General features: G+C 41.6%; 2 protein-coding genes across 3 annotated transcripts; one reads left to right on the top strand and one right to left on the bottom strand.

Annotated features, from left to right (window-relative positions):
• Positions 1 to 10,224: 10,224 nt before the first annotated feature.
• Positions 10,225 to 44,149, top strand: LOC109463601 (death-associated protein kinase 1-like). The gene is given in 28 exon segments (XM_019760454.1): positions 10,225 to 10,344; positions 25,217 to 25,315; positions 25,399 to 25,497; positions 25,669 to 25,764; positions 25,870 to 25,974; positions 26,075 to 26,173; positions 30,666 to 30,764; positions 31,402 to 31,506; positions 31,619 to 31,717; positions 31,805 to 31,903; positions 33,892 to 33,990; positions 34,092 to 34,190; positions 36,469 to 36,567; positions 36,687 to 36,785; positions 36,890 to 36,988; positions 37,089 to 37,187; positions 37,288 to 37,386; positions 37,473 to 37,571; positions 39,539 to 39,601; positions 39,924 to 40,058; positions 40,270 to 40,512; positions 40,707 to 40,852; positions 40,959 to 41,139; positions 41,584 to 41,772; positions 41,901 to 42,316; positions 42,842 to 43,221; positions 43,501 to 43,778; positions 44,135 to 44,149. Coding segments are annotated over 28 exon segments (3,858 nt in total).
• A 4,379-nt stretch (positions 44,150 to 48,528) lies between these two features.
• Positions 48,529 to 55,907, bottom strand: LOC109463621 (arrestin domain-containing protein 3-like). 2 transcript variants are annotated; one of them, XM_019760477.1, is made up of 8 exons: positions 55,578 to 55,907; positions 54,153 to 54,270; positions 53,580 to 53,702; positions 52,404 to 52,639; positions 50,857 to 51,039; positions 50,424 to 50,639; positions 49,475 to 49,534; positions 48,529 to 48,700 (listed from the first exon to the last, which is right to left on the bottom strand). In XM_019760477.1, exons 2-8 carry the CDS (start codon positions 54,268 to 54,270, stop codon positions 48,608 to 48,610), a joined length of 1,029 nt encoding a protein of 342 aa, XP_019616036.1. In that variant the 5' UTR covers positions 55,578 to 55,907; the 3' UTR covers positions 48,529 to 48,607. The 2 variants fall into 2 exon arrangements, with proteins under 2 accessions (XP_019616036.1, XP_019616035.1); XM_019760476.1 differs by having other exon boundaries at positions 49,475 to 49,700; positions 55,578 to 55,906.
• Between the last annotated feature and the right edge of the window lie 5,701 nt (positions 55,908 to 61,608).

Below are 61,608 nucleotides of genomic sequence, written 5' to 3'. Positions count from 1 at the left end.
GGGGGGGGTAAAAGTTCATGCAGATACGGGGTGGTTTTTATAAGTGGTTCCAGATGTTTTTGCCCATGGTTAAGAGATGCCAAGTTTTTTGGAAGATGTTCGCAGCCAAAACGCATTCTTCCGTACGTCGCATTTCTGTGTAATTTCGCATGTGGTGTTGCATTATGTCCGGGATGATGCACGTCTTTTTATTTTACCGTAGCTGTTTTGATATCGGAGTAAATGGTTATTTTCGAAACATCCCCATGCCGTTGAAATGTTGTCGTCCGTTTATGTCACCGGTAGTAAGTCGGGGCGGGGCTGATGGGGACGACGGATCATATGTGGGGTGGTCAGAGGTCAACATTAAGGAAAAATTTAATGTTAATACCGATGACGTAATCCTATCGATTTCAAACTGGTCGGGTGTGGCGACCTAGTGGCGGCGTGTATATTAGTCACGTAGCAACTGGTCGGTCGTCCTAGCAACGACACATGGCCAATATTTTTGGGTTGGGCCGCTCCATAGTGTTAGTGGAGCAGCTCTTTGTAAACATGGACAATATTTTTGAGCAACCCATCAATGTGTTCTGCCTCGTGGTCGGATGTGGTCTGGGGCTGGTAAACCGCACATACAGTACTAGTAGATCGGGTAATTTTATGATTTGCTAGTTGTAAAGGCGTCGTATAGTATGAGCCGGTATATGAAGAAGTAGCCTGTGTTACACAATCATGCTTTCGGCCGGATTGATGTGCAACTGTTACTAATTGCAGGGACTGCGCTAATGCCGACCAGTCGCGCTGTCCTGATACACCGCGAATGTGCGAGTGTTCCCTGTAGACAATCCCGGGAGTCATTTTTTTTCGCACATTCCAGGAGCCAAACCAAAATACGTTCATGAACCGAGTCCAAAAAACCGAAACGTGAAAATCGGATGATCGGACCTGATGTACATTTCTCTTTCTGTAGATTGTACACACAATACACACATCTTTAGATAATCTGGCCATGGCAGGTAAAAAAAAAGTAACCCTGAATCATGCTAGATTAGCGTAAATGCATGTTTATGCGTTCAAAACAAGAAAAGAATTTGTTTCCCGGTATTAATCTCTTGAAACACGGCGCTGAATATTGACGCAAAAATATTTCGGGCATCGCGCGCCCTTCCCCGTCACGTGTCGGCATTTCGCATCTCTGATTGGTTGTTGCGTCTTAAGATGACTGAGCCGACGCGCGTTTAAACAATTTTTCTTTGTTCGATTTATCACACTTCACAGAAAATTGTCGCCAATGGCTACTTCTTTTTGTTGCAATATATAATACTTCACGGAGAATTGTCGCCTATGGCTTCTTGTTCCTTTTTCGACTTAAATTGTAAGTACCCAATAGCCGTAAAATATTTATATTTCAGTCCATACCATGGTATGGATTAAATATATTGTGTTCTCTCATGTTTCTTCTCCTCCTCCTTCTCCTCCTTCTCCTGCCACACAGTCAAAGGGATTCAACTCTGTCATTTTTTAGCCAAATGACCTGAAATTAGGCATAGAGGTAGAGTGGGCCAATACCCCCAGGCTTGTTTTTCATTTTTTTGATACATGCCTTTGAAAAATTTTAATGAAGGTTTTTTGGGGCATTTTTCGCCAAAAAATGGATTTTTGGATCCTGAGCCCTGGTTTTACAACCAAATGATCTGAAATTCGGTATAAGGGTACCTTGAACATGTGTCTACAGAATAGCAGTCACATATTTGGCATACACCACTTCCAAATGACTCATTTGGGGGACTTTAATGGCTATTTTCAGCAAAAAAAGGGCTAAAAGTGCTATACCCGTTCCAGAGTTCGAAATACAAAGGTGCAATGTGCAAATTGCACGTAATTTTCAAGATTTGCACCTAAAAATATTTTGAATGTGCAATTTTGCACCTGGAAAATACCGATATATCATGTTTGCACTGCGTATCTCCGAAGTTTCTTGCTGTGTCGGCATCGCGCTGGGCGCATGGCAGCCATATTGTTTTCCTTACTGTACATCCTGGGAACAAGCTGCTCTCGTCCCCAGGTGAAGACGCGAAGGCACTACGTAATGATTTACCAAATATGGCAAGACGCGAAGGCCTACGTAGCTGATTTACCAAATATGGTGAGACCCGCGAAACTTGTTGCCCGATGTGGGACGAAGTCCTTCGGCAGAGTAATTTCGGCTTTTTCGTCCAATTTTCAGTGAAATTCGGTGAAAAACAGAGTTTTCGGATTTCCCAGCATTCAGTGCTACCCAGGAAATTTGTAAAGCATGAAGAAGGGCCCATGAAGAAGGGGTCGAATTTCAAGTTCTTTTCACGGGCCCAGCCGGCATCAGAGGCTGGTGCAGCCGGTGGCGGTGGACCAGAGGCTGGTGCAGCCGGGGGCGGTGGATCGGGAGATGCCACCGGGTCCAGAGTCTCCGAGGATCCCGCGGCCGCGGCCGATGTTGACGACGCGCCCCTAGAGGAGGGGGAGGGGAGCGCCAAGAAGCAAAAATTTACGTTGTTTTTTTTCTAAGCAGTATTTTTCCTTATATCATGCACGATATTCAAGGTAAACAAATATGCAAAATAAATGAAATTTATTGCTCGCATACTGTTGGTAAATTTTCTTTATGTGCCGTATAAGATGTGGAAGTTCCAACTGTAGTGTTCGTGACATGATACCCCGGTATGACGAGTGAGAGGGCCGGAAGTCACTAGCGGCGTCCTTTGAAGCTAAATTAAATGCCGACAAATTTTTTTTGTGTGTTCTTTTTTTTATAAACACAGATGATACTAGCATTGTTCATGTTTTGTTTGGTCCCTTCTTTTTAATGTATACTAAAACTTCTATATGCAGTGGCAGGCTAAGAAGGTTAATACACAGTAAAACAGTTGCAAACCTAAAGATACAAGGCTAAATATAATTATATTTCAGTCCATACCATGGTATGGATGAAATATATTGTGTTCCCTCATGTTTCTTCTCCTCCTTCTCCTGCCAAACAGTCAAAGGGATTCAACTCCGCCATCATTCAGCCAAATGTCTTGAAATTTGGCATGGAGGTAGAGTGGGCCAATACCCCCAGGCGTTTTTTTCATTTTTTTGATACATGCCTTTGAAAAATTTTTATGAAGGTTTTTTGGGGCATTTTTTGCCAAAAAATGGAATTTTGGATCCTGAGCCCTGGTTTTACAACCAAATGATCTGAAATTCGGTATAGGGACCTTGAACATGTGTCTACAGAATAGCAGTCACATATTTGGCATACACCACTTCCAAATGACTCATTTGGGGGACTTTAATGGCTATTTTCAGCAAAAAAAGGGCCAAAAGTGCTATACCCGTTCCATGTTCTATCTAAAGAATGCCCCGTTCCATCTGCCGTTGGCCATGGAACACGTGTTCCATTGCGGGTTACCTGGGGTCACATTGCACGTGAGTCGTGTGCAATGACCGACACATTCAATTTTATGTGCCTAAGACCTTCAAAATGTATCAAATCTCATCATTGTTAGTATTTGCATACCTGTAATAAGATTAGTAAAGCTTTCGAGATTCAATGTGCTTGTTCTTACACCTTTGTTCTCAATTACATAACTACTATATAATTCATTTATTTGAGAATCTTTGCCAGTTTTACACTGGGGTAAGTTTGGAATAGTCCACTTTTGCGTGGGAGGGAGATGGACTGAAATATGCTGTATTTGCTCCCAAGCAAATGTCGGCCTCTCTAGTGTTTATCTACATCATCAGTGCTTGAATGGGGGCTAGCAATGTGAGAACAGTGGCAGGAGACTCTCCAGGTAAAATTGATGCTTGCTGCCGGTCAAAATATTGTAAGAAAGTTCTTCAACTGTTAAAATGGACTTTCATTGGTACAATGCATGTAATTTGAATAGCAAATTCCATCGGTTAAAACAGTATGCTAATCAATACCCTGTTTCCATAACAACAAAATTCACAAAGATCTAATATTTCGTTGAGGTGTAAATTCTCTCAACTCACAATTGACACAACTGACAATTATGTTTTCAGTGGCGTTCGTGTGTGTGTGTCACTGTGTGTGTGTGTGTGTGTGTGTGTGTGCGCGCGCGCGTGTGACTGTGTGTGTGTATTTGAGAACACGATAACTCAAGAAGGCTTTGATGGGTTGATATTTGGTATGTGTGTATGTCTTGATGGGATCTCGAAATGGTTAGATTGTGGGCCCCCTGGCGGCTTGTTATGGTACTGCAGCGTAGCTTCTAGTTAGTATATCTCCTGATCTAGATATGCTAGGGTCATGATATTTGAGTGGTAGATAGCTATTGTGCTCGCAATTAAGTGACGTAAGTTTGGGTCCCGTAGCAGCTTGCTTGGGAACTGCAGTGACGTTTCTTTCAAAATGTTTAAAAGGATAACTCAAGAACCGGTTGGCGATTGTCGTCATTTTTGGTATGTAGGTGACTTAAGTGATACCTGACATATTAGATGACAATTATGCGAATGACGATGTAATTTACATAATCAATGACGAAAGTCTATAAATCTACTTCGTTCCATGATAGGACAATTAAACTTGTGATATATATATAATTAAGAAGAGAAAAAATTTGCAGATGTTAGTTATGTACATTTTGATCAATTTGCAAAAACACAAAGCTGTGTGTCAGCTGCATGCACGCACAAAGCTGTGCGTGATTAGCTACCTGTACCTGTATTTGAATAAGTTATGTTTGATAATGATTTCATTCATGACTTTTAAACTCGTAGTATAATACGCCAAAAAGCAGTTACTCAAGCAACTGGATATGATTTTGAAAACGTCAGACGTTTCAGCTAGTATCAACTAGCTTTCGTCAGTGACTGAGGGACCACAAGGAAAAGCAGGTTTATAAGCACTAAATATTGATTGATATGCAAATAAAGTGAAGACATTTTTTGGAAGTCGAAAAGGGAACAAAAGTCAGACGAGTCAAGACAAGATAATGCAAATTAGTCAGAAAGCTCCTGTTATACAGAACGGGAGCTTAAGTGCTGTCTGTCCTCGAGGCTGGGAGCGCCAAATGTCAAGTGCCGAAGAGATCTACCCGTAGCCCCCTTCCCTGTTTTTTTATTCATCAAAACATGAAAAACATAACAAGGACAGTGTGACGCTGCACTCAAGTTTACAAATTATATTAACAGCGCCACACAACAAAAACGTAAAATTAACATTCAAATATACAAAGTTGAACATATCTGTGCGCCGTAGTCCCACCACACATATACACAAGAGTTCGGTCACAAGATGTCGATAAAAGTTTACACTGGTTGGTCCGTTATTTCGGTTACGTGCTAAAGTCCATCTTAACGGACTTGGGCACTGCCACCGCGGCACCTTGCACACCTGTCCGGCGGGCGGCATTTCAAAACGCAGCTTCCGTCGCTGTTTAGCACAATATTCCTTCCAGTACTGTGTCATGAACATTTGTGGCGGTTAAAGCGTGTCTTGGACGGTTCATTTGGGCCTGCAAGGTCAAGGTGTCAACGCGTCTTCCGTCGCTCCTTGTTCGAGTCGGAAAACATAGCAGCCATTTTGAACGCAGACTGCTACATGTAGGTACATAACGGACATATATCTGTTTCGCCGCTCTTCCTGCTGCAACCGCCACTTTATAAATTGAATAAAAAGATAAACATACGATGAAATTTCTACGAGGCTTGCATCAAAGTCAGGCATAAACAGAACGGGCATCGGGTTGAAAACGATTGACGCCTCTCTTGTATGACCCTTGAGGGATCACTATGTTATTCACTACAGCTATGAGCACTGCCTAGACAGACTGGTGTATAACTTACCAAGGAGGTTAAATATCAAGCCAAACTCCTTGATATGACAACTGTGACTTTCCGACAGTGTGACCAAATATAAAACAGGTACGTTTTCCTGACTTTATTTCTTATATCAACGCGGTAAATGCAACAATGTCGCCCAAGTACTGTTTACATTTAGCCACTAGTGTACAATAAAACAAGCTTTGTTTTTCCTGCTACTTGCAATACATACGGTGTGGACGCGCGCGCGTGTGTGCTCGTGTCCGTTTACGTGTATGTGTGAGTGTGTGTGTGTGCACGTGTGTGTGTGTGTGTGCGCGCGCGCGCGTGCGCTTGTGTGTGTGTGTGTGTGTGCGTGTGTGTGTGTGTACATATTATGTATATATTTATAAAGCATTTATCTCATAATAATACAATATGGAATATGTCATCGAACAGACAAAAACAACATTGTGTGGAAAGCGTTGTGTGCAAGATTGGTGTTGTGATATCGGAAACATGGATATGGCGGTAGCCTTTATAATTGGTTGCACAAAGCGATCATAAACGATGATTTTGATTTTGGAAACGGTCAAAACCATATCCAGTCGCTTGAATAACTGCTTTTTGGTTCATGTATAGCTTTGTAGGATATGGGGCCTATCGTGGCCGACAGGGACACTGTTTATTCCATTTCCTGTGATTACTTTCATTTTCCGAGTACTTCCATTTTGTGTGGGTAACTCTTCCACATTCCAGAGAATTCATATAAAGCTCCAGATTGGCTTATTATGCTACTATACGAGTGTATACCATCGCGCCATACAAAATTTTATAAAAGGGGGTGGGGAAACAGGTGGTTATAAAAATAGTATCATGACGAGAGAAAAATTACCTACGTGTATACAGCACGTGACATGTTGATTAGCCAATCAGTGCATGATGCCGAGTGCCATGATCACGTGGCACAAGAGTTCGGTCACAAGATGTCGATAAAAGTTTACACTGGTTGGTCCGTTATTTCGGTTACGTGCTAAAGTCCATCTTAACGGACTTGGGCACTGCCACCGCGGCATCTTGCACACCTGTCCGGCGGGCGGCCTTTCAAAACACAGCTTCTCTCGCTGTTCAGCACAATATTCCTTCCAGTATTGTGTGTCATGTACGTTTGTGGCAGTTAACGCGTGTCTTGGACGGTTCCTTTGGGTACTTACAAGGTCAAGGTGCCATCGGGTGTCCCAGCCGGGGAGCGGACCTTGGGGAGCGGACCAAAAGCTAACAAGGCTGGACTCCAGGCTAGTCCTCCGTCGCTCCTTGTTCGAATCGGAAAACTCCGCAGCCATTTTGAACGCAGACTGCTACATGTAGGTACATAACGGACATATATCTGTGTCGCCACATTTCCTGCTGCAGATTGAATAAAAAAGATAAACCTACGATGAAATTTCTACGAGGCTTGCATCAAAGTCAGGCATAAACAGAACGGGCATCGGGTTGAAAACGATTCAAGTCTTTCTTATATGACCCTTGATGGATCACTACAGCTATGAGAACTGCCCAGGCAGGACTTTGACTGGTTTATAACTCACCAAGGACGTTAAAATTAAGCCAAACTCCTTGATATGACAACTGTGACTTTCCGACAGTGTGACCAAATATAAAACAGGTACGTTTTCCTGACTTTATTTCTTATATCAACGCGGTAAATGCAACAATGTCGCCCAAGTACTGTTTACATTTAGCCACTAGTGTACAATAAAACAAGCTTTGTTTTTCCTGCTACTTGCAATACATACGGTGTGGACGCGCGCGCGTGTGTGCTCGTGTCCGTTTACGTGTATGTGTGTGTGCTCGTGTCTGTTTACATGTATGTGTGTATGTGTGTGGTGTGTGTGTGTATGTGTGTGTGCGTGCGTGCGCATGTGTGTGTGTGTGAGTGTATGTTTGTGTGTGTGTGTGTGTGTGCACGTGTGTGTATGTGTGTGCGTGCGTGCGTGTATGTGTGTGTGTATGTGTGTGTGGTGTGTGCGTGTGTGCTTTTATCTCATAATAATAGCAATATGGAATATGTCATCGAACAGACAAAAACAACATTGTGTGGAAAGCGTTGTGTGCAAGATTGGTGTTGTGATATCGGAAACATGGATATGGCGGTAGCCTTTATAATTGGTTGCACAAAGCGATCATAAACGATAGTCAATTATTACCTTCGCCAAGAAGGTTATGTTTTCAGTAGCGTTTGTCTGTGTGTGGGTGTGTTTGTGTGTGTGTGTGTGTGTGTGTGTGTGTGTGTGTGTGTGTGTGTGGTTTAGCAAGATAACTCGAGAAGCAGTAGATGGATTGGAATGAAATTTGGTAGGTAGGTAGGTCTTCATAAGACCTAGGAATAATTAGATTTTGGGCCCCCTGGCGGCTTTCCTAGGTACTGCAGCAGAACTTCCGGTTTTGATATCTCGTGATCTGGACATGCTAGGGTCACGAATTTTGGATGGCAGATAGCTCTTGGGATAGGGAAGAAGTGACATGAGTTTGGAACTGCAGCCTTGTTCTGGAACTGCAGGAGCATTTGTTGAAAATTTTTCGAAGGAGGATAATTCAAGAACCGGTTGACGGATTGTCGTGATTTGTGGTATGTAGGTAGTTGAAGTGATGCTTGACATGATCAGATGACAATTATGCAAATCAGGAGCTAATTTACATAATTTATGAGGAAATTCTATAAATCTGCTTTGTTCGATAATAGAACTATGAAACACTTGTGACATCACTGTGAGAACGAGAAAAAACATCTGAGGATATAGATTATGTCAATGAGGACCTAATTTGCATAGTAAATGGCAATTTTTTTTATCATTTCATAGTTGTAACTGCTGGGAATTTCATACTTGCCACATTTGGAAGTTAAGTGAAGGTGAACATCAACAAACATACTTTTTACAAATCATGGCCTCATTTGCATAATTTAGGAGGAAGTGCTATAATAGCATTTTTGTTAAGATAAGGCTGTCATTGGGTGGAGAATATGATCAACTGATATAATCCATGCAAATGGGGCTCTTATTTACAAAATCAATGATTAAAATTGTATAATTTGTCAACCACAAGGGTTAACATCATTTGGCGAAGGTATGAGATCGTGGAACTCTTGTTTTGATTTTGGAAACGGTCAAAACCATATCCAGTTTCTTGAATAACTGCTTTTTGGTTTATGTATAGCTTTGTAGGATATGGGGCCTATCGTGGCCGACAGGGACACTGTTTATTCCATTTCCTGTGGTTACTTTCATTTCCTGAGTACTTCCATGCAGTTTCTGTGGATAACTCTTCCAACAAATTTATATAAAGCTCCAGATTGACCATATTATGCTATTGGCGAGTGTATACCATTGCGTTATACAAAATCAATCCTTGGTAAACAAGAGGAGGTGGGGGGAACTGGTGCTTAAAATAGCAGATTGACGAGAGAATAATTACCGCGCACAGGCAAAGCGCGAGACAGGTTGATTAGCCAATCAGTGCATGATACCTAGTGCCATGATCACGTGGCACAAGAGTTCGGTCACAAGATGTCGATAAAAGTTTACACTGGTTGGTCCGTTATTTCGGTTACATGTTAAAGTCCATCTTAACGGACTTGGCCACTGCCACCGTGGCACTTTTCACGCCTGTCCGGCGGGCGGCATTTCAAAACGCAGCTTCCGTCGCTGTTCGGCACAATATCTCCTCCAATACTGTATCATGTACATTTGTGGCAGCTAACGCGTTTCTTGGACGGTTCCTTTGGGTACTTACAAGGTCAAGGTGTCAAAGCGCAAAGCGTGTCTTCCGTCGCTCCTTGTTTGAGTCGGAAAAGTCGCAGCCATTTTCAACGCACACTGCTAGGTACATGTCACAAATTTATTTCCTTCACCGCCCTTTCTGCTGCTACCGCCATATAGTCTAGTCTCCAAGGAGATTTTCTGGGGAGTCTGTATAGTATATATTGGCCGCCTGCAATACCCACTTGGGTGGCGCAATGGATACTTTCTTGCCAATTTGATAATGTATTGCAGCTACCCAAAGATCTGCTTGAAGATTACACACAAGGCTAGCCACGATTACGAGTTAGTGTCTCACATAATATCCTGAAATCAGCGCTGCTTATAAAATGAAATTTACTGTGGATTTTTTGCGACCCTAGACTCAAAGTCGGGAACTAGCGGGGCGAGTCGGGAATTAGCGGGGCGAACGTCGGGTTGATAGTATGAATACCTACTTTCCCCGATTCAAGTTTTAAGCCTTTTAATACGATCTATTATTTCATTGGTTGCACAAAACGATCGTAAACGATAGTCAATCAATGAAGGTCATCTTTTTAAACGTTCATAAGTTGGCGGGGAGTGGGGTTAATTGATAGTAAATGTTCCTAATTCCTGTCTATATTCCTGTAAACTATGACATGCAGGAAGGGGTCCGGCCATGCTCGATTATAAGTTCTTCCAGGCTGTATGGGATGGAGATGTGGAGACTGTGAGGAGGGGGCTGGAGGAAGGGGTGGATGTCAACAGGAGCTTACAGGTTAACTCTTATTTCGGCCGGGTAAGTTGGAAAACGTTTTATGAATTCTATACTGTTAGAGCACTTCCGTTTTTTGTATATTTTGTCCGGGACATGCTATGGTCATGATATTGGGATGACGGGTAGATTTTAAGGGCCTAATTTCCAATAATGGGAAAATGCCATTACTGGTAAATAATGATGGGATTTTGCCTCCGGGGGAGGACACATACTTCCGCGGAAGGGCTTTGTGAGAGATGTAGATTTTCATGTTCTCGCGTTTGGGTGGACGGATTCTTTTGGGACTCGGTATATGTTTTGCTATTGGGCTGTAGATGATGCACGTTCTTTTGTTACTCCGTGAAGGAGGTCTGGACCTCCGGACGGCACGCAATTTTATACGCCGTCTACGGGCATGCACGAATGTGTATTTTTGCCGTTGCTGCTTTCGCGGTCAATGTAATATTTCAAATGCACCCCTACAATTTTGAGGCAAATTGGAATGGTCCAGAAAACCCGTTGTTTGGAATAGCGGGGGGGGGGAGTAAAAAGTTCAGGCAGATGTAACGAGGGGCCGATAAGTGGTTCCAGATGTTTTTGTCCGTGCTTTAGGTATGCTTAAGGTTTTTGGAAGATGTTCGCAGCCAAAACGCACTATTCTGTACGTAGCATTTCTGGCATGAATGAATGAATGAACTTTATTGCTCGACAGTTGTACATGGTACAATGTATGGCATCAATAACAATGTGATCAATACAATCAAGTCTATTCTAAGAGACTACTAGTATTACTACAGGAATATGAACGTAAACGGTGTATGACATGATGTGCGTTAGGCGTTGCTATCTGTTACAATACTTTCTCTCTTTTGTAATGCACTACATATATATAGCAGTTTCTATATCGATGTAATTGCATACTTTAGAAACATCCCTTTAATGTTGTGAAAGTGTTTTCGTCCGGCTGTTGCAGCCCTTCCCGCGGGCGGAAGTAGCTTGCAGTAGCTTGCTTCGCGGCCTGGTATGCAAATCTTGCATGACGTATCCGCGTTATGCGTCTCTGATTGGTTGTCAACACAAAGGCGCTGGGACGCCAAACAATTTTTTGTTTGAAAATATGCACTACATCGCTGTTTTCCACGAGTGCATAGGCACATTTAGTGAAAAAGGGCACAATTCAAATAACCTTTGGGGGAAATTTATGTTCCTTTGTTGATTATGTTTACCGAAGGAAAACATATTATATTTGCTCATTTCCTCCTCTTCTTCTTCTCCAAACACCTAAAAATCGTAGATATTTTCGTAATTAGAGCCTGGAGGAAAATTAAATTCAGCATGCTAGTAGGTTGATACGTTAGACATTGAACCTTTGTCATTTTGGCCAACATAGATGTGAAAAAATGACTTTATTGGCAAAAAAATGGGTAAAAAAAGTTGCATTTTAAGCCAAAAATCGAACAAAAAGAACGCGTTTGGAACATTCGAACAACCATGGAACAATGGAACAGCGTGTTCGATAACCGCGGTCAATGACCCTAGCGCTACGCACGGAACACCCGAGCGTTCCAAATATGGGCATCCGCCCGCGTATGACACGAGAAGAGATCGGTGGATCAATGTCAGCGGTAAGTTTTCATTTTTCTTCGTAAAATACGGTCATATGAATACCAGTCTCGAGTAGAGAATATTGCATTGGGATTTTGGGTTCAATATCCACAAGTAGGACTGCAGATTTCCACAGAATGCCGGCGACTTTGTGTAATTTTTTGCATGTCACCGCCGGCTCAAATAAAAAAAAACACTCATAATTTACACTAGCTCCTGACTTGATAGAATCTCGTATGTATAGAGATTTAGGCTTGCTGCCGTTTTGAAAATAAAGTAAACAGAATTGTGTTCATCTGTAACTATTGTCGACTTTGTAATGTGGGTGCGGGGCCGGGGGAGGGGGGCGTTTGTTTACGTTTATATAAACATGGATGTGACATTACATTTTGTCGTTTTGTCAGACAGTTTCAATCTTTTTCGGGATAATACAGTACAGTTCATGGGATAAGCATCAAATGGGGATTCATCGGGATATCCCGGGATTTTTCGGGAACCATGTTGACTAAGATTTTTACAGACAGACGGTGCGGCGCATGTTTGTTTCCAAATTATGCATGATGATAACATTAGCACAAACGGCTAGTGTTATTAATCAAATATTTCTTTTTTAATATCGAAAATCTTAGTGGCTTAATAATGTTTAGAACGATAACAAAATAATACAACCTTCTTGGTACGAGAATTTCTGTCTGACCTTGCGATGTGGACGGCCCTAAGTACTGCTTTTGATGTCACCCGACCCGCGCTATCTCAGATATAAAATCTAACACATCCACGTGCTATGTCGCCAGAAGTTCATTTTTCTCCTAGATAGGGGAGGTCGACGCACGGAGCTGCGGAAGGGAGATTAAACATTATACAAAAGAGGGGGGGCGAAGCATAATTAAAAAGTTCTTTACGCCTCTTGGCTGTGTTTGCGATCAGCGACGAACAAGAATTGATACATTTCTGTGACTGGGCCACGTTGCCATAGAAACGGCACGCAGCATAGCTATCACCGCGCGGCGCCCAATCACAGCACACAGACGGGGACCCGCCCACTGGCTGGGCGGCAAGATTTCAAACTCAAAGGCTCGATGCTCCGCCCCAGAGACTCCGGCCGCCCTGGCGATTGTAGCGATTTTCCGCCTCAGTCCTGCAAGCGGCATTGTATTTTTCTCATCCCGATTTCACTCCAAAACAACGTTTTCACAAGTGACATCGAGAACTAGAATGCTTTTTCCACCGGAAGATTTTTTGCCAGCCGCGTGGAAGTACTTGCTTTCAGGGTAATACGTACGTCGACGTGGTCGGATCGTTGATTGTTGATGCAAGGGTTTATTTATTTATGTGTACGTGTTTGCATGGAAGGGGTGAGACGCTTGCCGCGGGATTTTGATGTGCAAACGTTCCTAATTTTCGTAATACAGAGACTACTTGACGCAGTCTGCTTATGAGAAGATGAGTAGACCTCAACAAGCCAATTTAGTACAAGATGTCACAATGAAATACAACTACTACTACAGCCGGTACGCCCCATTTTATTTGAAGGTTTATAAACTTGCCGAAACTCACCGGAGACGAAGGGGTTATTAAAAAATCATTCCTGCTATTTTCTTACAGTTTTCGTGAGTTTTTCGCTGCACAATAGCTTTGTAAAAATGTAGCAGTTCACCTATTACCGCGTGAGGAACGCGTCATACACAATATACACTCCTGTGCTATCGGTGGATAAAAATTTTGGCAAAGTTGACTGACGTCAGGGTGCTCCATTGGCCCTGCCCAGATCGCCCGACAGGACGTAAAAATAAACATTTGGCACGCCGCCATCGGTGACAGAACCCGCGGTAGACTTGGAGATCTCGCACCACACGCGGATATCTCGCGGGATTTTTCGGGACGCCTATCCCGAAAAATTCCGTATCCCGATGATGCATATCCCGTGAAGTTATCTCTCTAAACATAATAAGGATAAAATCAGTTTCTGATCACATTTGAAATGCTTACTCTCCTGTTTGTATCCTCATAAGACTCTTAAGATTGGACCTCTGCTAGGAAAGGAAGCAGAACTTGGTCCTAGAGAAACTGGGGAGGAGTAACTGCTTTTTGGCAAACTGGGGAGGAACCTAACAGAGCTGAACCCAGCCATCCACAGAAGGATACAACACATCACAACCATTTCTAGAAACACATTATTTCTCCATTTTGGCCAGTAAATATTCATTATGTATGTTAAATTTGCATAATATATGTAACAGTTAAGTCATATATAGCTTTTAAGTATGTATGTATGGTTTTATAGAGTGTGTAGTTCCAATATTTTACACAACTGTAGATTTTCATCATCATTGCAATGATCATTGCATGATAAAATTTCAAAGAACAATTATTATAGAAGTGGGTATATTCACTGGCTCGGCGATCAAAAGAACAAGTAAAACCCAACAAAACTGGCTTGATATATATCTTATATACTGTAGTATAAAGACTAAAGTGTACTGTAGGAATTAGTTCTTCATATCATTGTATATCATTTCGTATGATATACGTATTTACAATTAGCCTTCTGTCATGTATTTGTAACAATAATAAACTTATCATCATTATTATTTCAGCCTACGTCCTGTTTCCTATTTACAAAAATGTAATAAGGTAGTGAGATGAGCGCAGCAAAGTCCTTTGTAACTAAAGCTGTCAAAAAGACTCGAAGTTTACTTGCAGTCTGCAGAGGATTAAAGTTACATGCTGTGGCCTAATTGCAAACATGGTAAGAGTGTGTGCTGAGTGAATCATTGGTACTGTGGTATGTAACTATATATATCCTAGTATCTCCTATACATGGCACTACAAGACTAGTCTATGGTAATGATCTTTTAGTGGCAGACGGGTAGACTTGGCCTTACAACGGCAAAAACATTCAAATTCCCCAGTTATAACGTTGATGTTACTCTATAAACAGCATATAAAAGTCAGTAATATAAGCAAACTATCCTTCTACCTTTCCTTTCCTAATAAAGGTATAACATTAAATCGTAGGCAAGACCATCCTGAGGTAAACATATTGCATTTGCTTGCAAATGTTACCTTTCTAGTTTATGGTTTATTTTTGCTCTTATGGAACCCGGAAGTGCAGCCTAGGCCAGCGTGAGTTTGACCAAGGATCTTGGTTTGACGTATTTTTACCGATCAAAACATAAACAAAACTCCCGCTGAAGAAAGGAAATTATCCTGTATGAATACATTTCAGATCCCAGTGACTATGTTTTAACGACGGAAATATTTGAGGTCACGCACGATGTGCCCGCGTTTTAGCCTCAGGAATTTGTTTCGCAAGTGGGGCATGGTAGGCATGCACGGCCTACATGTATGTCCGGCACGCTACGTACGTACGTTGGTGTACAGCCAGCGATTCAGTGTCTTATAACATTTTTTTAACAATGACATTTTTAAGCATATTTGATCAATTTTTTTAACAAATGTTGCCTTGTAAACATAAAACATGAATAGATAATTATTAGAACATGGTCGTATTATATTCATATGATTAGAAGGAATATGCTATTGCGACACGTGCATAGAATTATATAGAATTTGACAAAAATCGGGGGGGGGGGCACAACCTAAAATTCTGATGCGCTACCTAGTTCTGTGCTGTCAAAAAAGTATTTCGAACACTGCAGTTGTTAATTGATCACACACTGTTTACATACACTTTTACTGTTCTCAATCTGCAAGATATAAAACTTAACGTTTTTATTGCATGTGCACAGTTTTCGGGCGGGAAAATGGTGTCTTTTGGTGGCCCCCAAACACCCCTTTGAGCGTGAAAATGGTCGCAACATTTGACCTTTGGTGTCTTTTCGGTCGGGTCCACTTGTATAACCGTGAACCTTTCGCACAGAGGGTTGTCCGGTATCGATTCATTCTTTATTACTGTGGCTGCTGCTATTCTGCATGGGATGGACGTGTGAGGAAGTGTTACCGAACTCACCTCTGTTGGTCTTCAGGGAAGGAGTCGTACAAACTGATTGGAATACGGCATAAATGTTTAATCTTCAGTAAGTTAGTAATACAAACTGAATACCGCCCTGTTCTACTTCCGCCGTATAAGTTCGATGTTTCTGAATTTGCTGGTAAAGTTCTTGTTGGTAATTGTATTCCTAGGGCAGTTTGATTTCTTGATCCCGTGTTAACTTCTTGACGAGTTCTTGACAAGTTCTTAGCGAGTTCCTGGTGAATTCTTGGCCAGTTCTTTGCGAGTTCCTAGCGAGTTCTTGGCGAGTTCTTGGCTAGTTCTTAGCGAGTTCCTGGCGAGTTCTTGGTGAGTTCTTGGCTAGTTCTTAGCGAGTTCCTGGTGAGTTCTTGGCGTAAAACTGGACCAGGTATGGTCTCATCGTCCTTCCATAGAATATCCTTTGGTATCTCCTGGTACCTCCTGATATCTCCTGGACCCTCTATATCCAGGCCTTTGATATCCCTTTTCTCGGGTTTCCTGGATCCTTGTATCCAGGCCTTTGGAATCCCTTTCTGGATTTCCTGGATCCTTGTATTCAGGCCTTTGGAATCCTCTTCCTGGGACTTCTGTGCCCAGGCCTTTGTGGTCCTACTCACGAACCACACCAGACTTCTGCCTCTCTGCTTGTGCCCTGTGCACTGCCTGTCTCCTTGTCTACCTAAGTCCCAGACAGAAGGGCTCCCTACCCTGGTGCTCAGGGGGGCAGGGATTTGGCGGGAAGCTATACTAACTTAATCTACTGGCGGGAAATTCAAAATTGGAAGTTGGCATTTACATTCTTTGTTTAAGAATATGCACCAAAACGCTGTTTTCTAGGGCTTCGTAGCCGGATTCAGTGAAAATATGCACAATTCAAAGAACCATTAGTGAAAATATATATTTCTTTGCGGATTTATGGTGTTTTTTGACTTGGATCGAACCCGCCCCGCGGAAGTGTCAATACGGGGGCAAGGTGTCTGGTAAAGGTAGCGTAAAAGTATGCAAATGAGTATTATGCAAACTTTTGCATATGTGCCTATATTACTACAACTTCTTGTAAACCCTTGTATATTTGACGTACTATAAGCAGCAAGCTTCTGTATGTGACATTTCAGACCCCAGTACTAGTCACTATGTTTTCGATCGAAATATTTGTAGTTTTAACGTCTGATTTAACGGTTCCGGTTGTCATTCTGAGTTTCATTACGAGTTCCTTGCGGCAGATTAGAATTTCATAGGTTCATGGGTACATATGGTTGTAAGCTGCAGATGTAATGTTGACCTGGAACGCTATATCTAACACATAAAATTTGACACCATCAACTATTCATAACAAACAACATATAAGAATATTCAATAAAAAGCCCGGAGGTATAAAATCTCAGATTTTACTTGTTATAATTGAGACTTGTGTAAGTTAGTAACACGTGGACAAGGCTTTACATAGCATAGATCATGTAAATGTGAAGGTCATTTGCAGAATTATGGATGAAATAACTTTTCTGCACTATGGGAATTATTATCCGATATAGTCAAGTCAAAGTTTATTGCAAAACGATTGTCACGGGTACAATGTATGGCAAATAATAAGGTTACTAGTTGGTATGAATCTATCATAATGCTATATATATGGTCAACGGTTACTGTGTTTGACAGAGTGTTATGAAGAACTACTGGCTAGAAAATATTTCAACTCTACACGTACGTTCTACATTAGGCTAAACTATACTTATGAAGGGTACAGTGAGCAGTTGTACCTATACAAAACATGTTCTACGACTACTACATTACTTTACATACAGAGAGTGTCGACTAAATTACTTGTCAGGAATGTTACAAGTCTACATAATGCTACGATACGCTACACTATATACATTTGTATGGCAAACTACATAAGGAGAGTAACAACAATAAAACTAGAGTTCCACGATCTCATACCTTCGCCAATGATGTTTATCTTTATGACTGACAAAGTAAAGATTATTCCTCATGATTATGCAAATGGAATCCTCATTTGCATGAATTATATCAGTTGATCATATTCTCCACCAAAGACAGCCTTATCGTAGCAAAGAAAGCCATCCTATCATTTCCTCATAAATTATGCAAATTAGGTCCTCATTTGAATAATTTATGTTTAATGATGTTCACCTTTACTTAACTTTCAAATACCCCAAGTATGAAATTCCAGGCAGTCACCATCATGGAATGATAACAGTTTCTCATTAATTATGCAAATTAAGTGTTAATTTACATACTAAATATCTGCTTGTGTTTCTCTTGTTCTCAATTACATATATCACAAGCTTAAATAGTCCTAAAACTGTCCTATAATGTAATGCAGCTGATTAATAGAATTTCCTAATAAATTATGCAAATTACATCCAGTTTTGAATATTGTCGCATAATTATGTCAAGCGTCACTTAAGCTACCTACATACCAAAAATCATGACGATCCGTCAACCGGTTCTTGAATTATCCTCTTTTGAATATTTCTAAAGAAATGCCCCTGCAGTTCCAGAGCAAGCCGCTAGTTGGCCCAAACCTACGTCACTTCTTTTTCAGCACAAGAGCTACCAACCATCCAAATTTCGTGACCCCAGCACGTCCAGATCATGAGATATCAAAACCGGAAGTTCCGCTGCAGTACCACAACAAGCCGCCAGGGGGCCCAAAATCTAATCATTTTGAGGTCTCATCAAGACCTACCCACCTATCAAGTATGAAGACAATCCATTTAAGCCTTCTCGAGTTATCGTGGTCACAGACAGACAGACAGACAGACACACGAACGCCTCTGAAAACATAACCTTCTTGGCGAAGGTAATAAGTGTGTTGAACAAGACCTAATGTCGAATAAAACCTAATAAATCTATAAAATAATTATTCAAACAAGGAAAATCGTAGATTTTGTACCTCCGGGTATTGTAATGTATGTTGCAGAATGTTGGGTGCATGTTGGGACTGTTCTTTAAATTAGTGAATGGTGTCTGGGTGTGTGTGTGTTCACGCGAATACCACGTGACACAACTATGCAAGAGGAAGCTACGCAACTTGACACCTGTGCGAACAAGAACAATATGATTATGAACGGGGATAAGTCCTATGAGTTGAGACTGTGCTTTTCAAAAAATCCACCTGTTCCACCTCCCCTCACACTTGGAGGCAAAGAAGTCCCGGTTGTTGAATGTGCCACGTATCTGGGCTTCAAACGTCACCGCAGCCTTGGGTGGGACAGCCAAATCTTACACATGGCAAAGAAAGGCTCAACCCGTCTTCACTTTCTCCGCATGCTCAAGAAGGGCGGGATGCCACCAGAGGACCTGGAAACTGTGTATACGACTCTGATACGACCTGTGTTAGAGTATGCAAATGTCGTGTACGTGGGCTGTAACACAAAACAGAACAACACTCTTGAGGCTGTACAGAGAAGGGCGGCGAGAATCCTACGGCAACAGTACTCAAACAACCCCCTTCTCCACCCTCCAGGACAGACGGGAAACTGCAGCAAAAACTCTGCTCAAGCAAATGCGGCATGTCAGCCACACTTTGCATTCTTTGATGCCCTGCGACAGACACCAGAGCACACGGCGGTCCCTGAGAAATGGAAACCACATCTCCGTTCCGAAGTTCAGAACTGAAAGACTGAGGAAACCTTTTCTGTTTCAGGCAATAAGCCTCAGCAATCAAGATTTGTAAATAGTCCGCCTCTGTTTTAATGGACCTGAGCTAAAAAATTTTAAATCTATTTAATTTTAATCGTCAATGTTGTGCTTTTTAATGTGTATCTCTTTTCAAGCTATTTTAACATGTAATCACTTGTGCAATTCAACCAAGCAATGAATATTGGCTGCCAATCAATGTGAATAAAAAAACAGTTTCAGTTTTAGTTTTTCGAAAAGTTTCGAAATGTTTGTAATTGGCTAAATGATCTGTGAAATCACTAATCCCCCCTAGCCGACTGGAGCCCAAAAATAGAAAGGACAGGGGGCATCCCGTGGCGAATCTGGCTGCCCGACCCTCAGCGACCAGCGATCAACTCCAGTGCGCGGAACGGAACTTGCTCTCGAAAATGTATCAAGCCGCTACGCTTCCCCCCGCGGCTGCCATCCCTCCCCACTTATCCCACACTAGTTCAAATCACGTAAAAAAACCCCATCAAAACATGCACAGAAGCGTGTTCATATCTTTCATGTTACGGTTAAAACTTAGAACCTCATTTTGAGCGAACGTTACAAACACGAGACAAAATAATATTTTCGAAAACAAATCGCAATCTTATCAGCAAGGTTTCATTGATTCCTGTTAGATTTAACCGGTACCAAACCGCGGCAGGCAGCTAAGAACAGCGACATATTTGCCACGGTTAGCACAAGTGGCGGTGATATATTCAGGTCGTGCCGCCATGTGTTTGTTTAGATATCAGTGTGAATAGCAGCCCTGTTTCAGACACGGCCGGCCTGCCGGCGTTTCCGGCACGGGCACGATAATGAGACGTTGATTGACGGCACATGTGGTTCACATCTGAACAGTTTCAAAGAAAGAATTTATCGACAATGCTGACACCCCTCTGTGTGAAAGGTCAGATCAGTGGTCGCGACCTCAATCGTCCTTATACATGCAAAGGTCAAAAGCTGAGGTCCACTTTCACACTGAAAGGGGTGTCCATCGGCGGTCTAAACGCATCATTTTGACGCACTAAAACACACATACTAAAAAACCAAAACAACGTGCACCATCTACAGCCCAACAGCAAAACGTATACCAACTCCCAGACATATCCGTCCACCCAAACGCGAGAAACGGGTGCGAACGCAATTTTCGTCTTCCCTCACAAAACCTCCGCGCTCGGGATGTACATCCCTACCCGGAGGTAATAATAAGGGATAGCAGAAGTCTTTGATGAAGTGTTACAATCGAGTGGGCTAATCATAAGTTTCGGAATTTTTTCTAATAACAAAGCATTCCTTTATATATCTACCTATTTTTGCGTTGTGGGGACCATTACAAGTAGGTCCAAGGAGAAATTTTTGTAAACGTATGTCAATAATATCAAATTCTGGTATGGCTAAAGAGAGGCGTATGTTATTGATTGAAAAATTATCCTTTTCTAGATTAAACCCAGACGCCTGTCTCAGAACCATGTCTTTGTCTGATCTTCTTTCAAAAATAATTATAGAAGTATGAGTTAGATCAGTACAGGTGCTCTTTAGAATCAAAACTGGAATGTTACCATCATCAATTTAGAGTTTCGTCAATAAAAAGGAGAAAATGTTTTTAGGGGAAGACACAAGGGATGTTTTTAGACACAATAAGTTTACGAGATTTTGAGGTTTGGTCATAGCGTGCTTGGTTGCCAAAGAAAATGAGATATGACAATGGTCAGAGAAATGTGATAATGGACTAACATTAACATATTGAACATCGGGAAGCATTGACCGTTGGGTGATGCAATAGTCTACAACACTTGACCCATTATAGTGGTGACAAGTAAAGTCTCCTTTTAAATCTCCAGCAATTCTCCCATTTAAAATGGTCAAATCAGCTGAGGAACATAATTCAAGCAGACATCTACCATAATTGTTTACTTTCATATCCCTGTTGTTTCTGTTTTTAAAATTATCGAGCACGTCAGCTGTAAGCACATCGGGGAAATCGGTATTAAAGTAGGTTTCTGTGATAGCCCCTGTTCTGGCATTTAGATCACCTAAAATAACTATGTCTCCTAAATTTTTAAAAAGTTTACAAATGTCGCTGGATAATACTTCAAAGGGGTCAATTTGAGGGGTTTTGGGGAATGGATCAGGAGGAATATAAACATTACAAAGATACAGATCATTTGTAAGGCCGAAGAAATGTTTGTCAAATTTGCACCAGATTGTATCGGGTGAACAGCTGACAAGTTTAGTAATGCCCTTTTTAAATGAACTTCTGAAAATAACAGCGACCCCACCCGAGTTATGCTTCGCCCTTTTGTTCCTAATTCTATTACAACTAAAGACAATATAGCCTGCTAAGTTAAAATCTATAAAACTATCTAACCAAGTTTCCCGAACACAAATCACGTCACTTTTATCAAAATAAGAGCGACATTCTACATCATTGAACTTTTTCCTACAACTACCTTGGATATTCCAAGTGGAAAAAACTAAGGCTGATTTTTTTCTTATCTCCTCTAATGTATTGAAGGCTCCTTACAGCTACATGAAGCAAGTTGCGTAGCCAAGATGCTAGTATATGGAGATCATATAAGAATAAAGCTAAAGTGCATGTACTATACAGTATTTCTTGTCAATGACATTCCTATGTAAAGTCCTTGCTCTCGTTTGCTCTTGTCAAGACGGATAATACTTAGCTAATAGTAATAAACACATGTCATAAACCATGTAGACATAAATACATGGAACGTCTCTCTAGATGTGTTGGGTAATGTTTTAGTAGTCTTACGTCTCTCTTCGTTGTATGTGGGGCATGTCATCAGAAAAAGATATTCGTCTTCAACTCCATCTTTGCACGTAGGACATAATCTCTGACTGGCTGGTATATTGTTGTGTCTTCCTTTTTCAATCTCTAGGCAGTGTGCTCCGATTCTTAATTTTGTGGTATTAACTATAAAGGATTTGTTTTGAACAGATAGAAGATAGTTCTCGATGTGAAAGTTCTTTTTTTATTTTTGAGTATGTTTCAAGTTTTTTTAAAGCTATTTATCTTTTGCCTCCAGCCAGATAGAAAATCGTCCTTAAGGCTCTCTTTGAATATGAATCCGAAATATTTGGCGTCTGTAGAGGGATTCAACCATATATTTTGGAAACCATTTCTACAGAGTGTATCTCGATATATAGACACAGAAAATAAAGGGCTATCATTGGCTGAGGGGAAGTAGCCACGTTCTAACTAGAGTTCCACGATCCCAATACTTCGCCAAATGGCATTAACATTTACGCCTGTTCAGCCGATTCTGTACCGGTACCCAATACCAGACTGTCAAAAATTATGAACGTCGAACCATGCTTTCAAGAGTTATGCCGCTAAATCCACAGTCTCCCACACTAAAGCAGACTGATTTTATAACCTTCTGACGAAGGCAATTATATTGACAGCGTCCCTAGACCGAGCCGACTGCCGGTTACTTATTAACTCCTACCCTATCGTTTCCCGTTTTGGGTGTCAAGGGTCACAACATCAAAACAACCTGTCAGGTCGTCTGATTCTAGGAGCGCGGAGGGGGGGGGGTAGCCACAGTCATGGCGAATAATAAATTCAAGGACGTAGGTTTGATTCTATCACCTCAATGTCAATGATCCTCAATGACACTGCCAATAGGCGTACTGGTCATTATTATGGCTTCACCACACCACGAGATATTGCTTTCTCTAATGTTTCTTCTCCTTCTCCTTGCCCTCCTTCTCCTTCTGCCATTTCGTTAAATGGATTCAATTTCTTCATTTTGGGGCCAAATGACATGAAATTCGGCATGAAGGTAGAGTAGCCAAATACCCTCAGTTGTTTTATTTTTTGAAGCAGGCCTTCAAAATTGTTTCATTTGTTTGTTTGTTTGTTTTTTGGCCATTTTCAGGCAAAAAATACATTTTGGGATCAGGAGCCCTGGTACTTAAACCAAATGAACTGGAATTTGGTATGGGGATACCTTGGACATATGGCTACAAAACCCCATTCAAGCTTTTGACATACACCACTTTAAAATTGTGCAAAACAGGGCTTTTTGTCTATTTTTGGACAAAAAATTTACACTTTTTTGCTCTGGTCCCCTAATATTAGTTAATTAATTAATTAAATGATCCGAATGACCGGAAATTCGGTATGGGGATACGTTGCACACATGACCAAGGAATGTCATTTAAGCTTTTTTTAATTAAAACTTCCATGAAACTTATATTAACGGCGCCATCTACACAAAATGATTAAACAGATATGTGGTACAATGTATTTACATAGACAAATGAAAAAATATACAAAATCGAAACAAAATAATTGGGGTTTAGTAAATGGAATTCAACAAGAGCAAGTCCCAACCCCTGTCCCTTAGAATTACTGATAGGACACGAGTAGAATAATTGAAGTCAAAAAGATTAATCAGGTACAAAACGACCACCAATTTTGATGACGAAATTCTGAGTAAAGCTTATAATTTTACAATTAGTCTCAAAACTGCAAAAGGATGATCCGTAAAGTAAAAGATGTTGTAAAGAATTGCCAGATGGGGAATTTACGTCCAAAATGTGTCCCACCACCCCTGAAAGTTGGCCGAAGAGAAGAAGACGCTGATAAGTGTAAGCCGGGCAGTGAAGTAAGAGGTGAGAAACAGATTCGCATTGGCACCCGCAGCTACACGCTGGACTATCAACTAATCCACGACTGAAAAGGCTGGAATTCAAGCCGAAGGTGCCAATGCGAAACCGTGCTAAGAGGACAGAGGCATATCGGGGGCCATAAGCAAAATGTCTAACTTTAACAGGGCGTACAGATTTAAACAAAAGTGTTCGAAACGTGAAGTATGGTGAATGATGGGAATTTTATACCTTGTGACATGTGTAAGTTACTTAAAAGTTAACGCCACTATGCATATATTATGTTAATGTAGAGGTCATTTGTATAATTAAGGAGGACATGTTGAAATGAACCATGACAAAGGAGGGGAAGTTTACACGAAAAATTTTGTCATTTGAATTAGGAAGCCATAAATGAAACTAGATCATGCTAATTACGACCTTATTTCCATAGACGTGGTGAAGCCATTTGCTGCATTTGCTCCCGAGCAAATGTCGGCCTTTCTAGTTTCATTATGATTTCATTATTTTACATTACGTGTCATTGAGGTGATAGAATCAAGCCTACGACCTTGAATTTACTATCCTGAAAATAAAGCCTAGATTTTGTGGCAGCTATACGGTAATAACCTAGCAGATGATATAATAGAGGGTATTCATTCCTCAAGCTAACCGCACACGCAGTCGTCCCTCAGTAAGACACCTGGAGCCGCGTAGTTCCCGTTTAGAACTTTTATTCAGCCTGTCACGCAAGGTAACAACTACTGGACAGTAATGTCAATTGATACTCTATCAATAAATCTTCATTGTGGCTAATTACGTAATTATCGCGCTACTTGTCAGTGACTCGGTTCTGCATATGGATGTAGAGAACGTCGTAACGAAATTGTAGATCTGCTCATTAAGAACCAGGCTGATCTAAACATGACCAATGCTGTAAGTACTGAGAGAATGTGAACATTGTGTTTTTACCTGTAGATGTAACGACCGACGTCACACAGTCGTATCTTCTATGTGACATTTGCTTTAACTGTTGTGTTACAGGCCGGAGACACAGCTCTGTATCTAGCGTGTAAAGGAGGTCGTGATAAGGTTGTGGAGCTGCTCATTAAGAACCATGCTGATCTCAACATGACTAACAGGGTAAGTAAAAGTGCGATTGTGAACAATTTTATTTGTACAGATGTAATGGTCGACGTCATCATTGTTTAACTGTTGTGTTACAGGACGGAGACACAGCTGTGCAAGTAGCGTGTAGAGAGCATAATGTCAAAGTTGTGGAGCTGCTCGCTAAGAACTGGACTGATCTATACATGACTAAAAAGGTAAGTATGCGTAAAAGAGCAAATGTGGATATTAGCATATGCAGCAGCCAACTACAAACAACTGTATCTTCTTTGTCACTTTCGTTTTAACTGTAAATTCTGTAAATGCAGCAGCCGACTATCGATAACTGCATCTTCTTTGTGACCTTTGCTTTAACTGTTGTGTTACAGGACAGAGTCACAGCTCTGGATGCAGCGTGTGGATGGGGTCATGTCAAAATTGTGGAGCTGCTCTTTAACCAGGCTCATCTTAACGTGAATATCTGGGTACGTAAAAGTGGGAATGTGAACATTGGGTTAGCCATGTGTTAACATGCAAAATCAGAACATCTCAATCTTCTTTGTGACCTTTGCTTTACTGTTGTATTACAGGACGGAGGCACAGCTACAGGTCTGCATGTAGCGTGTAGAGAGGGTCATGATAAGATTGTGGAGGTGCTCATTAAGAACCAGGCTGATCTCAACGTGACTAACGAGGTAAGTAAAAGTGCGAATGTGAAAATTGTGTTAACATGCAACATCCAACTTTTGACATCTGTATCTTTTTTGTGACCTTTGTTTAACTGTTTTGTTACAGATCGGAGACACAGGACTGCATGTAGCGTGTAGAGAGGGTCGTGATAAGATTGTGGAGCTGCTCATTAAGAACCAGGCTGATCTCAACGCGACTAACAAGGTAAGTAAAAGAGCAACTATAAATATTGGGTTTTTACCTCCATAAAAATGGAGGTATTGTTTTTGTTGCGTCTGTGTGTGTGTCTGTCTGTGTCTGTGTGTTTGTGTTTCCGCACATTTGTAGTCAGCATAACTTCATAACACCTTTATGGATTGTGATGATATATGATATGCTGGTAGGTCTTAGGAAGCTGAAGGTCAAGATCAAATATGGGCCTCCTGGTGGATGATCTTGGTACTGCAGCAGAACTTCCGGTTTTTGTATCTTTTGTCCTGAACATGCTATGGTCTTGCATTTTTGGTGACAGATACCTTTTCCTGTCAGGAATAAGTGGTGTGGGCTTTGTCCCCCTAGCAGCTTGTTCTGGAACTGCAGGGGACCTTCGGGCGAAATCTTTTAAAGCCAATAAGTCCAGTTAGGAACAACGTATTTTCATCATTTTTGGTAGGTAGGTAGCTGAGAGAGAGATGTACATAATTAAATGCAAATTATGCCAATGAGGACTTTATTTGCATAATTAATGAGGAAAGTCTATAATTACAGTGTTTTACATTATAGTACTTTCATACATGTATTGTATGTAACCTTTGGCAGATGGAACATCAACAGATACGAATTATGCAAATGATGACCTAATTTGCATATTTTTTGCGAAAATTCTATGATTTCTTAAGGTCTCGGACCGGAGTTTTTTTCACGATTTTGGATCCGGCGGACACCCTCAGACCGAAGGGCTATAACTCCGCCAAAAAAAGTACGCCGGGAAATCTCATTACATCAGTCAACGGAGGTTTCCAGCCGGCTTCCGATACAATTTTGGTTATTGTCCGTCGACTCTATAATTTGGGTAGAAACTGTAGTTAAACGTAAATTTTGGATACGAAAAATATAGTTTTTTTGCAGTTTTTTCAACGGACCTGCTTGGAAAAACGAATTTTCCCAGGCTAACGGCTTATATGCTGAAATAGCTTACTACTTTCTGTTTCTGAAAAACAGAAAAAAAATAGGTTGTTGCGATAAGTTTTTCGCAAAATCCGGTGACGCGAACCCCTAGAAATTCCACATAGAACGCAGCTATTTGGGTCATCAGGCGACAAACCGCATCACCCATGCTCGCGGACCAATACCAAAAACGCTTCGCTGGCCGTCCAACTTCACCGCGCCGAAAAACACTACAATCCCAAGGCTTTTTGATCAATTCAAAACCTAGTTGAAAATCTACAGCGATCGCCGATCTATGGGGAGCCAAACCTAGCGTGACAACCTCGCAGATCCGGCGATTTACTGCGCACTATTTGGAACCCTGGTCAGAATTAAACTCCGACCCGGAACCTTAAGGAGATTATTTTTCATAAAAAATTATCATAATTCTTCAGAAACATCATATCTATCATATATCCAAATTTTACATGTCTGCGATGAGTACTTTTCCCGCGGCAGAGGTTTAAAGTCATGTGAAAAATACAGTGTTCTAAGGCTATATATATATATATATATATTGCCAAGTTTCGGGTTCCAGGCAGCGTCACAATGAAAAATACCGTTATTTCAAACATCGCTTTTCTCAAAACAGTTATAACGAAAATAAAAGTCTGCTCTGGATCTTGGCTATGGATATATGTGTTCTTTTCGTAGTTTCGGTGCCGCATACTTGCAGAAAACGTTCTTAACAGTTGGTATCGAAGACGTCACGCAGTGACGTCTTTGGGTCCCCTGGGAAAACAGCATGGGGTCGCGTTTTAGGTTCGTCGCTTTAAAGTAAAAGCAAGAATTCGTCAGATTTCGACCTTGAATGATAGACCAGGGTTCGCGCTTTCCGAATCAAACGCGTCCGACACCAAACTCTTCACTATTTCGCCGTGAATGGCCCATTAAGTAGCAAAGCGCTCCTTAAATGTGTGAAAGGCTGCATTATTACGAGGTGCAAAACACAATCTGGGTGATATTGCCGTGGCTAGGAGCAAGAAGTTGAAATAAACGCTGTAAAGATGTGAGGAGTACTTATTAGGCTATCACTTAACACCACCCAAAGGAAAGAAAGTCGCGAATTTAAGGAGCCCTGAACCGAACGTCGGAAAACCCAGTTTTGCCTTAAGAAGGCTTAATTTTGCTGTTAAATGTCAGTTTAAGTCACCATGAATAGAGAAGCTTCGCCGAAATTATACGAAAGTCAAATTCAGAGGTCGACTCATATAAAATGACATAGAAAGTGAATTCATGCAAGAACTGTTTACCTTCCAGAAACGATTAAAATTGCCCTGACGGGGATTTCCGGGGGGGGGGCGAGAAAGGGGGAGGGGGGCGCCTAGGGCCTGGGCATGAATATACGGACTTTTTCACTCGAAAAAAGCAAAATGATGCGGTTTTTTGTCAGAATCGGATAACTTTTGCCAAAAACTTTTAAATCCATACGAATGACGTCATAGATGACGTCATTTTTTGCGCATGCGCCTTCCTGTTAAGGAAATTATTTTTCATAAAAAATTATCTTAATTCTTCAGAAACATCATATCTATCATATATCCAAATTTTACATGTCTGCGATGAGTACTTTTCCCGCGGCAGAGGTTTAAAGTCATGTGAAAAATGCAGTGTTCTAAGGCTATATTGCCAAGTCTCGGGTTCCAGGCAGCGTCACAATGGGGCAATTAGAAAAATACCGTTATTTCAAACATCGCTTTTCTCAAAACAGTTATAACGAAAATAAAAGTCTGCTCTGGATCTTGGCTATGGATATATGTGTTCTTTTCGTAGTTTCGGTGCCGCATACTTGCAGAAAACGTTCTTAACAGTTGGTATCGATGACGTCACGCAGTGACGTCATGGGGTCCCCTGGGAAAACAGCATGGGGTCGCGTTTTAGGTTCGTCGCTTTAAAGTAAAAGCAAGAATTCGTCAGATTTCGACCTTGAATGATAGACCAGGGTTCGCACTGTCCGAATCAAACGCGTCCGACACCAAACTCTTCACTATTTCGCCGTGAATGGCCTATTAAGTAGCAAAGCGCTCCTTAAATGTGTGAAAGGCTGCATTATTACGAGGTGCAAAACACAATCTGGGTGATATTGCCGTGGCTAGGAGCAAGAAGTTGAAATAAACGCTGTAAAGATGTGAGGAGTACTTATTAGGCTATCACTTAACACCACCCAAAGGAAAGAAAGTCGCGAATTTAAGGAGCCCTGAACCGAACATCAGAAAACCCAGTTTTGCCTTAAGAAGGCTTAAAACACTTCGATTTTGCTGTTAAATGTCAGTTTAAGTCACCATGAATAGAGAAACTTCGCCGAAATTATACGAAAGTCAAATTCAGAGGTCGACTCATATAAAATGACATAGAAAGTGAATTCATGCAAGAACTGTTTACCTTCCAGAAACGATTAAAATGCCCTGACGGGGAGTTTCCGGGGGGGGGGGGCGAGAAAAAGGGGGAGGGGGGGGCGCCTAGGGCCTGGGCATGAATATACGGACTTTTTCACTCGAAAAAAGCAAAATGATGCGGTTTTTTGTCAGAATCGGATAACTTTTGCCAAAAACTTTTAAATCCATACGAATGACGTCATCGATGACGTCATTTTTTGCGCATGCGCCTTCCTGTTAAGGTCTCGGACCGGAGTTTTTTTCACGATTTTGGATTCCGCGGACACCCTCAGACCGAAGGGCTATAACTCCGCCAAAAAAAGTACGCCGGGAAATCTCAGTACATCAGTCAACGGAGGTTTCCAGCCGGCTTCCGATACAATTTTGGTTATTGTCCGTCGACTCTATAATTTGGGTAGAAACTGTAGTTAAACGTAAATTTTGGATACGAAAAATGTAGTTTTTTTGCAGTTTTTTCAACGGACCTGCTTGGAAAAAACGAATTTTCCCAGGCTAACGGCTTATATGCTGAAATAGTTTTCTACTTTCTGTTTCTGAAAAACAGAAAAAAATATAGGTTGTTGCGATAAGTTTTTCGTCAAAATCCGGTGACGCGAACCCCTAGAAATTCCACATAGAACGCAGCTATTTGGGTCATCAGGCGACAAACCGCATCACCCTTGCTCGCGGACTAATACCAAAAACGCTTCGCTGGCCGTCCAACTTCACCGCGCCGAAAAACACTACAATCCCAAGGCTTTTTGATCAATTCAAAACCTAGTTGAAAATTTACAGCGATCGCCGATCTATGGGGAGCCAAACCTAGCGTGACAACCTCGCAGATCCGGCGATTTACTGCGCACTATTTGGAACCCTGGTCAGAATTAAACTCCGACCTGGAACCTTAATGGTGAATGATGGGAATGACATACTTGGGACATCTGTAAGTTAATCAAAAGTTGACATCACGATGCATATATTATGTTAATGCAGAGGTCATTTGCGTAAGTAAAGAAGAAATTTACATTTACATATCAAGCCCGTATTTCATGGAGGTATGAGATCTCGGAACTCTTGTTACAGATGCAACGGCCTAGTATCTTCTTTGTGAGCTTTGCTTTACCGTTACGTTACAGGACGGAGACACAGCTCTACATGTAGCGTGTAGCGGGGGTAACGTCAAAGTTGTGGAGCTGCTCATTAAGAACCAGGCTGATCTCAACGTGACTAACAAGGTAAGTAAAAGATCATATGTGAAGATTGGGTTTGCACAGATCACAGGCGCTAGACCACCGTTTTTGTTGAGATCTATATTGTTTTGTAAACCATTAAAAGCCTTATGTTTTGCATATGTTAGAACATACACACTGTCTACTCATTTAGCCCGTTGCCATCACAACACGGTCCGTTGAAATATCCTCGAGAAGCATGCAGTTAATTAACACATAACACCGTGAACACGGCCCGTTGAAAGATTCCTGAGAATGAGTAATGAGTGTACTTTTTATTGTATGATTCAGCGGACCAAGTACCTAGTAGGGGTTATATATGCATGGTTTATTGTACAGAGAATTCTCTGGAATCTTTCAATGGACCTATATATATAGTTCACGCTGTTATGTGTTGAGTGTATGATTCTCGGGAATCTTTCAACGGGCCGAGTTTATGGTGTTTGTGTTCAGTGTATGATTCTCGGGAATGTTGTACGACACATCGCACAATGAAAGTGTGTTCAGTTACCGAAGTATATAAATAAAGCAACAGAGATCTTGACAAAAACTCGGTGGCCTACCGCCCATGAACAGATATGTAACGGCCGACTTCACACAGCCGCATCTTCTTTGTGACCTTTACTTTACTGTTACGTTACAGACCGGAAACACAGCTCTGCATGCATGCGCAGCATGTAGCAGAAGTAATGTCAAAGTTGTGGAGCTGCTCATTAAGAACCAGGCTAATCTCAACGTGACTAACGAGGTGAGTAAAAGAACAACTGTGGACATTGTGCTTATACATAAGCAGCATGTGACTTCAGTCTTCACACATCTGTATCTTTTTTGTGATCTTTGCTTTAACTGTTATGTTACAGACCGGAGACACAGGTCTGCATGTGGCGTGTAGATGGAGTCATTATCAGGTTGCGGAGCTGCTCATTAAGAACCAGGCTGATCTCAACGTGACTAACAGGGTAAGTAAAAGAGCGATTGTGAACATTGGTTTATACAGATGTAACAGCTGACTTCACTCACCTGTGTCTTCTTTTTGACCTTTGCAGAGCGGAGACACACCTTTGCTTGAAGCGTGTAACCGGAATCATGTCAAAGTTGTGGAGCTGCTCATTAAGAACCAGGCTGATCTCAACGTGACTAACAGGGTAAGTAAAAGTGCGAATGTGAACATTGTGTTTGTACAGATGTAACGACCCACTACACACAACAGTATCTTTTATGTGACCGTTGCGTTAACTGTTGTGTTACAGGACGGAGACACAGCTGTGCATGTAGCGTGTAGCATCTTTTGTCCTGAACATGCTATGGTCTTGACATTTTGGTGACAGATAGCTTTTCTTGTCAGTAATAATTGGTGTAAGTTTGGTCCCCCTAGCAGCTTGTTCTGGAACTGCAGGGCACTTTCTGACGAAATCTTTAAAAGCCAATAAGTCCAAATAGGAACAACGTTTTTCATCATTTTTGGTGTGTAGGTAGCTGAGAGAGAGTTGTACATAATTAAATGCAAATTATGCAAATGAGGACTTAATTTGCATAATTGATGAGGAGATGCTATAATTGCATTGTTTTATATAATAGTACTTTTATGGTCTCGGACCGGAGTTTTTTTTCACGATTTTGGAGCCGGCGGACACCCTCAGACCGAAGGGCTACAACTCCGCCAAAAAAGTACGCCGGGAAATCTCATTGCATCAGTCAAGGGAGGTTTCCAGCCGGCTTCAGATACAATTTTGTTTATTGTCTGTTGACTCTATAATTTGGGTAGAAACTGTAGTTAAACGTAAATTTTGGATACGAAAAATATAGTTTTTTTGCAGCTTTTTCAACGGACCCGCTATGAAAAAACGAATTTTCCCAGGCTAACGGCTTATATATTGAAGTAGCTTACTACTTCCTTTTTCTGAAAAACGGAAAAAAATATAGGTCGTTGCGATAAGTTTTTCGCAAAATCCGGTGACGCGAATGCCTTTAAATTCCACATAGAACTCAGCTATTTGGGTCATCAGGCGACAAACCGCATCACCCTTGCTCGCGGACTAATACAGAAAACGCTTCGCTGGCCGTCCAACTTCACCACGCCGAAAAACACTACAATCACAAGGTTTTGGATCAAGTCAAAACCTATTTGAAAATCTACAACGATCTCCGAGCTATGGGGAGCCAAACCTAGCGTGACAACCTCGCAGATCCGGCGATTTACTGCGCACTATTTGGAACCCTGGTCAGATTTAAACTCCGACCCGGAACCTTACACATGTAAAATATTTAATATGTGGCAGGCGGAACATCAACAGATACCAATTATGCAAATGGTGACCTAATTTTCATAATTAATGTGAACATTCTGTGACTCCTTATTGGTGAATAATGGGACTTTTATACCTTGTGACATGTGTAAGTTACTTAAAGGTTAACACCACTATGCATATATTATGTTACTGTTGAGGTCATTTGCATAATTCATGAGGTCATTTGAATTTAGAAAATCATAAATTAAACTAGATTATGCTAATTACGACCTTATTTCCATAGTCAATGAGACAAAAAAAACATATACAAAAACTCGTATATTTCATGGAGGTGTGAAATCTCCGAATTCTTGTTTATATGTTGAAAACGAGATATACTTTCTACTTGACTGTACATTAGATAAAGATGAACGCCAAGAGCTATTCGATACTTTACAATTAGACAAGATATGTAAAAAAATATCAAAGCAGGACATGTTTAAATACTTGATGTCATGCAAGAACGAATGTACAGTAGACAAACTATGTAATTGTGTTTCCAAATGTTTCAAAAAGAGAGAAGAATGGCCAACTAACAGTAGATGATAGGTAGTATATAGTATTGTTGTAATGTATAGATTCCTAGCACTTTGCATTAGAATATAGCGTTCCAGTATGAAATACTCATGTTTTTGCATACTGCATATCCTCTTGTGCATTTAGCCCATCTGGGCAAGAACATGCAATAAAGATTCATATCGTATCATTAAGAACCTGGCTGATTTCAACGGGACTAACAAGGTTAGTAAAAGTGCGAATGTGAACATTGTTTTGTGTAGATGTAATAGCCGGCTTCACACAGCCGTATCTTCTTTGTGACTTTTGCTATATCTTTTGTGTTACAGATCGGAGACACAGGTCTGCATGTAGCGTGTAGAGATGGTCATGATAAAGTTGTGGAGGTGTTCATTAAGAACCAGGCTGATCTCAACGTGACTAACAAGGTAAGTAAAAGTACGAATGTGAACATTGTGTTAACATGCAACATCCGACTTTTGACATCTGTATCTTTTTTGTGACCTTTGCTATAACTGTTATGTTACAGGACGGAGACACAGGACTGCATGTAGCGTGTAGAGATGGTCGTAATAAGATAGTGGAGCTGCTCGTTAAGAACCAGGCTGATCTCAACGTGACTAACAAGGTTAGTAAAAGTGCGAATGTGAACATTGTGTTACAGACTTTGTGTTTGTATGGATGTAATAGCCGGCTTCACATAGCCGTATCTTCTTTGTGACTTTTGCTATATGAATTAGAAGAACAGTCCGAAAGCCTTAATTATTTAGATACCATTATACTACAGCAGGAAATTATGCAAGCAATCACTCAATTAAAGAATAATAAATTCTCAGGCAATGACCTGATCCTTAATGAGATGCTAAAATGCGCATCTCCTGTCCTTGTCAAACCCCTCACCAAATTATTTAATTTGTTTCTTTTATCCGGACACTTTCCCCAACAATGGCGCGTAAGCCACATCGTTCCACTGCATAAAGGTGGACCTAAAGAAGATCCCAACAATTATCGGGGTATCTCAGTTTTTAGCTGCCTCGCTAAGTTATTCACAGCTGTAATAAACACACGTCTTACTAATTACCTAGATGAACATAACCTCATTTTCCCTAACCAGGCCGGCTTTAGAAAAAACTTTGGAACCAACGACAACCTCTTCGTCATTGATACATTAATATCTAAATACACTAACGTCAATAAACGTCTTTATGCATGCTTTGTCGATTTTCGTAAAGCTTTCGATAGCGTTTGGCGCGAAGGACTGCGGTATAAACTACTCAGCTCAGGAATAGGTGGTAAATTCTACAGTATAATCAAATCTATGTACTCCAACCCACAAACTTGTGTCAAAACGTCAGCCGGCCTCACACCATTGTTTGTTACTGACAAAGGAGTCAGACAAGGATGCAACCTCAGTCCAACCCTCTTTAACATATTCATAAACGACCTAGTTAATGACTTGGATGACATTGATTGTGCCCCACCCACCTTACACAATTTACTGGTATCTTGTCTGCTTTATGCAGATGACGTTGTGATGTTCTCGGAATCGGAAACAGGGTTACAATGTGCGCTAAACAAACTAAACGCATTTAGTGAGAAATGGAACATTCAGGTAAACCTTAACAAAACCAATTGAAAGTGATGATTTTCATCAAAACAGGAAGAACATTTAAGAACACCAAATTTTCCTTCGGCGCAGAAAATATCCAAATCACAAGCTCATATACCTACCTAGGTCTAATTATGTCCTCGTCTGGCAGTTATTCTTTAGCCAAAAAACAATTATTTTTAAAAACTCGTAATATAAAGCAGTACTAGTGTTTAGTCTCAAACCCCTTATCCGCACCTCCTTGTCCCCCAAGGCCTTACTCAAACTCTTTGATGCGTGCATCAAATCTATAATCTTATGTTATACGCCTGTGAGATCTGGGGTAAAGATTACTCAAATGACAATTGTCCCGTAGCTAGAGATAACTCAGAACCGCTTCTGTAAAAATATCCTTGGTGTGCACAGGAATTCTAGTAACCTAGCAGGTAGGGCAGAACTTGGGTTGTTCCCAACAGATATAGATGTATCCGTCCGTGTAGTTAAATATTGGTTGAGACTCAAACAACTGGGCACTTTCACACACCCCTTACAGGTAGATGCATTACTCTATCAGCAACACAATATGGGAAATAGTGGTAAGAAAAGCTGGCTACACCATGTCAAAGAAATAATTAACAACGCAGGCTTTTCTTTTTTATGGAACACGAACCACTGTACTTTAGACAACAAGAGTATATGTACATTGTTGAAGAGAAGACTAACTGATATGTATGTTCAAACGTTCTTTCACCAATTGTCTGTAGATAAACTGCAAGCTGAGATTTTACAAGACTCTCAAATCCGACTACTCTATGGAAAAATATCTATACCACAATGAATTTGACGAGCGAGTTGCCATGTGTAAGATTAGAATAAGTGCGCATCAACTAGAGATAGAAAACTACCTGTGCACGAGAGATTATGTAAATATTGTACAATGAATGCAGAGGAAAATGAAATACATTTTGTTAGCCAGTGTCCTCACTATGAGACCGAAAGAAACAGATTATTTCAGACAGTTACAACAATTTCTCCATCCTTTCGTCATTTAGAAGATCACCAAAAACTGCATTTCTACTAAGATCACAAAACCCACTAATTAAGCAGAATGTGGGACTATTCATTATCCACAGCCTTTAAAGAAGAAGTCGAACCCCATAATAGCTAGCGTAGTAGTAGAAGTAGAAGTTTTTCCAGACGGTTGTTACCTGTCTCATGTTACTGTATTGCAATGTGTATCATCCTTGATTGTATAAGCAATTAGCCTTCGGGCATGATTTTGCGAATAAAGTTTCAAAGTATATCTTTTCTGTTACAGGACGGAGACACAGGTCTGCATGTAGCGTGTAGAGATGGTCATGATAAAGTTATGGAGCTGCTCATTAAGAACCAGGCTGATCTCAACGTGACTAACAAGGTTAGTAAAAGTGCGAATGTGAACATTGTGTTACAGACTTTGTGTTTGTATAGATGTAATAGCCGGCTTCACACAGCCGTATCTTCTTTGTGACTTTTGCTATATCTTTTGTGTTACAGATCGGAGACACAGGTCTGCATGTAGCGTGTAGAGATGGTCGTGATAAAGTTGTGGAGCTGCTCATTAAGAACCAGGCTGATCTCAACGTGACTAACAAGGTAAGTAAAAGTACGAATGTGAACATTGTGTTTGTACAGATGTAATGACCAACTTCACACAGCCATATCTCCTCTGTGACCTTTGCTTTACTGTTGTGTTACAGGACGGAGACACAGGTCTGCATGTAGCGTGTAGAAGAAGTCATGATAAGATTGTGGAGCTGCTCATTAAGAACCAGGCTGATCTCAACGTGACTAACGAGGTAAGTAAAAGTGCGAATGTGAAAATTGTGTTAACATGCAACATCCAACTTTTGACATCTGTATCTTTTTTGTGACCTTTGTTTAACTGTTTTGTTACAGATCGGAGACACAGGACTGCATGTAGCGTGTAGAGAGGGTCGTGATAAGTTTGTGGAGCTGCTCATTAAGAACCAGGCTGATCTCAACGTGACTAACAAGGTAAGTAAAAGTGCGAATGTGAACATTGTGTTAACATGCAACATCCGACTTTTGACATCTGTATCTTTTTTGTGACCTTTGTTTAACTGTTGTGTTACAGATCGGAGACACAGGACTGCATGTAGCGTGTAGAGAGGGTCGTGATAAGATTGTGGAGCTGCTCGTTAAGAACCAGGCTGATCTCAACGTGACTAACAAGGTTAGTAAAAGTGCGAATGTGAACATTGTGTTTGTACAGATGCAACTTCACACAGCCATATCTCCTTTGTGACTTTTGTGTTACAGGACGGAGACACAGCTCTGCATGTAGCGTGTAGAGTGGGTCCTGATAAGGTTGTGGAGCTGCTTATCAGGAACCGAGTTGATCTTCTGATCACCAACAAGGTATGAACGTCAAACATAATCGACTAAATAACATAAAGGAAAAAAATACGAAAGATTAGAAATTAGACGTTTTAGTCACTAGGTATACAATGTCATAAAATAATTATTTTAATTTTAATCTTGGTTTTCTGCAATCTGTGTGGCTGTCAGAAAGTTTTTTTTCCGCATGTGTAGTGTCCATTTAAGTGTTGTTTTTTACTCCGTGAAGGAGGTCAGGACCTCCGGACGGAGTGTTGTGAACGGCTGATTGTTCATGTTCGCAGTCAAAACACTGGGTTCTCTTTGTGTAATCGGCACGCAATTTTATACGCCGTCTGCGGGCATGCCCGTGTTGATGCACGAATGTGTACTTTTGCCGTTGCTGCTTTCGCGGTCAATGTAATATTGCAGACGCACCCCTACAATTACGAGGCGAATTGGAATGGTCCAGAAAAACGCGTTGTTTGGAATAGCAGTGGGGGGTGGAGCTTCATGCAGATACGGGGTGGTTTTGATAAGTGGTTCCAGATGTTTTAGCCCGTGCTAAGAGATGCCAAGTTTTTTGGAAGATGTTCGCAGCCAAAACGCATTCTTCCGTACGTCGCATTTCTGTGTAATTGGGCATGTGGTGTACCATTATGTCCGTGATGATGCACGTCTTTTTATTTTCACCGTAGCAGTTTTGATATTGAAGTAAATGCATATTTTAGAAACATCCCTATTTTTACAATCCTGTGGAATAGGCCGTAGGTTTAGGCAGTTGTCTGGTAGCAGAGGTTCTCTAAGCAGATATCCCGGGTATCTGACCGGCGGCAGTTACACTCGCGGCCCAGTCGCGCTTAATAAGTAACAGGCACGGTAAGACGGTGGGACTGTCTTCGTTAATAGTGACACGACCATGATAGTCCGATCTTTACCTCCATGAAAAATGGAGGTATTGTTTTTGGCGCGTCTGTCTGTATGTATGTCTGTCTGTGTGTGTGTGTGTGTGTGTGTGTGTGTCTGTCTGTGTGTGTTTCCGCAACTTTGTGGTCAGCATAACTTCAGAACACCTTTATGGATTACCATGATATTTGGTACGCTGGTAATTCTTGGGAAGACAAAGGTCAAGGTCAAATATGGGCCTCCTGGTGGATGACCTTGGTACTGCAGCAGAACTTCCGGTTTTTGTATCTTTTGTCCTGAACATGCTATGGTCTTGATATTTTGGTGGCAGATTGCTTTCCCTGTCAGAAATAAGTGGTGTGAGTTTGGTCTCCCTAGCAGCTTGTTCTGGAACTGCAGGGCACTTTCTGGCGAAATGTTTAAAAGCCAATAAGTCCAGATAGGAACAACGTATTTTCATAATTTTTGGTGTGTAGGTAGTCGAGAGAGAGATGTACATAATTAAATGCAAATTATGCAAATGAGGACTAATTTTGCATAATTAATGTGGAAATTCTATAATCACAGTCTTTTACATTATACTACATTTATACATGTAATGTATGTAACCTATGGCAGGCGGAACATCAACAGATACTAATTATGCAAATGATGACCTAATTTACATAATTAATGCGAAAATTCTATGATTTCTTAATGTTGAATGATGGGAATGTCATACTTGGGGCATCTGTAAGTTAATCAAAAGTTAACATACACCACGATGCATATATCATGTTAATGCAGAGGTCATTTGAATAATTAAAGAAGTTCACATGTACATATTAAGCCCATTTTTTTAATGGAGGTATAAGATCTCGGAACTCTTGTTATGTGAATGCAATGATTGTGTGTTTGTAATCAAAATGAACTTCGAACTGGGAGCAGTAATGGATTTAGGTCTTTTTATGTTTTATGCTTGTGACGCGCCCTCATTGTATTAACCGTTGCCTAATTATAATGTCTGCACAGTAGGTCTGGCGTTGACGCTTGGGATTGTTTTTGTTGAAATATATAAAACTTCACGGAGGATTGTCACCTATGGCTTCTTGTTTTTGTTTCAGGATGACAAACGCCCAGTCGACGATGCCACACTACTGCTCGAAAGTACAAGATTATTGGTAGAAGTAAGTTATACTAGACATGAATGATGGGGAACGCTGGTATGTATTATGACAACAGGTATACGTATAGATCTCAAGAACTGTCTGTGGTAGCCTTGGAGGGCCGTGTGTCAGAAGTAGCTATTCTAATCATAATCCGAGAAAGCAAATCGTCAGTCAAAATCTAGTTCTATTAGAGTAAGCTTTCTTTCTAAATTTCACAAATTTGTATCATGTGGACAATAATAAAGAAGTTTCGAAAAGAAATTGAAAAGTTTATGCTTATTTGTAACTTTGAGATTCTGACACAAAGGTCTGTTAACCGATATAAGTGATTAATTCGCAGACAGAAACACGGAAGCAGGCAGAGTACGGCGAGCTGGTCTCCTCTCTGGGGTCTGAAGAAGAAACAACAGTAAAGCTGTTTCTTTCTGGAGACGGGCAGGTTGGGAAAACATCCTTGAGGGCCATTCTAAAAAAGGTAGGGATAGCACTAAACACATTTCACGTTAACAGCTTATGTTATGTTAACAGCGTATCCAATTTCAATGCCAAATGTTTCGATCAATGAGCAGTACTACTATGTGTCAACAATCTTTTACCGTTTCCATAACAATAATTCTAGAACTATAATTTCGAAAGATACACTGAGACTGAGAAAAACAATGGCTTTGTTTATTTACTTATTCCAGACCGGTTTCATTCTGGCCGTTCTGTGGAACATCCGAACAAGGTTCAGGAAGGAAGAGTTCAACCCCACCGCAGGAGTGCACGTGTCACGTAAACACGTGAGGGGGATCGGGAGACTGAGTCTGCTTGACTTCGCAGGACAGGCGCAGTTCTACGTCACACACGCCATGCTGCTCCGTACAACAAACGCCATCTTCCCGGTCGTCTACAAAATCACAGATGGGGAGGAGGAACAGAAACACCAGGCATGCAGGCATTTTTTGGGGTCAATCTTTTGGTATATTTTCATATAACTCATTAACGTGATGGTCTATTCCTTTTAAACATTTTATTACAACTCCAAGATCCACTGTCTCATACTGGAACCAATTTGATGCAAGTAACGACAAAGGATATACAGCAATAAGTATTAACAATAAACATGTACACATTTTTCTAGGTCCATGGTTGGCTAAGTTTCATCAACTGCAGTAACCCAGATCCCACCAACATGCCCCGGATCGTCTTGATCGCCAGTCATGCTGACAAGCTACAAGATAAGACAGCAGGTAACTCATTAGCTTCATCGTATCATTACGACCACCAAATGACAGATGTTGTTCAAGTCCACTCTGATACAAGTTTAACTGACCATTTTCCTTCTGTCCTTGTTCGATAACCTAGATGCTACATAACCAGAATGTTCCCTTTCTATGCCAAAACGTGCAGGGCTCCGCCGCGCCGAAGCCATGGTAGAACACTACAGAAAGCTGTTCGAGGGAGTACTGGTGGTGTCACCGGAGGTGTTCCTGATGAACTGCCTGAAAGCCGGGTCAGCTAACATCGAACGGCTACGACACGTGCTTGCTGCTTTCAAGGAGGAAATGTTGCAGGTAAACAACTTCAAAAGCATGAGCATTCACTTATACTTATGAGCTCGAACATAAATAGAGAGGAACACCATGTAGTTAGATAATCTGTGAGTGCGTAGTCCAGTGGTTAGCGACCCTGCCTCTGGACTAAGAGGTTGGGAGTTCAAACCCCAGCTGTCGTCGCACACCTGACATTAATTGGAAAGGGTTCGTGGTCCTTAGGACGGGACGTTGTGGTCCACTGTTTATTGTGCTTGCCAAAAAGAGCAAGGAGGAATTTCCCCGGCACAATGAACATGTAAATAGCACCTCTGTTCTCTGTCTTCTCTGTTACGACCAGTAAAGTGGGAGAGTAACACTTCATTTAGCTAAAACCGTATCGAGATCACTTTCTTTACTTTCCTTAAATTCTGTATATCCGTACTCTTTCCTACATGACAAAACACGTGTGACAAAAACATGCAGGACCGACAGGCAGTTCCAAAGGTCTGTGTGCAGCTGATGTCCAACCTGGCACGCTGGAGGGAGCAGAGAGAAACGTTCCCGGTGATGCAGTGGGAGGAGTATCTAGCAGCTGTTCAACGGGACATTTCCGTCAGCCTAGCAGAGAGAATTGTACAGCTCGCGTCATCATACTTGCATGATATTGGAGAGGTAAATCTACAAACGCTATTGCGTATGTATGGTAAAAAGATTTAAGACATATTTTCAGGAATATGTGAACAAATGTTTGACGAAAATGCATTATAATGTAATATTCTGCTTTTTTTTGCCAAATTCAGATTATCTACCTTCGCCGCGATGCCGCTGCTGTGGTAGTGCTGTCCCCGCAGTGGTTGTACACGTCAGTCTTTGGAATTCTCCTGGCTCCTGACAACTTCCCCATCGACAACATCCAGCGAACTGCCCAAGATCACGTCACCTATGGGGAACTCCAGCGAGTCTTCGGCACTGTTGCCGACATCCCTCTGCTCATCAAGCTGCTGCAGGACTTCCAGCTCTGCCACTCGTTCGACGGTCACACCTTCATCCTCCCCAGCATGCTGCAACAGGAGATAGACGAGAGGGCGTGGTCTCCTGTGTCCGGCAAGGCTGTCTACTTCGGGATGCAGATCCGCTGCCGCACGGAGATCGACAGCTTCTCGTGCGACCTGTTCCCCCGGCTGCAGACGCTGCTGATGCAGGCGCACCCAGACAAGCTCCAAGCTCGACCTCTGCTGTGGAAGAACAGCGCCAAATGTAGCGACGGGAAGGCCGAGGCCCTTCTGCGGATCTCACAAGACAAGAGGTGGCTCAACATTTTCGTCAGGAGCAACGACGGCGACAGGGAGGACTGCAACTCCATCATGGACCTCCTGACAGACATGACGTATCGCCTACTGCACGAGACCAGCCCAGGAGCCAGGTCACAAGACATGGTGCTCAGCGCCCTGGACCTCCGGGAACACAGTTGGCAGCCTCACGCCTACAGCAGAGAAGAGGTGGAGAAAGCAGCAGCAAAGGGAGAGAACGTCGTCCATCCTCATAGGAACGTCCCGGAAAAAGTGAAGGATCTTCTGCTGCACTTTCAACATCTAGAGATGGATGAAAAGGCGTGGTCCCCTGTATCCATCAAGGCTGTCTACTTCGGGATCCAGATCACTTGCTGCTCCACAACCGACAGCTTTTCGTGCGAGCTGTTCCCCATGCTTAAGAATTTGCTCACAAAGGCACATCCAGACAGGCTCAGCGAACCACTCCTGTGGACGAACAGCGCCAAGTGTACCGACGGGAAGGCAGAAGCCCTGCTGCAGATCTCACAGGACAAGAGGCGGCTCAATATCTTCGTCAGGAGTAGGAAAGGCATCAGGGAGCACTGCACAGCTCTCATGGACGTCCTGACAGACATGGCGTACAAACTCCTGCACGAAACCAGCCCAGGAGCCAGGTCACAAGACATGGTGCTGAGTGCCCTGGACCTCCGGGAACACAGACGTGAGATCCACGCCTACAGCAGGGAAGAGGTGGAGGAGGCGGCGGGGGCGGGCAGGGACGTCGTCCATCCCAGGAGGAACATTCCAGAAGACGTCAAGGACCTCCTGTTGCACCTCAGAAACCTGGAAGGTACGTATCATCATTAGACACAGGGCTTCAATGCGTGATTGTCAAATATTTTATAGAATGAGAAACATGATCACATTATTATATGCATAATCCCCATTCTGTGAACGCTTCTGTAACATTCCGATTTGATACTCCGATTTGATAGGTATGTTCTTACCTATATTCATGTGTTCATCTTTCTTCCTATTTGCAATGATCACTTAATTCTCCAATTCCAAGAAGGCGCATTAAAGTTCGGGGAATGACTTTTACCAATGTTTGCCTTTTGTACCACCACAGGCATGCTGGGAAGAATAGCTCGGAAGCGTGCCCAGCTGGTGGAGACCCTACGTCACATCAGGCCCATCCTGGACCGTCTCATCGCCGATGACGTCATCAGCGATGAGGAGAACGACCGCGTCCTGGCTACCAGGACTCCCCAGGATGCAGCGCGCGAGCTGCTAGACATGCTAGAGGCCAAAGGTGAACAGGCATGCATCGGGTTTCACATGGCTTTAAAACAAGTTGACCAGTATGCTGCCAGCCTCTTGGAATAGAAAGAAATGCATGCGAAAGAGGCAACAACTAATCTCCAAGCAGATCATAGGGTGGCAAGGCAGTACCCATTGACCAGAGGAGTGTCCATTAGCCACCCAAGTATGGGTGGCACATGGATACTGTCTGGCTAATGGATACTGCCTTGCCAATTTGATATTGTCTTGGAGATTAGCTACAGCAGGTTTGATCTACCAAGGTTCTTAACCTCCTTGGATCAATCTGGAAATAGCCCTTCTATCATATTTTTTGGAGCGTAAATAGCAAATTGTTAATCATGGAACATTATACATTTGCATTCTTTTAGATATGAAAAGAATAAAGGGGTTGTTGATGGAAATATTTGGTTGCCCTCACCTAAGAATATCTTGTTCCCCAGAGCTGCCAGATGTAGATATCAGAGTTTATACATGTTGCACATGCAAACCTTCCGCAAAGCAACAGGAAACTTACAGAAGCATTTTTCATTGGTGCAATATAACCACAGGTAGTTGGACAGTTTAGTTCTCATTCCGATATATAGAAATTTGGTGAAACTTCTTAAGATTTTTTCGTTGAATGTATTGTGTACGCAAATTGAAATTCTAGTAAATATCCAGCTTTGCACTTCCTCGTAAAAACAGGTTTGTTTCTTCAGTTGTTAAGAGTTTAAGTAGACAAACCAGTTCTGACATTAGCAAGTAGTAGGTCACAGCATTTAAAAGTAAACATCACCTGATCTAAGGCCACATGTTAAGTAAGCATCACCTGGTCACATCCACTTGTTCCTGATTCTGGATCATAAAGGTTATCTTTGCCAATAGTTTTGGATTACCATATATGGCAATTAATACATAACTGCCACACTGGTCTTAGTTGGTATTTGATCCTTTTTAGAGGTCTATGGACATGGGCCTATGTGTGGATATAAAAGGGACTGTTTTAGACCCAAAGAGCACAAGTGTTTAACATAATATGTAAGCAGTATGGCTACACCTTGGTGAGGGTCACCTACATTGTACAACACGTTTACGACAGCAAATTCAAAGTTTTTGGGGGCATAATTCAGCTCTGATATGATGGAAAAGTTTATCACAGACTGTCAATTTTGTTGTAGCTACGACAAAGAAGTCATACAACATGTACAAAAGTTACCAGGCCTTAATCGTTAAATTCTGACTAACAAGGCTTCTTAAAACTGTATATATCTGTATATATTGGTAGCCTAAGGGCATCTTCAATTCAGTTAAGAATCACTGTCCTAAATATTCCAAGGTCTTTATATACATGTATGGGAACATTGTTAGAAAGTACAAACAGTGACTAACATTTCCATGTGTACGTAGTTGGTTTCTGATGAGCCAGACACTTATACAAGCACATGTACTTGTTAGTTCTGTTCAGCCTATTCATACATTGATTTGGGCCAAGTACAATATGTTTCTTTCAATCAATGAAAGTATGTTATATAATCTTCATTTTTCCTTAGTATGTAGTTGAATCCAGTATTAATGTTTTGGTGGCATACATGTACCTCTTTGATATATATAGTCATATCCAAACTCCTGTTATTACAACTTTTTAGTTACTAGTATACAAGTTCAAAGTCCAAGCACAGTATGTTTGTAGAGCTCTGCACTTGTCAATATTAAATTCTTAATGATTTTTGACCACAAAATAGCAATTAATGTCTGTCAAAAAAGCAAAAGGACAGTCAATGTTCTGTAAGTCTGTATTAAGCACTAGTTTGAACAGTTCTGGGCATAGCTGATGTTACGAGGTATGTTTTATTCAGCATTGCGCAATAAAGAAATCTCTGCCTCTCAATATGGTCTTGATTCATCAGGTTCAATCAGTACTTGTTTTCAGAATGGACTCCATACGGTCCATATACTATTCCTATTTATTGTCTTCCCTCAAATTTGCTTCATTCAATTTCTTCTGCTATACGTCAAAACTTGATTTTGTGGTCAGCTGGTCGCAGAACTGGTCACAGCTAATCTCCAAGCAGATCATACTGTGGCTAGGCAGTATCCATTGGGCACTGGAGTGGCCATTAGCCAATATTTGACTGTTGGCAGATCTTCAGTGGCTAATAGACACTCCTCTGGCCAATGGATACCGGATACTGCCTTGCCACCGTATGATCTACTTGGAGATTATGACAACCAAGCAGATAGTGGGAGGTAATATAACTTTCTCGGGGATTCCCATAACATGCGTCTCACATCTGCTTGGTTTCCATTCAGTTGTACTATGCAAGCTAATTGGCATTTTGTAAGAATGTATGTATAGCTTTGTAGGACTTGATGGATAAAAGGCCTAACGCGTCGGGCAGGGACTCTGTTTTTTTATACCATTATCTGTGGGTATTTTCACCTTTGAGTACTTCCTTTTTGTGTGGGTAACTCTTCCACATTCCAGAGAATTGATATAAAGCTCCAGATTGACCATATTATGCTACTAGACGAGTGTGGTAAACAAGAGGAGTGGGGGGGGGGGAACTGGTGCTTAAAATAGCATCATGACGAGAGAAAACTTACCTTCAGGTACACAGCACGTGACAGGTTGATTAGCCAATCCGTGCATTATCTCGTAACACAAGAGTTCAGTCACAAGATGTCGATAAAAGTTTACACTGATTGGCCCGTTAATCAACATGTCAAAGTCACTCATCACGGACTTGAGCACTGCCACCGTGGCACTTTTCACACCTGACTGGAGAACGGTTTATCAAAACGGCTTCTGTCGCTGTACAGCACTGCAACCGCCACTTCATTAAGGCCATGTTGATTTGAATAATATATTGGATGACATCCGCGCGCGCATGAATTTTCGGCCGTTTTCAACCATACTATAAATCGTACAAAACAGTTGCAAAATGAGCAAAAATATACCATAAGTTACAAAAATATTTAATAAAAACTATACCAATGTTGTAGAATGCCAAAATTAAACGAAAAAAGACGAAATTGTAAAGAAATGAACTTGAAGACTAGATTATTCGCCAAACCATATTCTGTGCCATTTGCTCAACCCTCATGACCATGTAGATTTCATAATGAAAAGAACTTTTTTTTTTGCAAAACATTTTTTTTATTCGCACGCGCGCATCAGTTTTTGGGCTCCCGGAGGATGTCATCCATATAATCAAATCAACATGGCCTAAAGTTGAATAAAAATAACTTTACGGTGGAATTTCAACGAGGCGTGCATCAAAGTCAGGCACTAGCAGAACGGTCGGCGGGTTGAAACTGACGTTCTTTCCCAGATTCAAGTCTTTCTTGTATGACCCTTGATGGATCACTACAGCTATGAGAACTGCCCAGGCAGGACTTTGACTGGTTTATAACTCACCAAGGAGGTTAAAAATCAAGCCAAACTCCTTGATATGACAACTGTGACTTTCCGACAGTGTGACCAAATATAAAACAGGTACGTTTTTCTAAGTAATGTTTACATTTAGCCACTAGTGCACAATAAAACCAGCTTTGTTTTTCTTGCTAATTGCAATGCGGTGTGTGTGTGTGTTTGCTCGTATGTGTGTTTGTGTGTGCGTGCATGTATTTGTGTGTGTGGGGGGGGGGGGTGTTTATATTATCATAATGGTAAACCATCTATCACATGATAACACAACAATATGGAATATCTCATCGAACAGACAAATAAACAACATGGTGTGGGAAGCGATATGTGCAAGATTCATGTGATATTGGAAACTACGTTACAATATAGCGGAATCCTTTATGATCTATAATTTCATTTGTTGCACAAAAAGACTATTTCCCTCTTTTGATACATTATGGAATTGGCGGATTGTGGGTTTATTATGTTTACCGAAGAAAATGGTAAACATATTGTAATGTTTACCGAAGGAAAACATATTGTTTTTACTCGATTTCCTCTTCTTCTTCTCCAAACACCTAAAAATCGTCTATATTTTCGTAATTAGAGCCTAATAATGTAGTTCTAGAATCCTGTTGTCGTTAAGTACTGATTGCCTGTAATATTGTTATATATATCAATGAGTGTGGTCTGTCCAGTACAGACCCACAGGACAGAGCTAGCTGGAGGCGTGGTGTCCAGAACAGCCGACTGCTGCCCACCCCTAGGACAGGGAAACCGTATAGTACAGTACAGTACAGGTATAATCAAAACCAGGATAGTGAGTGTGAGTGAGTGAGCTTAGTAGTACAATTATTTCAAATGTATACTTTCAGTTATAAGGTTGAAAATAAGATGTTGGTCCATCTTATAAGTTATACCTACCATCTTAAAATCTACTTGGACACTTTGGACACATTAAGCACGAACCTACCTATACATGTAGTAATCAGAAATACTAAATTGAAGTGTATGTCACTTTTCCTGTTGCAATAGTACAACTTTTTATGGGGTCCTTAGGCCACACCAATTTAATTTCTTGGTTAACAGATTCGCCGCTTCATTTTTTTCTGATTTGCAAATAAAAATAAAAATCCAGAATCAACTACAAAATGCTCATATTTTGTCCTGAACAGTTGAAAACAGTCCTTTTCATCCTAGTTGTTAGTTATTCCATCTTTCAATGCAATGGTATCATTAAAAGTTCAAAATTCATTGTTTAAATTTTGAACCAGCCTGGTGTGTTGACTTCATGGCTCCTATCGTACCATTTTGGGCCATAATACGATGCCTAGGCCTGTTTTTATTTATTTTTTTTTCGCCCGCCCGCTCCAATATTTTTCTAGAAAAATCCGTTAACCAAGAAATTAAATTGGTGTGGCCTTATACATGTAAGTCGTCTCATGTCAGACAAGTGTATGGCCACGTTTGCCAGGCTATGACTGACCGTGCCTGCTCCAGTCGTAGTAGGCGTACTTGGGAGCAAAGTTCATCTCACCCATCGTGTAGTCCGTGTCGTCTGTGTCCCGGATGCTGCTGACTCCGTACTCGCTTTCTGCATATGACGGGGGAGCCGTGAAAGCTGCAAAACCAACACAGAGTTAGATACAGAAAATGCTGACGTATCGTCTTAATCTATTAATGACATCCCCTGGGCACTCGGGGCTCGAAATTCATTTTTGGGAATAGGTGCACTGGTTGAACCTTAAAAAATTATGTGCACAAAAATTGTTCTTAGGTGCACCATTAGAAAACAAAACCTAATTATCTTACTGCTCTCCTTCTGAGCTTGAATCTGAAATGGGTGCTAATTTTAAAATCTTAGTACTACATGTACAACAAAGATTTTTCTGACACTAAGAATACATTTGATTACAAAAATGCCTACAGAAATATTTGGGTCACCAGCACACCCACAGAAAAAGATTAGTTGCACTGAGCTCCAATTTTGGGTGCGCTAAGGTGACATCCATGTACCCTGAGTCTTTCAATCTATTAAGCCTTGAGACTCCAAAGCACATGCTAGAAAGATACAGAAATGCTTTTTTTTTTGCTTTGGCACTTTATAACACAATCATACTAGTGACCACCTGTTGAGAACAACATACTAGGACTTATCTCTGCATGGTCACCTGGCCATTGTGGTCACTTTTTGGTCAGTTGTTCTGAGATCACTTTCCCATTGACAAAATCAAGAATTCTGTCCATAGTAGCCATCTACATGTATCTACTGTACCCACTTTACAGAGTTACAAAACAAGAAGATAGAATATTGTAGATGTAAAAATAAAAAGCCTGAGTCATCAAATTCTAGAGACACCAAAGTTTGTAGTACAACTGTTACTGTATTACTTACAAAAGCCAAGGTCAGGTGCAGAAGGGACTTGGGCTGTTGGTTGGTTGATGACTGCAGGTCCTGGAGTGTAGGGAGGGGGTCCAGGGTGAGTAGGGGGCTCTGGACAGGGTGTTCCCCAGGGGGGTGGGGCACTGTCATGTGGGTGGTGCCGGTAGGGGCTAATCTTGATGGGGATCTGGGTCTTCAGACTGGAGGAACATAGTGTTCCCTCCACACATGCCACAACCTGTGAGAAATCATTAAAGTACAGGTTATTCCATGTAATGATTCAAAAACCAGTACTCTACTCAACGACATGTACGTAAAATTCACAATTAAAGTTTTTTTCAACTTTCACAATTTTTGTCAAAAAGTGTTTCCGACAAGTTGGGTTACTACTAGTACCGCTTAGACAAGTCAGCTACAATAGGACCTCAAACCATGTAAGCCTTTGAATTGAAATGAACATGAAACTTGAGTGCAACAGAAAAGCTTGGGACCACACCAAAACATCCATAAAAGAATTTTTACACAAGAAGTCTATTTCAGAATATGTTTCATTTATCATATCTGATATGATAAAGTAAAAACTGGTCAATATCCTATCTTGCATTGTGCCCTATGTTCTGGTACATACATGTACATTGTATGTACATACATGTGGTATTTGATGCATGGCTGCTGAGTATTTCACCAAATAAAATGAAATCAGTGCCATACATTAACTTACTAGTATGTTTCATCTGTGAAAATCTCAAAAGAACTTAATATTGCAAATGTAACATTGCTGTAGGAAGCATATGAAATGCTAATCATATGCACGTATGATATAACATTGTTAGTTAACAATGTGCACATTGATATCATTTTATAATTATTAAATAACATTTAATTTCTAGACATGGGCGGGAAAGATAAAATCAGCCACATACAACAATGATCCATTAATCCATCCCACCTATACACTTACATCCAATTGATACTTGATGTCAATAATCTTGCAAAAGCGAAGTGAGGGCGGGGGTAGCGGGGGAACTCGGAGAGCCGCACCGTTACTGGATGAAAAAGCCAACGACTGTCCCCGCTTGCAGCCGGAGATGCGAACTCGCTGGACAATGTTTTTGGCATCTATTGTCTTGGTCTTCTCTTGGAGAAATGTACTGTAGTTTCCATGGAATGTTGCAATCTGTATGAAAGTATAATAGTATGTCATAAATACATGTATGCCATATCATAAATGAGGTGAGTCTGATATTAACCTTTTTTTTTTCTTTTCATAAATTATCTTCTGGGCAATTGCTGCATTTAGGATGCTTTAAACAGATCTATTTTATAGCAAGTACAATAGTTTTCACAGTTTTCCCTAAAAATCTGCCTAAAAAAAGGAAAATTTCAACAGGTACCTGCACCAGCCTTGCCTCGACACTGGTCACATCATCCCCACTGTCGTTGTTCAGGTTCCCCGTGATGACCATGACCTCCCCCGGGCAGTAGACTGACCGGTCCGGCTGGACCTGCAGTTCAACCGGCCCAGACTTGCACAGGCAGCCTGGTGTGGTTGACGCTTGGGCCAGGTCATGAGGATGCTGCAATTGATAACAAAACTGAGAATCAGCGCACATTGTCTTCAAATTGAAAAAGGTCGACACCACAACACACCAGCCACTCAGAGACTGTGTCCCACTTGTAATGAGAGTATTGAAGATGAATTTCACTTTGTTATGACTTGTCCCACCTACATGTATAGAAATGAAAGAGATTACACTGTTACAGACTATTACTACTAAGACAAAGTTCACCCAATCTGGTACACAGTACGATACATTCCATGAATTATCATCATGTCCAACTACCATATCTGCTTACGTAGGTCAATTTCTGTACACTTTATTTCATAAGTGAGACCATATCATCAATACATGAACATATTGTAACGACATATACTGTATACTATTAGATAGTAGTTTGTAGTAAGAAATGTAATAACATAGTCTAGTTTTGGTAGTATTGTTGTATTACTGCCACAAATTGTACTGTGTCAAGCAATAAAGTTCATTCATTCATTCATTCATTCATTCATTGATAGAAAGACCACTCAGTGCTTGATATCTGCATACATGCACTGGTGCAGACAACATTGAAAATTACTTGCAACCTCAGACAAATTATACCTGCAGCACGCAGAATTTAGGACGTATGGATCCTACTAAAATTACTGTTAAAAAACCATTGCCATTAATTCTTTTCAAAATGTTTGTGGTACCTTAATTCAGTGTGTCACATTAAAATCCTTATCCACAGAAACCCAGAGCAGGTTATAACAGGTAGACATCTGTGAGAATTACCTGCACAGCTCCAATTTTACCTGCACTAACCTGCATATACCCAGTACATGGACCAGTGCAGGTTAGGTGCAGGCAGACATCAGAAATACCTGCACAGCTCCAATTTTACCTGCACTAACCCCCATATACCCAGTACATGGACCAGTGCAGGTTAGGTGCAGGTAGACATCAGAAATACCTGCACAGCTCCAATTTTACCTGCACTAACCCCCATATACCCAGTACATGGACCAGTGCAGGTTAGGTGCAGGTAGACATCAGAAATACCTGCACAGCTACAATTTGACCTGCACCAAACCTGCGTATACCCAGTACATGGACCAGTGCAGGTTAGGTGCAGGTAGACATCAGAAATACCTGCACAGCTACAATTTGACCTGCACCAAACCCGCGTATACTCACGTACATGGAATGATGTGTGAAATAGGACAGAAAGTTAGTCTGATCCTTTGTCAATATGCATTCATCATTAATTCAAATCCTCAGTTGCAATTTCCTAAATAAAGAGGATCTGTGAAAAGAAGAAACCGAAAACTTCCTGTAATACAATACAGCTAGCCACAGGTTGAACGTTACTGGTAGGTGCATCATGTTACAAGACTCACAGTTCTATTCAACCCTTCCTGCAAAACCTCGTTGCTTTTATCCAAAATGGTGAATGCCGTTTTCGTGGTGTGGTCAAACTTCCAGGGCCTGTAGATGGTGCCCTTGATGATGTAGCGTACGTAGCCATGTTTGCCCTCGAACGAGCTGGGCAGTCCCTCAGCAAGAAGCTGGTACTGGAACGGGAAGACATGGCGGCCTGTGGGCAGCACAACACTGTCTCCAGTCTGTCCACGAGCTGCAATTATAGAATCATTGCATAAACTTTTACACTAAACCTGTGTCCCTTTGATATGAGAGTTTTTTTATAATTATTATACCATCGCATTAATTATTACTATGCTTAGACTGATTTTAGATATGTTAAGGTACCACTATGTTTTGAGTTATTAAACTTTAGATTTGTAACTGTTTAAACTTCAAAGTTTAAAATCTGTTGCAATGTGTTTTACTATATTCAACCTTGCTTTCACTGATGGTACAAGTGTATGTAAATGAGCATGCAATTCAGCCATCTGGCTGCAACATGCTAAAATCTTTGTGCAATAAACTGAAACTCAAACCTCATCTTTAGTTTGCACTTAATCATCTTTAGTATTTGCACTTAATCATCTTTAGTATTTGCACTTAATCATCTTTAGTATTTGCACTTAATCATCTTTAGTATTTGCACTTAATCATCTTTAGGCCACACCAATTTAATTTGTTGGTTCTCGGACTCGCCTCTTCATTTTTTCCTGATTTTCAAAAAAAAAATTCAGAATCAACTGCAAAATGCTCATATTTTGCCCTGAACAGTTGAAAACAGTCCTTTTCTTCCTAGTCGTTACAGTTATTCCATCTTTCAATGCAGTGGTATAATTAGAAGTTCAAAATTCATTGTTTAAATTTTCAACCAGCCTTTTTGTTGACTTCATACCTCCTATCGTAGCATTTGGGGCTATAATAGGATGCCTAGATCTGTTTTTATTTTTATTTTTTTCGCCCTGTCGCTTCATATTTTTCCTGAAAAAATCCGAGAACCAACAAATTAAATTGGTGTGGCCTTAGTATGTCCACATATTCCATCTCTAGTGTGCCCCCACCCCATCTTTACTTTGTTCCCATTCTATCTTTAAGTTTGCCCCTGTGACTTTGTGGGACTCACAAAACAGTGACAAAGTAAGTTTGCCCGTAACCTTTGCCGAACAGTGTGACCTCATGGTGGAAGTATGTCTCTGTAGCCTTGTAGGTTATAGTGTCATCACCGCTGCCTCGCTCCCACTCCACGTGGCTGTGTCCGTAGAACAGCAGCCACAGACCTGCAGGGGGACAGGCAGGCACATTGTAGAACTGTAATATGAGACACACAGTGGAACTGTGGTGCGATACCTAAGGACCTACATGGGGTTAAGCAATTACCAATTATGCAAAATTTTCACTACCAATTACGGATTACATTAAATTCTCAGAGCTGATTACAAATTACATTAAATTCATAGTATTTTATGGATTACAGTTGCTTGTTTTGTTCTAATAGGCTGAGCAGTTCTACCTATTTATGGGCGGTACCCCAAAATATGTCTCACATATCTTATGTTTTTGGAGGTATTTCAAATGCTTCAAGTATGAAATGATGACAAAATTGTATCTAAGAAATGGCAGTAAATGACAATATCAGACAGATTTCCTCATCCAAAATATTTTGTTTTTGTTTTTCTGCCCTGAAATTGGATACCTTTAAGTTTAAGACGCTCTATCTTCCTTCTTACCTTTCATCTTCATGTCCTCTGCCGCCTGCACAACCACGTGACCTTTGACACATTCCCCCGCCCAGAACACATCCTTACTCTCATCAAACGTGATGCTGAACTGTTGAAGTTTCCCCATCTGGGTTAAACATGCAGTTCATCAGTCATTCAATCCATTTAACAGTTTTTTAACTGTTCCTTAAGATCAGAGAACTGCATTCTGCAATGTACCTAAACAAGTTTGGCCAATTGTCTGTGAGTTATACACATGCCCGTAGCCAGGGGGGATTCGGGGGGTTCGGAAGAACCCCCCACAAGGCTCAAGTCAAAGGTCCACTTTTTGGTCCACTTTTTATGTAAAACTAAAGGTCCACTTTTTGGTCCACTTTTTATGTAAAGTTCTTGAAAAGATAAACTGGAATCGTAGAAAAACTGCTCCCTTTGAATAAAAATTTATCTCTGATTTTTTCTTTGAAATCCTCTCAAAAATGCACGAAATGCCATTTTAGAAGGTTTATTTTTCAAAATTTCCCGGGGGAGCATGCCCCCGGACCCCCCCTGGGAACCACGCAGCTTCGGCGCTCGTCTCGTGCCTACGACGCTCGAGGTCCCTTCAAGCAGTGGGAACCCCCACCCCTCACCCCCATTCAAAATCCTGGCTACGGGCATATATATGATACATGTAGTTATACGGTGACCAACTTGATAACGAAACTGTTCCACTTAGTAGTAGGGCAAGAAGTTTCTAGGCATCACTCACTCACCCAGTTTGCCTGCGGTCCGCCTAATTACCGGAATACAGAAGAATGCACATAAAGGAGGGCAAAATCTACCGGATTGGAATACAAAAGTATACTTTGAAGTAACACAAGTTACTGTAATTTGGCATAAGATACATGGCCCAGGGAAGAAGAAATCACTCAGAAATTACTGAGTGGTGATCGGCAGTGGTGACCTGATCAGTCGCCATGTTTGTTTTCATTGTGGATTATACGAGGATTGAACGAAATTAAGAAAGTTTTGATAGTTGTCAACATCATGGGTTGCTATATTTTGGCATAAAAGATAGGGCATATATGACTTTTTTAAGCCTCCTTCGCAGACGTTCCAGGAGTGGTCAGCATTCGAAGGAGGAATCCCTCCTGCAGCAGTGTTGTGGTCAGTTTTCACGTTCGCAGGTAAAACTCACTGTTGCCTTTGCTTCTGTTCCCAGGGCAAATGTTTATAAAATGATATCTTGTACCAAACTACAGCAACCTTTAGATATGTTGTTAACTCATCAGAGCAAGGTGTATTCCAGTAGATTTCATCATGTTTTCAGTGAATTCTGGTGTATTCATATGTATTCCGGCAAATAGGCGGACCCGCTTGCCTGTCCACCTAACCTTTACATGTAACATTATGTACACGACCTACGAAAGTGTAAGGTTACCCTAGACCACATACCTTTAACCCTGAACCTAGGCGCGCTTTTCGCGGCGATGACCTCCTGCTATTGTCTCTCTCCTGTCTGCTTTAATAGCTGATCCGAAAGAGCCTAGTATCGTATCCGTTTCTGAGATGTCCGAAGATCGATCGAGGATCAGTGTGACTCATCCCCACTCGTGACGGTCTGTTTCGGCATGTCTCATCAGCGCATGGCGACCCGCTATTCACTGACTGTACATACATATGTATCTAGTGCGACCGTGTGTTATTCAGGGCGGTTTAATGAAGACAGAGTGACCTACATACAGATTAAACCTCCCAGCTGGTACTAACGTCATCTTCCCTGCAGAGACTACCGACCTGCGGCCATGCGCAGTAGGACGTGATGATGAGATTCTCGCTGCAGCTGTTTCTGATGTACTCTCCAAGCAGATGTAGGATGGAACGTTTTGAAACCGACGGCCCCTCTATTTTTTGCCGATGATCTTTTGGGGTTTGTATGCGAGATAGCAAACTATTCGACATTTGTTTGGGTATAGGACAGCCCATATTTGTATTATGATGTTATGCATTATTCTAAGTTAGGCCATATTCATTTGATGATATGGATGATATCCACGCGTGCATGAACATGAGAAGCTTTATGATACGTCAATCATAATTAATTTTCATCATTTTACGAAGAACTGGGGTCGTGGAACATTTTCGGGGGAGATGACAGGAACAATTTGGTCAGGAATCGGGGAAGCACAACGAAACAGACTCGGTGTCGAACGATTAAACTCCTGTATGGCTACTAGTACTAGTATTATTTTGAAGGCTACGACCTGTAAAGGGCAACAAAACTAGAACACAGTACAGAGACTTTTCATTCCTGCCTAGAACCATCAAGGATTGGAATGCAGCAGAGGTGGACACGGTGAACAACCTGGTGTCCAGCCTCATGTAGTCTTCACTGCTGTAATAGTATGGACGGGACTATTCGGAACTGACCCGGCGAGGTTAAATGGACTGTGAACACTGGACAATTTTTAGTATAAGGACCTCTGACCTGAAATGCCAGAATAATCGACGCCTCGATTGTGGGCATCAAGGGAAGAAGAGAAGAAGAAGAAGAAGTCACGTTCCACTCCATGTGGTAGGGGTGGTGCACTTCTCCATTTCTGTCACCCCGGTAGTGCGCCACACTACAGCAGGGGACTGGCCCGCTGGTACAAGTTGTGTGTTTGACCTTCCCGGATGCTCTTTTCCAAAATGCTCGGCCGCTATTTTATTTTAGAAAGCTAAGAGAAAGCAGTATTACAGTAGTATGTGATATACACTATTGTACTGGTAGAACTCGGCCGGGATTTGAACTCACGACCTCCCGGTAATATTGCGAGCACTTTTCCCAATTTAAGTTTTTTTTTTTCACCGGTGCGTCATAGTCCAGTGTATAATACGACCCGTTAGATGATATGCTATACTTTAGCCGTAGCGACTCGGTAATCCTTATGTATGTAAAAGTAGCCTGTATATTAAATACCAAAGGCTTACCGAGTCGCCACGGCTGACTATACTTTTGTCCAAAGTGAACGCGATTGATTTCGGCTTAACAAACTAATGTCCATGCCGTACTACGTCTGTTCTCAACGTAACGTTACGTGTCAATTACAGCGCCACATTCCATTTCGATACTTGAACCTTGCTTTATTTGGTCGTGGGATTTTTTTTTCTCCCTATATGAGCTACCTAGGCTAGTGGCTCCCAGACAACGTCCTAAAGTCCTCCCAAACCTTTAAGGTGTGTACGTGCTCATCTCCGTTTCTTGTGCCACGCCATTATATAAGAATTATAGTACCGTTAAGTATTCTATCATGGTTTCCTGCCTATTATGAATAAGCATAGAAGGCCACACATCCAAGTCCCCAACATATGAACAATTTATTTGATAACATATAATCAATATAGTAGAGGTCAGCAGTCAACTTTCAAGGGATTTTACATTTGTTACGTCAATATATGATGAGATGTTAAGCCATCAGTCTCGTGTTGGCCGTTTCTATTCTGATTTTAGCATAATAATCATTGGGACAGCTGATGCTTCCGCCAAAGACACGTTTGTTTCATGCTGAGGACTCTTTTATAGCTAAGGTCATGTTGATTTGATTACTCGTAATCAGTAAGATCGGAATTACTGCCCACCCAGAAGTTGAAAATGGGCCTTATAAAAACCTTATCAATTCAGACTGTGGAGGCAAACAGGCTTTCACATGCGCCATGTTGGATTACAGTGTACTTAAAGGCTTTTCATTTATGTCAAAATAATTATCATATGAATCTCGACGACCAGGTGTTGGCGGGAAAACTGGCATGTTGAACAGACATGCACTGTAATCCAACATGGAGGATGTCAACTACACTTGTTGTAGATTGTCGTTAGATAGACATTGGAACAACTAGCCACTGCCTCCAAAAATGGAGGCATGCACCAAAGAAGTCGTCGTAGCTGCATAGAGTTAGTACTCTCTGTCATTGCTTCTTCCTGACCTCCATGTTTTCTTCTTCTCCTTGACGCCCAACATCATAGTAATGATGGCTCTGGCATGTTTATATAATAGGGTGCGCTGTTGCCGTCAACGTTCGTCCTCCCGCTCTGCTTATTGTTACTAATCCAGTGTATGAAAGTCCGACTAGTTCTCCCCTTCTGCCGACCACGGAAGGCCCCTGCCAGCCAGACGTCGTCTAGACGTCACGTCTAGACGCACGTCTCGCCGTACGTCGCGACAGAGCGTATATATATGCGCACGGGCCTGACGAGCTCATTCAGTCATGCTATTCTAGCTGAGGGTAGTACACGTGCACTCTGCTCTCATCGTAATCTCATTGCTTTGAATTCGAAGTTTTGGAGAAAATGGCGAGGAACAATAACAACGGTGAGCCCGATCATATTTTCAGTATTGTTCGCTACACAGTTTCATCTTGGAAGAGTGTCACTAAAACCGGGATATACCAGACTCGAGTGCTTCTTGAAGAAAGAAACACTAACTTCCGTCTCGTAAACATTCGTTACCATCTGAAACTATCGAAGCCATTTCTCAGATTGGTAAACAATAGTGTAAATAATACCGCTCGCTTGATATCTTTATATAAAATTGCTCATGGACATATTAATATTCAAATGGAACAATACCTCAAACCTGCCCATAGGCGTACCAGAGGAAGTCATGAATATAAGTATCAAGCAATACCTGCCAAAACAGACTGTTTTAGATTTTCTTTTTTTCCAAGAACGATAAATGAGTGGAACAAGTTACCGGGCCAGCTTGTAAAAGCCCAGACAGTGGAGGCCTTCAAGGCCGGGCTTCTGGCCGCGCAGCCATAGTCCGTCGCACCCCCCCCCCTCTCAGTGATACCCCAGTAGGGGTGGTTAGAGAGTACGCAAGAAGAAGAAGAAGAAGAAGAAATAATACATGTAGCAGAAAAAGTACGCCACGAAACTCCCTGAAATTTCGTAGCGTAATCTTGAAAACTGGCTACTTTCAAAATGAAATAAAATGGCCACCGGACGAAAACCTACTTGCTTTAGATTGTTGACGTTGAAGTTTCCGGTAATGAGGTTAGGTAATGATGAGAGGAGACTAGAGGTGTACTTCAGTCTTGCAGTAGTGTGTATTCTTCAGAGAACATGTGGTAGACTGGTTCTAGCGGACTAGCCTACTCACCACCGGGGGTGGCGGGTTGCACCATTCTAACCCAGGGGTGTTCTACTTCTGCTACTTACACTCTTCCCCCCTTACGTGAAGAAAACTTCTCCTTAAGTAAACAGCTTATAATGTATATAGTTCAACATAACAAAATGCAACAATAGAAACGGGGAACGGTCCGTATCAGTTAACGAATGAAACAGTAGTATAATTATAGATCCTACTGAATAAAGCTTAACTTGTACTAGAGTCTAGTAGAGCTGAACTTACACTAAAGCATGTCATCACAATAGCAAATAAACTTACCCTAAAACATGTCATCACAAAAACAAGTAACTTATCTAAAGTTTGACTTACACTAAAAGCTTACACTAAAGTTTAACAATATCACATAGGTATATCAGGGCATAACGTTCATCATCACATAACACATATCATCACATAAACATAATGAAGAGAATACAGTTCTATGTGTTGTACATTTGACAGATCTACATGAAATACAACGGTAGAATTTGACAGGGAAGAAACACAGATTAAAAAAAAATCTGTGTAAGTTCTAGACGGTTCGTCTTCAACCTCTGTCAAAGTTAATTCCTGGCGAGGCAGGTCCTCCGCGTGAATACTAGTAGATCGTCAATGTTTACCGCAACAGTTTGATGGGAGAGCTCACAGCTCGGTTCAGGTGTTGTACGCCTTCAGCAAAACAATTTGTGGTCGGGACTCATGATCAGAACACGTGTTGTGTTTTAGCGCTGGTGGCTCCACCTCTCTGGCTGGATGACGGGGTTTCCGACTCGGCTGTCCACGGCCGAATTGAGGCTTGGGGGGAGGGGGGGTCCGCAGACTACAGACTTGCCAGTGGTTAAGCTGGGGGCTGGTTTTTAGTAGGCACCCTGGTTGGAGCTGAACTTCTTCTCCTTCTAGAGTCTGACCTGCTCTGATGGTTTACCGCCGGCGAAAACTTTGCACTCACAGTGTGGTCGCATCATGGCGGGAGCACATGGCATCATCGAAAAGTTGCAAAACAAAGTCTTCTCATTTCAAAGTCTGGTTCAGGGGTGAGGGACAGGCTTACCGATCTCCTGGCCGGGTCCAGATGATCCCGAAGCTGCCACCAGTGTAACGAACCATTTCCTTGCCCTGTCCCCCACCCCAAGGTTAGGTGGTAATGATCATGGGTAATGATGAGAGGAGACAAGAGGTATACTTGCAGTAGTGTGTATTCTTGAGAGAATGTGGTAGGCTGGTTCTAGCGGACTAGCCTACTCACCACCGGGGGTGGCGGGTTGTACCATTCTAACCCGGGGGTGTTCTACTTCTGCTACTTACAGAAGTAACTGTTTTACTGGTAAGTGCTTTGTTCAGTCTGCCCCATTAAGGCCCTCTTTAATGTGTCCCCTTCATGTGTTTTTCTTACAGACCGGGATCCCAGGTACGGCTTTAGCCCCCCCACCCCCCACCCCCACCTGCCGCCGCCGCCACCACCAGCGGCGGCACCCGCAGCACAACCGCCACCCGCCGACCCGACCTGCACCCGTCCTTGCCGCCACGACCACCAGCGGCAAGACAGCGCCTCGCCACACCGGGGGCGAGCCGACCTTGAGATCTGGAGGCCGCAAAGCCGGATTGCGGGCCTTCAGTCCCTGCAGGCCCTGTTTGGAGTGAGAGTGGTAAGTGTTGATATGATACAGAAGACAATACATTATGTAACAGTTACATGTATGTCTAATGTCTTTCATTTATTTCTGTCTGGTTTGTTGGTTTGTTGGTTGGTTAATTTGTTTGTTGGTTTCTTGGTTTGTTTGTTAGTTGGTTGCTTGGTTGGTTGCTTGGTTGTTTGTTGTTTGTTGGTTTCTTGGTTGGTTAGTTTGTTGTTGGTTGCTTTCTTGGTTTGTTTGTTGGTTGGATGGTTTCTTGTTTGTTTCTTGGTTGGTTGGTTGGTTGGTTTCTTGGGTTGTTTGTTTGTTTGTTTGTTGTGTGTTGGTCCGTTCCTTGGTTTGTTGGTTTCTTGGCTTGTTGGTTGGTTGGTTGGTTGGTTGGTGGTTGGTGGTTGGTTGGTTGGTTGGTTGGTTGGTTGGCTGGTTGGTTGGTTGGCTGGTTGGTTGGTTTGTTGGGTGGTTGGTTGGTGTCGTTGTCGTTTGGTTTTTTTTTGTTGGTGGTTGGTTGGTGCGTTGCTTGGTTTGTTTTTGGTTGTTGGTTTGTTGGTTGGTGCGTTGCTTGGTGTCTTTTTTTGTGGTTTTTGGTTGGTTGGTTGGTGCGTTGCTTGGTTTGTTTTTGGTTTGTTGGGTGGTTGGTTGGTGCGTTGCTTGGTTTGTTTTTGGTTTGTTGGTTGGTTGGTGCATTGCTTGTTTTTTGGTTTG

This window comes from Branchiostoma belcheri, unplaced genomic scaffold (assembly GCF_001625305.1).
Source record: "Branchiostoma belcheri isolate BF01 breed outbred unplaced genomic scaffold, Haploidv18h27 scaffold129, whole genome shotgun sequence".
In the NCBI taxonomy this organism is placed as follows: Eukaryota; Metazoa; Chordata; class Leptocardii; order Amphioxiformes; family Branchiostomatidae; genus Branchiostoma; species Branchiostoma belcheri.
The sequence above is the reverse complement of the archived record's forward strand: the minus strand, read 5'-3'. Positions and strand labels throughout refer to the sequence as shown.

Bases quoted from the DNA above. Each gene is read 5' to 3' on its own strand.
- LOC109463621 (XM_019760476.1), bottom strand. From the start codon at position 54,270: ATGGGGAAACTTCAACAGTTCAGCATCACGTTTGATGAGAGTAAGGAT. The intron at 51,040-52,403 runs GTGAGTCTTGTA...TATCAATTGCAG, and splicing joins AGGAAGGGTTGAATAGAACT to CATCCTCATGACCTGGCCCA. The intron at 49,701-50,423 runs GTAAGTGTATAG...GATTTCTCACAG, and splicing joins ACATCAAGTATCAATTGGAT to GTTGTGGCATGTGTGGAGGG.